We start from the raw sequence: 72,089 nt of genomic DNA, 5'->3' as shown, positions 1-72,089 counted from the left end.
TAGGGTATATAAGGTTTTCACAAAAACTGGTTGCGGTCCTTGGCTAAGAGGAGACTCTGCCTTGGGCCCGCCGGTGTAATGAACTGCACTTCACTATCTGCATTGTCCTTCTGAGTGAGTTTGTTTCCCAGAATGCATGGCTACAACACTGGTAAAGATAAGCCACATTGATCGTAACTCTTGCTGATTAAGAAAACTATTTAAATTTAAGGCAGTTAATGATAACTTTATCTTTCAGTCTTTTCTTTATCCCCAAGCCATTATATGCAGGGACAACACAACCTTTCAGCTGTACGTTGAATGCTCTGTACTCTTGTACACCTCAGTATCTGTACTTGGGCTACTGCAGGAGAGCAGCATGGATGCTGGGATCACGGTGACAGCCTGGATGCTGGCATCAGGACACCCACATTCGACTCGGTGTGAAACAGGACTATTAACAGTAGCTGCATCACTGGTTTGTTGAGTGGGTGAAATGAGTTACTGCATGTAAAATGCTTGGAAGCATGCCTGGCATTGCTGAATGCTGAGACACTTTAGCTCTCACTAGGTTCTCTGCTTGAACAGTCCTTTCTCCTCATCTGTGAAACTCTTTTGCACTTTTAAGTCGAAGATTGTTAGCCCACCTCCCCAGCTTGTTCCTTTTTTTCCCTTGACACCTTGCACATATTTTTTTATTGTGTGGCATTTGTCAAGGTGTATTCTATTTAGTCTCCAAATCTTTCTCCTGTTCCCAAGCTATAAATTCCTTGAGGGTTGGACAGTATTTTACTCATCTTTTTATGTTCCCTTAGCACCTAGAACAAGTTCTAGATATAACCAGTACCTGGTGTTTATTTGTTGGATTGAACATAAGCAAATGTGTAAGCATTCGTTGTTGTTGGAATAAGTCTGGCTAAGGACTTACTGCATTCCACTATTGCTCTGGATGTGTGTGGCTAGAGAGAATGTTTATTTCTCTCTGTTCACTGCAGAAATGTGTCATTTGTGAGTGTAATGTGCTGCAGTAAAATGGGCAAGACCAGGGGGATGGAGCCAGAGGGGCCTGGAATTCTGCTTTTCATTCAGCAACTGAAGTCTCCATTTGTGAGATCTTCGGCTGCTCATTTACCTTTGAATAGCCTTTGCATATTTGGGGAAATTCCAAACGTGATGAGTCTCAGTGTTCTTTGCGTTTAGAGTTAAGTGTGGGATGCTGGGCTTCCAGTGAGAATGTCTGTGTGAGGCTTTCATTTGCTAGACAGGAGGAAACAGAACAGTGCTGACTTTCATTCTCTGGTTTGCCAGGCTGTGGGGGCAGCTGACTTTCAGGTGTGGCATAGGTGGCAAGAAATAGCATTTGTACTGGAAGTGGTGGCAGGGACAGTAAAGTCAAGTCCTCCTTAGGCTAGATCTGTGGCATTGTTTGGGGCATTTTCCTGGAACCTGAACCTTTAGTCTCTCTATGATTTTGTAAGTTACCTAATATCCTTTATTTTTTTTTTTTTTTTTTTGTGTGACTAGCTTTATATTAGAACCTAATGTACTGCTTATCCTAAATTGTTGACATTATGAAGCTAAGAAAAGCAGACTATTTTAGGATTGACTATGGATGGTATCTACATATTTTAGGCACAAATATTATAAATCATATATCTAATAAGGGATTTTTTTTTTTAGATGAGCTCACACTTTATTGGTTGCATCAACAATAAATCCAATAGTATGTCTAGAAGTGGAAAACCATGCTTATTTCCATTCTCAGAAAATGCACAACATGTCTAAGGATTTAAGGGTTCTTTGCAACAATTCCATGCCCTATTCCTCCCACACTGGGTCCTCAAGCTGAAAGTACAAGTTCGGGAAATGGTACCCATAGAGTTTCTCCTCTCTTATTTTCATTTTTTTTTTTTTTTATGTCTATCACAGGGCTACCATTAGGATTAAATAAGACAAAGTATGTGAAATTGCCCTGCATATCACCTGCTCAATATGGGATTTCAGTGGTGATTTTTTTTTTTTTTTATTGCCGTACCTCATTTTACTGTGCTTTGCTTTAGTGAGCTTTATAGATACATGTTGTTTTTTTTTTTTCCTTGTTAATTTTCTGTTTAGTTGATCTATCCATAAGTGTGAGTGGGGTATTAAAGTCTCCCACTATTATTGTGTTATTGTTAATTTCTCCTTTCATACTTGTTAGGATTTGTCTTACATACTACGGTGCTCCCATGTTGGGTGGATATATATTTATAATTGTTATATCTTCTACTTGGATTGATCCTTTGATCATTATGTAGTGACCTTCTTTGTCTCTTTTCATAGCCTTTGTTTTAAAGTCTAATTTATCTGATACGAGTATTGTGACTCCTGCTTTCTTTTGGTCCCAATTTGCATGGAAAATCTTTTTCCAGCCCTTCACTTTCAGTCTGTATGTGTCCCCTGTTTTGAGGTGGGTCTCTTGTAAGTTACCTAATATCCTTTAATAAAATCTCCTTTCTGCTTCAGTTAGCCAGAGGAGATTCTGTTGTTTGCACTAGACACCCTAACTAATAGAACTGCTATTGAACCAACTCCTTCTGTCCAGAATTTTCACAGCATAGTGATGGCATTAATAATAATCATGTGATTTGTCAGTGACTTAAAATCAGAGCAAGAAGTCAGTAGGTCCATGCAGATGTCGTGTGATAATGGTTAGTTATGGAAGGAATGTTAAAATCATACAGTACACTTATTTTCAGTGGAGTCTTTAAAAAAAAACAACAACTCAGTTTTCATTTTAATAAAAGGGTGGACCATATGGTCTGAAAAATGTCCCCATGTTTGACCAAGAAACCATATTCTTTTCTACCATCATTGGAGGTTACAGAGCAGGCGTGTGAGTTAGTGCTTTCCTTTGATGGCTGCCTGGACCTTTGAAAACAAATTGGTTGCAATCAGCAGAGGGAGCTAGAATGAGGAAACTAGAGGGCTGAAATGAAATGAAGCGAGTGTTTCCAGGGGGAAAATTACTCAACATAAAAGAAGGTCAGGAAGAGTTCACTGAGGATTTTCTGAAGGAGAAAAAGATTGAGAGAAAGCAAAGAGATCAGAAAATTGTTATAAGAGTAATAATAACAGATTAAAAAATAGAAAAGAATTAAAAGATATGATTAACAGCTGTCACTACTTCAATTGACAAAGCTGGTTAATTGCCCGTGTAATTCTAGTGTGTAATTTCCTACCTAGTATATTTCACTTCTGAGAATCAGAAATGAATTGCATGTTACTTTTGTTAGGAGGCTGAGGATGTGAATACAAGCAATGGTTTTGATTCAGAAGGAGAAATGATGGTAAAAACTAGACTTGAAAGGGTCTTACCTGTGTACAGGTTGAAGGCCTTTTAGAGCTGGGATTGAAGACAAAGGTGATCTCTTTCTTCATTATAGATGCAAAGCTAAGGCCCCAAGACCGGTCCTTGGATGGTGTGTATTTTGACATAAACATCAGGAAATTCAGTATTAGACCTCTTGCTTTTTAACAACAAAACAACCATCACACAGAGGTCCCCGAGTCTTTTAAAAAACGCTCCTCTTTAAGTGCATATTCAAAACCCCTTCTTCCCCTTTATTTACTCAATTCTTGACCACGTGGAAAAAGACAGGAATCTCTGTGCATATTCTGATCCATGAGAAACACAGGCAAAGCCTGAACAGATTGCTGGGTTGTGTTCTTTGTCTCTCTCTTTTGTGTTTGTCCTTCCTTCCTTGATACTTGACAGATGTCAAATGCAAAGAGTGGCAGGGTGAGTGCAAAAGGCTTTCTCACTCTTTTAAAGCTTGGGCACCCTTAGGTATTTCTTCAAAATATTCTAGTCCGCAAACATTGACAAAGAAGGCTTCTCTTCTCTTGGCATTTCAAGCGTAGAGATTTTTTTCAGTCTACACTGGAAGACTTTTTTTTCTCTGTGTCTTTGCATGTTTAAAGATTTATTGCATTCTAGGTTGAAAACAAGTTTGTCAGATTCAGGCATTTGGCTGACTCTCTGAGCCAGTGAAGAAAGCCTGTTTAATACTACACCTTAGCAGTTCCTATATTGTTGCTATCTATAGAACTAGAATTTCATTTAAGTTCTCAGTGCTAGTATTACTGTATTGTAATCCAATGACTGCCATTTGCCACCCATTTCCTTCTGCGGTTTACTTGGATCATGTTAGTGATCCTTTGGAAATCTTAAAAGAATGGGAAAAGGAGAAAAACATTTTTCTTTGTCATTGCTCAGGCTTTTTCTTGGCTTCAACTTTGATTTTGGCTGTGGAAACCAAAGCTTATTTATTGGTGTAATAAATGATAATTGCTGCACCTTTCTATGCTTTTCTATTCGGGTTTCTTTTATGACCTTAGAAAAAAATGGAATGTGTTTTCTTGGGTTTTGTAGTCATAAAATGACCTTAAAAGCACTTAAGATGTCATATTTAGAAAAATATTTACTTAAAGAAATAAGTCTACTATAGATATGGGTAGAATAAAAGGGACACTTGCTCTTATAAGTTTACTAATGTGCAGTAGACCACCTACCTCCAGCAGTCCCTTGAAGATATTAATACAACCAGCACAAGGAAGAATCTATTTGATTTAAACCCTCTAAGGCTTGTTTGGGATTCCCAGATGGCTCAGTGGTAAAGAATGCTGCCTGCCAATGCAGAGACCCAGGAGATATGGGTTCTATCCCTGGGTTGGGAAGATCCCTTGGAGAGGATCTTCTGGGCTGGAGTGGAGAAGCAACCCACTCCAGTATTCTTGCTTGGAGAATCTCATGGACAGAGGAGCCTGGTAGGCTATAGTTCATGGAGCTACAAAGAGTCAGATATGACTGAGCACACACACACACACACACACACACACACACACAGAGCTTGTTTAGTTGATCCTCTACACTTATACCAGCCATTTTCTAAAGTGAACTTTTTGTTAATTCCATGATGTTGTTTTCTGAATGTTAAATCTCTCCATTTTACGCTATCGGAGTCCTCTGGTGTCTTTTTAAACCTTCCCAAGAATATTTATATACGGCACTGTGAGCTTTGCATCAATATCGGCTAGCCAATACCACTTGATCTTTATCCTTCAAGGATTTGATATTTGCAGTTTTAAGTGGTTTCTCTTGGATTTCAAGGTCCATGATATGTACTTTATTGCAGTTTTGAAAAGGTTTGATTTGAGGGTGGGTCAGCCCTGGGTGTTCTTTGGAAGGAATGATGCTAAAGCTGAAACTCCAGTACTTTGGCCACCTCATGCGAAGAGCTGACTCATTGGAAAAGACTCTGATGCTGGGAGGGATTGGGGGCAAGAGGAGAAGGGGACGACAGAGGATGAGACGGCTGGATGGCATCACCGACTCGATGGAGGTGAGTCTGAGTGAACTCCGGGAGTTGGTGATGGACAGGGAGGCCTGGCATGCTGCGATTCATGGGGTTGCAAAGAGTTGGACACGACTGAGCGACTGAACTGAACTGAACTGAAAGGATAGTAGGTGACAGCTCAGTATTTGCTTTCTGGTGAGCCTAGAAGACTGCCTGGCTCCTATATTTTAATATAGTTTTAAAAGCATTGTTTTTCTCTGTTAATTTTCTTTTCTTTCTTTCTTTTTTTTTTTAAATCAAAGCAACAGTGTTTTATTAGAAAATACATTTAGTGAGTGGTCCAAATTAAGTGATCTGGGATATTCCATCATTTACAACTCAAGCAAAGAAACTTGGCCTTTTTCATAGGCAGTTCAATAATTTGAAAGGCAAAATTAATCCATAACAACATTCCTATCATTAGTTGAAAGTAAATAAGGTTTGTTCTGTCCAAAATTGTAATGTCAAAATGTGTTTTCAAATAGGTGTGTGTGTGAAAATGGTCATTGAGAGGGAAAGACTTGAGTGATGTGACGGTCTGCCTCAGAAATGTGTGACTCCTGATGAAACATGATTTGGAAGAGAACCAGTAGGTATCAAAAACGTTCTGATTTGAGAGTTTATAAATATCTGGGAACATGTAAGTGTCAAAAGGCTAATTTACATGTGCTTTAAAGAAATCTAGGAATTGTACCAAAAAAGAATAAAAGATGTTACTACCCTGCCAACATCTGACTTACCTGAAACACCCCCCTGCTTCATGTTAAATTACTTATTTGTCTTTATGGGCTTGTTCATTTGTTTATGTTGGGTAGAATGGATATTATAAAACTCAAAGTATTATTAATGGTATTTTCTTTGAAACATAAACTTCATATCACACCATGCTTTATTTATAAAGAAATTTTGGCTTGGGTATGCAAATTGAAGTAGCCAAGTCACTTTATTCAGAAGAAGAACGAATAACATTTTTTCATAATTTTACACTTTGCTTTTGAGAAATCCTTAGACTCATACATACAAGTCAGGTTTTAATACATATGATGTGTTTCACAGATTTGTTGGCTAAGCAATTTACCCTGAAGGGAGAAGCTCCTTTAAAGACAGCTGCCCGTCGGGTCTGGCTGCAAAAAAGTGAGAATTGTCATGAGCCCCTCCTGGCCCTCTCTGGTCTGAAGAATGACTTCTAAGGCATCATGCTGGCCTGCGTCGATTCCAGAATAAACATGAATCTAAAACCTTAGAGGGGAGAGGGATTGACACTACAAAGTGCTGACTCAGTTGGTCTGGCAAAAAAATCTATTACACCACAGATAATTTCTTCTACAACATAGATGTGGAAAATCCCTACTGTGAAATCCTATCCTTAGCACATTGGCTTCACAGGATAACAGCTCATCAGAAGCAGACATTGTGGTCTGCTTAGTACCTTGGTGGCTTGATCTTAAATTAACTAGATATATAGGTCAGCCAAAAGCTGGCTGGCTGGCCCACGAGCACGTGTAGCATATTTACTACTGGGAGGATATAATAACTGAAAGATGGAGGAAAGCAATTTTTATAGATGTTTCTTTAAAGAAAGGAAGCTTAAGCAAAATTCCTGAAATTGCCCTGTGATGTTCATTTTGTTCAGTTATTCAAGTTTTAGATTTAAAGCCCCCTTTGGCCATTTGTTTATGAAAAAAAAGAAAATAATTTTATTTTTTGTTTTGAAGTCAAGAAATTATAGGCTTCGTCATTGAGTTGAAAAATATTTAAGTGTTATGCATTTTTTTGGTCTCCTTGCTGCTGCTGCTACTGCTGCTGCTATGTCGTGTCAGTCGTGTCTGATTCTATGCGACCCCATAGATGGCAGTCCACCAGGCTCCTCCGTCCCTGGGATTCTCCAGGCAAGAACACTGGAGTGGGTTGCCATTTCCTTCTCCAATGCATGAAAGTGAAAGTGAAAGTGAAGTCGCTCAGTTGTGTCCGACTCTTACCGACCCCGGGGACTACAGACTATCAGGCTCCTCCGTCCATGGGATTCTCCAGGCAAAAGTACTGGAGTGGGTTGCCATTGGTCTCCTTAAGTAGATCATAAGTTCTTTGGTGCCACAGATTATATCTGACTATTTGAATCCTCATATCACTTACTAAAGAGTTCTAAAGGGATTTACACTTTAAAATTTTGTACGTTTTCCCTTAGAGTTCTTGCTAGGATATAAAATTGTATTCACACTATTCTAATAATGATATAAAAAAGCATAGGAGAAAATAAGAAAATACCAAAATACTAAGTTGAATATATTAAAATGTGATCCACTGGAGAAGGGAATGGCAAACCACTTCAGTGTCCTTGCCTTGAGAACCCCATGAACAGTATGAATATATTAAGATGATAACATTATGGGTGAGCCCTTTTGGTTTTGGTACCATTCAGTAGTAGAATACTTTATTGAAAATAAAACATGCTTCCACTTCTGGCTATAATGGAAAACTGATATCAGATCTGTTCTGTCATCAGTACTCAAGCACAGTTTATATTGAAGAAGATATTCCAAAACTATTCCACTCTCTCCTCCCACCTTCAAGTCCTTTCCTGTTCTGTGAGCTGAAACCTAGAAGGGGTATGTAAAGCAGATTCCATTTTATGGCTTACCAACTTGCTTCTTCATCCATGAGGAGTTGCTTTTCAACAGAACAGGTTCTGGACAGGTAGTTTTATTCCCAATTCTGTTTTAGCCTCTCTGAATGATCTGGGCCATCAAGTCATAGTTTCCAACTGAGCCCAGATGTAACTTTAGAACCTTCCCATCATCACATTCAAGACAGCTAATACCAAGTGATTGAGGTTGCTTTGAGACAGCTTATCTCTGGAAGCTCTTCTGGCACCAGAATGCCGAAGTTGTATCCAGCAGTTGGTTTACAGTTGCTGTTCAGTATATCTGTGTGTAAGGAGTGTGAGGGATGTTGAGTGGCAGGAAAGGGTGATCCAACTACAATCATCGATGCATTTGTTTAATCTGAAATTGGGTCCATAGTCTCATATTTTCCTGCCCTGAGTGGTACAGTCTATATGATAAACCTTGCTGATACAGTATGTAATCAGTTGCTGAGATAGTTGAAAGCTCTGATTTGGACTTTTTCTATCTGGTGCCTTTTATGGTATTGGACACAGCCAAACACAGCTTCCCTGTCTCTCAAAGTTGCACCTCATCAGGCTGTAGCCACCGTGATTTCTTCACTGCCATCTGCAGCCCTGCTCTGGTGCTTCCAGTTGATTTACACTGCAGCCTTGGAGCAATTAATCTGAAAGCTGTATCAGAGCATGGCTACCTGTACCTCTAGTGTCAGTAATGATTTCAAGACTCCAGAAAACAGGAGGAGAAAGTCTTTGTTTTACTAGACAAAAGCCTTTTTTTCCCTTGATTTAAAATATTGTGGTAAAACGCATGCAACATAAAATTGACCATCTCATCCATTTAAAGCATACTTTTCAGTAGTTAAGTGTATTATGTTGTTGTGCAACCAGTCTCCAGAACTCTTTTCATCTCTTAAAATTGAAACTCTACACCCACTAAACAACAACTGGCCTCTCTGCCAGCCTCTGGCAGTCATATTTTACTTTCTGTCTCTATAAATTTGACTACTCTATGTGACCCATATAAGTGGAATCATACATTATCATTATATTATTGTAACTGGCTTAGTTCACTTAATATTCAGTCCTCAAGATTCATTTGTATTGTAGCATGTGTCAGAATTTCCTTCCTTTTTAAGGTCAAATCATATTCCATTGCATGTATATGCTGCTGCTGCTGCTAAGTCGCTTCAGTCGTGTCCGACTCTGTGCAACCCCAGAGATGGCAGCCCACCAGTCTCCCCTATCCCTGGGATTCTCCAGGCAAGAACACTGGAGTGGGTTGCCATTTCCTTCTCCAATGCATGAAAGTGAAAAGTGAAAGGGAAGTCGCTCAGTCGTGTCCAACTCTTAGCGACCCCATGGAATGCAGCCTACCAGGCTCCTCCGTCCATGGGATTTTCCAGGCAAGAGTACTGGAGTGGGGTGCCATTGCCTTCTCCGATGTATATACTACATTTTGTATATCCATTCATCTGTTGATGATCACTTGGGTTGCTGCCACCTTTTGGCTATTGTGAATAATGCTGCTGTAAACGTGAGTGTATAGGTATCTCTTCAAGACTGTTTCATTTCTTTTTGGCATGTAATACTTGATCCAGTAATTGCATGGTAATTGGGTTCTTAACTTTTGGGAGAACTGCTGTACTGTTTTCCATAATGGCCACATCATTTTATACTCTTAACAGAGCAGAAGTATCTTAGCTTCTCCATATTGTCAGCAAATCTTGTTATTTTTTGTGTTTTGGATAGGAGTCATCCTAATGGGTGTTCGGTGGTGATAGAAGCTTTTTTATTGAAATAATGTCTTCTTGGCATTTTAAAATTATTTTCCTGCAACTATTTGTAACAAATATATAAGGTGGATAATAGACATAGTCGAACTCATTATTACTGTTGCTAGTCACCAATCTTTAAAACCTCTACTTTAAATAGTTTCTTTGGAAAATTTCCTATCAGGTACCTGCTAGGCAGTAACTGGCCAAGCAGTCAGGAGTTTAAATGAACCTAAGTATGGTATTCTGTTTTTCCTCAAGTTAGGGCTTCAGTGAATTGGTGAACTGTGGCGGGCAAATGGATTAGATAGAGGTCAGAGTGTCAGCGTAGAATCATGAAGCTCTAATATCTCTTCAAAATTCAGTTGGTCATATTTGGGGAGGTGAGAGCTGTAGTTATATTCTTCCAGGCTGTTTCAGAAGGTATAGGTCTTTCTCTGACAATGAGGTTAGAATGAACTTGCCCCAGCCCGTGAAAAATATTTCATATGCTGAAATAATTTAAAACATGCATCAGCAAGGTTGAATGATCACCATCCTGTAAGACAGACATCATTTCTTGTATAAAATTATGTGCCTTTTGAATTTTGAAGATTTTAGATATCTAAAAAGGGGTATAAAAACGCAGCACTGACTTTTCTTTGTTCCAGGACTGTTTTAGCATTCAAAAGTGTTTTTAATCTCCAGATCCAGCATTATTTGTAAAGGGTTTTAGCTATTCCTGGAGCTGTGGATTGGCTGTATTTTAGAGAGATGAGTCAGGAGGAAGGAGGACTGGCTTGCCACAGCTGGCTCTGTAATCAGGCCTATTGTCCCGTTCTAGGCTACAGGGGAGGTTGATGCAGGTGTGTACAATGAGCCTTTACCTGCTTTCACCCCTTCTAGGCGGGGCATCCCTTCACTGCCTCCAAAGGCCGTGATCCGCGTCCTCCTTTCCAGATACGGTATTCTACACAGTTTGGCTTCATGCCTGCATGGCTTCCTGACCTCGATCAAGATAGGAAAGCCTTTAAAGTTCACTTGGGGGAATTCTGTGACTTCTGGTAGCTGTGTTCCTGAGCAGAGATTCTGGGGAAAGCACAGAGTTTAAAAATGTGAATGTAGAGAAAGACATCAAAATATCAAATAACTCATAGGCTACCATGAAAACTGATAAGCTTCTTTTTCCTTATTTTTCCAAGCTTCAATACAGGTTTTTAAAAATTGTATTGTAGCTGATTTACAATGTTATATAAATTTCAGGTGTACATAGTGATTCACAGCTTTTAAAGGTTGTATTCCATATTTTATGCTTCCCTGGTGGCTCAGCTGGTAAAGAATCCACTTGTAGTCAGGGAGACCTGGGTTTGATCCCTGGGTTGGAAAGATCCCCCGGAGAAGGGAACGGCTACCCACTCCAGTATTCTGGCCTGGGGAGTTCCATGAACTGTATAGTCCATGGGGTCGCAAAGAGCTGGACACGACTGAGTGACTTTCACTTCCATATTTTAGAGTTATAAAATATTGGCTATTTTCCCTATTCTGTACAATATATCCTTGTAGCTTGTTTATTTTATATGCAGTAGTTTGTGCCCCTTAATCTTCAATATAGGTTTTTAGTTGCTGCTGCTAAGTTGCTTCAGTTGTGTCTGACTCTGTGCAACCCCATAGATGGCAGCCTACCAGGCTCCCGCATCCCTGGGATTCTCCAGGCAAGAACACTGGAGTGGGTTGCCATTGCCTTCTCCGATAGGTTTGTAGAAGATCTTTGAATATGGAACATTTCAAACCTATACAATATAAATGGTATAATGGACTTCCAAGTACCTACCATGCAGTTTCAACAAGTGTCATCATCTGCTACTCCTATTTCATTTATACTTCTTCCCCCTTTCTGCCTGCCACTCAGTAATTTTGACAAATGGATAAAGTGGACATCAATTAAAAAAAAACTTTCATCAGGGAATTTCCTGGCGGTCCAGTGGTTAGGACTTGACACTTTAATTGCTGTGACCCAGGTTCAATCCCTGGTTAGGGAACTAAGATTCCACAAAAACAAGAACAAGAACAAAACAACCTTTGATCAGTAAAACATTGACTACTACCATTACGGTTTGAGTGTTTTGATCTATATTTTATCTTGGCAGTGTTACCTAAAACCATTGTGAATGTAAACTGTTTCATATATTATCAGTTGATATTTAAAGTAAATCAATTAACCTCACAGTAACATCCAGTCCTCCATTCACTAAACATTTAGTGAGAGCCTACTATGTTCTGAGTACTTTTCTAGATTCTGGGAAGATAGTGGGGAAGCAAAACAACCAGAAACTCTTGCCTTAATGGGTCAATTCAATTCAGTCGCTCAGTCAGGTACAACTCATTGCGATCCCATGGATTGCAGCATGCCAGTCTTCTCTGTCTGTCACCAACTCCTGGAGCTTAAACTCATGTCCATCGAGTCAGTGATGCCATCTAACCATCTCATCCTCTGTCATCCCCTTCTCCTCCTGCCTTCAGTCTTTCCCAGCATTAGGGTCTTTTCCAGTGAGTCAGTTCTTCGCATCAGGTGGCCAAAGTATTCAGGAGTTTCAGCTTCAACATCAGTCCTTCCAATGAATATTCAAGACTGCTTTCTTTTCGGATGGACTGGTTGGATCTCCTTGCAGTCCAAGGGACTCTCAAGAGTCTTCTCCAACACCACAGTTCAAAAGCATCAATTCTTTACTGATCAGCTTTCTCTATAGTCCAACTCTCACATCCATACATGACTACTGGAAAAACCATAGCTTGGACCTTTGTTGGTAATGTCTCTGCTTTTTAACATGTTGTCTAGGTTGGTCATAGCTTTTCTTCCAAGAAGCAAGTGTCTTTTAATTTCATGGCAGCTGTCACCACCTGCAGTGATTTGGAGCCCAAGAAAATAAAGTCTTTCTCTGTTTCCATTGTTTCCCCATCTATTTGCGGTTAAGTGATGGGACTGGATGCCATGCCATGATCTTAGTTTTCTGAAAGTTGAACTTTAAGCCAACTTTTCACTCTCCTCTTTCACTTTCATCAAGAGGCTCTTTAGTTCTTCTTTGCTTTCTGCCATAAGGGTGGTGTCATCTGCATATATGAGGTTATTGATATTTCTCCCAATAATCTTGATTCCAGCTCCTGCTTCAGGATTTCACATGATGTACTCTGCATATAAATTAAATAAGCCAGGATTTCACATGATGTACTCTGCATATAAGTTAAATAAGCAGGGTGACAATATATAGCCTTGATGTAATCCTTTCCCTATTTGGAACCCATCTGTTGTTCCATGTTAATTTCTAACTGTTGCTTCTTGACCTGCATACAGATTTCTCAGGAGGCAGGTCAGATGGTCTGGTACTGCCATCTCTTGAAGAATTTTCCACAGTTTGTTGTGCTCCACATAGTCAAAGGCTTTGGCGTAGTCAATAAAGCAGAAGTAGATTTTTTTCTGCAACTCTCACACATTTTTGATGATCTAGCAGATGCTGGCAATTTGATCTCTGGTTCCTCTACCTTTTCTAAATCCAGCTTGAACATCTGGAAGTTCTCAGTTCACATACTGTTGAAGCCTGCCTTGAGAAAACTTTGAGCATTACTTTGTTAGTGTGTGAGATGAGTGCAACTGTGCAGTAGATTGAACATTCTTTGACATTACCTTTCTTTGGAATTGGAATGAAAACTGACTTTTTCCAGTCCTGTGGCCACTGCTGAGTTTTCCAAATTTGCTGGCATATTGAATGTAGCACTTTCACAGCATCATCTTTTAGGATTTGAAATAGCTCAGCTGAAATTCCATCACCTCCACTAGCTTTGTTCGTAGTGATGCTTCCTAAGGCCCACTTGACTTCACATTCCAGGATGTCTGGCTCTAGGTGAGTGACTAACCGTTGTAGTTATCTGGATCATGAAGATCTTTTTTGTATAGTTCTTCTGTGTATTCTTACCCCCTCTTCTTAATATCTCCTGGTTCTGTTAGGTCCATACCATTTCTGTCCTTTATTGTGCCCATCTTTGCATGAAATATTCCCCTGGTATCTCTAATTTTCTTGAAGAGATCTCTAGTCTTTCCCATTCTATTATTTTTCTCTAATTCTTTGCATTGATCACTGAGGAAGGCTTCCTTATCTCTCCTTGCTATTCTTTGGAACTCTGCATTCAAGTGGCTATATCTTTCCTTTTCTCCTTTGCCTTTTGCTTCTCTTCTTTTCTCAGCTATTTGTAAGGCCTCCTCTGGCAACCATTTTGCCTTTTTGAATTTCTTTTTCTTGGGGATGGTCTTGATCACTGCCTCTTGTACAATGTCAGGAACCTCTGTCCATAGTTCTTCAGGCACTGTATCAGATCTAATTCCTTGAATCTATTAGTCACTTCCACTGTATAATTGTAAGGGATTTGATTTAGGTCATACCTGAATGGTCTAGTAGTGTTCCCCACTTTCTTCAACTTCAGTCTAAATTTTGCAATAAGGAGTTCATGATCTTAGCCACAGTCAGCTCCCGGTCTTGTTTTTGCTGACTGTATAGAGCTTCTCCATCTTTGGCTGCAAATAATATAGTCAATCTGCAAAAAATATAATCAATCAGTTGATCAAAGAATGATCAATCATCACCTGGTGATGTCCATGTGTAGAGTCTTCTCTTGTGTTGTTGGAAGAGGATGTTTGCTATGACCAGTGCATTCTCTTGGCAAAACTCTGTTAGCCTTTGACATGCTTCATTTTGTACTCCAAGGTCAAATTTGCCTGTTACTCCAGGTATCTCTTGACTTCCTACTTTTGCATTCTAGTCCCCTGTAATGAAAAGGACATCTCTTTTGGGTGTTAGTTCTAGAATGTCTTGTAGGTCTTCATAGAACCATTCAACTTCAGCTTCTTCAGCATTATTGGTCCGGGCATAGACTTGGATTACTGTGATATTGAATGGTTTGCCTTGGAAACAAAGATCATTTTGTCATTCTTGAGACTGCATACAAGTACTGCATTTTGGACTCTTTCGTTGTCTATGAGGGCTACTCCATTTCTTCTAAGGGATTCTCGCCAACAGTAGTAGATATAATGATCATGTGAGTTAAAGTCACTCATTCCTGCCCTTTTTAGTTCACTGATTCCTAAAGTGTTGATGTTCACTCTTTCTATCTCCTGTTGATCACTTCCAGTTTGCCTTGATTCGTGGACCTATCATTCCAGGTTCCTATGCAATGTTGCTCTTTATAGCATTGGACTTTACTTCCATCACCCATCACATCCACAACTGCGTGTTGTTTTTGCTTTGGCTCTGTCTCTTCATTCTTTCTGGAGTTATTTCTCCACTCTTCTCTAGTAGCATATTGGGCACCTACTGACTTGGGGAGTTCATCTTTCAGTGTCCTATCTTCTTGCCTTTTCATTACTGTTCATGGGGTTCTCAAGGCAGGAATACTGAAGTGGTTTGCCATTCCTTTCTCCAGTGGACCGCGTTTTGTCAGAACTCTCCACCATGACCCATCCATCTTGGATGGCCCTACATGGCATGCCTCATAGTTTCATTGAGTTAGAAAAGGTTGTGGTCCATGTGATCAGTTTGGTTAGTTTTCCATGAATGTGATTTTCATTCTGTCTACCCTCTGATTGATAAGGATAAGAGATTGTTCTGATGGGCAGGGCCATGTTCAGTAAATCTTTAATACAATTTTGTTGATGGGTGGGGCTGTGTTCCCTCCCTGTTGTTTGAACTGAGGCCAAACTATGTTGGAGTTAATGAAGATAATGGTGAAAGTGAGGTTAGTTACTCAACCTATCAGACTCTTTGTGACCCCATGGACTGTAGCCTGCCTGGCCTCCTTCAGGAGGCCCCATGCACACACTGCTGCACTCAGTGCCCCCAACCCTGCAGCAAGCTGCCCTTGACCCACACCTCCACCAGAAACTCCTGGACACTCATGGGCAAGTCTGGGTTAGTCTCTTGTGGGGTCACTGCTCCTTTCTCCTGGGTCCTGGTGTGCACAAGGTTCTGTTTGTGCCCTTAAAGCATATGTTTCCCAAGTCCAAGTAAGTTCTGCCAGCTCTGTGGTGGGGCTAATGGCAACCTCCTCCAAGAGGGCTTATGCCATACCCAGGTCTGTTGCACACAGAGCCCCTCCCCTGCAGCAGGCCACTACCGACCTGTACCTTCGCAGGAGACACTCAAACACAGTTTTGGCTCAGTCTCTGTGGGGTCTCTGGGTCCTGGTGCATACAAGGTTTGTTTCAGCCCTCTAAGTGTCTCTGGTGGGTAAGGGGTTTGATTCTAAACATGATTTTGCCCCTTCTACCATCTTGCTGGGGCCTCTCCTTTGCCCTTGGATGTGGGGTTATCTTTTTTTGGTGGGACCCAACATTCTCCAGTCAGTGGTTGTTCAGCAGCAGGTTGTAATTCTGGAGTTCTCACAGGAGAAGATGAGTTCACATCCTTCTACTCTGCCATCTTATTTGGTTCTATTTAAACCCCTTAATGGAGGATCATATTCAAATGAGTGTGTGTGTGTTTGAAGCTGTGGTATTAAATAGTGGTATTAGGCTGGGTCTGCAGGGAGAAAGCTCTCTGAATGTGGGGTGAGGAGCAAGTCATGTGAAAAGAGAAGGCTGTTACTGTTCTCGGAGGAAACAGCAAGCATGGGGGCCTAGAGGGTAGGCAGGGGCCTGGTTTGTTCTGAGAACATCAAGAAGGCCAGGAAGGCAGAGGAGTGGTTAATGTGAGGGTGAATGAGGGAGAAGCAACTGGGAGATGAGGTCTGAGAGAGGTAAGAGGAGGGCTGGCAAATGATTTAGGGATATGGAGAGGACTTATGCCTTCCTGGGGAAGCTAAGCCTAAGAAAGGGGTATGGTTGGCCAGTGGAATTAAGATTGGGGCACAAAGCACTGATCTGACCAGAACAAATGGGACCAAAGATAGTTTATAGCTTTCACATAAACTGATTTTCCTGGAGTAATTTGGACAGTACCAAGATTTTGTTCCCCAAATCTAAAAGGAATGCTGATATCCTGGGCACCTTTATTTTTCCACCAGATTGTTTATTTCAAGTCCTCCTGTCCAACTGGATTGCTTTATAGACCTTCCCTTGTTTGAAAGCTCTACCTAATGGAATTTGCAAAGAACCGTTTCCTTAGAAAATATAATTTCCAGTCTTGTTTCTTAGTTCAGTTCAGTTCAGTTGCTCATTTATGTCCAACTCTTTGCGACCCCATGAACTGCAGCACACCCGGCCTCTCTGTCCATCACCAACTCCCGGAATTTACTCAAACTCATGTCCATTGAGTTGGTGATGCCATCCAACCATCTCATCCTCTGTCATCCCCTTCTTCTCCTGCCTTCAATCTTTCCCAGCATCAGGGTCTTTTCCAGTGAGTCAGTTCTTCGCATCAGGTGGTGAAACTATTGAAGTTTCAGCTTCAACATCAGTCCTTCCAATGAACACCCAGGCCTGATCTCCTCTAGGATGGACTGGTTGGATCTCCTTGCAGTCCAAGGGACTCTCAAGAGTCTTCTCCAACACCACAGTTCAAAAGCATCAATTCTTCGGTGCTCAGCTTTCTTTATAGTCCAACTCTCACATCCATACATGACCATTGGAAAAACCATAGCCTTGACGAGATGGACCTTTGTTGACAAAGTAATGTTTCTGCTTTTTAACATGCTGTCTAGGTTGGTCATAACTTTTCTTCCAAAGAGCAAGCGTCTTTTTATTTCATGCTGCAGTCACCATCTGCAGTGATTTTGGAGCCCCCAAAAATAAAGTCAGCCACTGTTTCCCCTGTTTTCCATCTATTTGCCATGAAGTGATGGGACCGGATGCCATGATCTTCGTTTTCTGAATGTTGAGTCTTAAGCCAACTTTTTCACTCTCCTCTTTCACTTTAATCAAGCGGCTGTTTAGTTCTTCACTTTCTGCCATAAGGGTGGTGTCATCTGCATATCTGAGGTTATTGATATTTCTCCCGGCAATCTTGATTCCAGCTTGTGCTTCTTCCAGCCTAGCATTTCTCATGATGTACTCTGCATATAAGTTAAATAAGCAGGGTGACAGTATACAGCCTTGATGTACTCCTGTTCCTATTTCGAACCAGTCTGTTGTTCCATGTCCAGTTCTAACTGTTGCTTCCTGTATATAGGTTTCTCAAGAGGCAGGTCATGTGGTCTGGTATGCCCATCTCTTTCAGAATTTTCCACAGTTTGTTGTGATCCACACAGTTAAAGGCTTTGGCATAGTCAATAAAGCAGAAATAGATGTTTTTCTGGAACTCTCTTGCTTTTTCCATGATCCAGCGGATGTTGGCAATTTGACCTTTGGTTCCTTTGCCTTTTCTAAAACCAGCTTGAACATCAGTAAGTTCACAGTTCATGTATTGTTGAAGCCTGGCTTGGAGAATTTTGAGCATTGCTTTGCTAGAGTGTGAGATGAGTGCAATTTTGCAGTAGTTTGAGCATTCTTTGGCATTGTCTTTCTTAAGGATTGGAATGAAAACTGACCTTTTCCAGTCCTGTGTCCACTGCTGAGTTTTCCAAATGTGCTGGCATATTAAGTGCAGCACTTTCACAGCATCAACTTTTAGGATTTGAAATAGCTCAACTGGAATTCCATCACCTCCACTAACTTTGTTCACAGTGATGCTTCCTAAGGCCCACTTGACTTTACATTCCAGGGTGTCTGGCTCTAGGTGACTGATCACATCATCATGATTATCTGGGTCGTGAAGATCTTTTTTGTACAGATCTTCTGTGTATTCTTGCCACCTCTTCTTAATATCTTCTGCTTCTGTTAGGTCCATACCATTTCTGTCCTTTATTGAGCCTATCTTTGCATGAAATGTTCCCTTCGTAGCTCTGATTTTCTTGAAGAGATCTCTAGTCTTTCACACTCTATTGTTTTCCTCTATTTCTTTGCATTGATCACTGAGGAAGGCTTTCTTAAGTCTCCTTGCTATTCTTTGGAACTAATCTAATCATGTGGATCACAGCCCTGTCTAACTCAATGAAACTATGAGCCATGCCCTGTAGGGCCACCCAAGATGGATGGGTCATGGTGGAGAGTTCTGACAACATGTGGTCCCCTGGAGAAGGGAATGGCAAACCACTTCAGTATTCCTGCCTTGAGAACCCCATGAACAGTATGAAAAGGCAAGAAAATAGGACACTTAAAGAAGAACTCTCCAGGTCGATAGTTGCCCAGTATGCTACTGGAGATCAGTGGAGAAATAACTCCAGAAAGAATGAAGAGATGGAGCCAAAGCAAAAACAACACCCAGTTGTGGATTTGACTGGTGATGGAAGCAAGGTCCTATGCTGTAAAGAGCAGTATTGCATACGAAGCTGGAATGTTAGGTCCATGAATCAAGGCAAATTGGAAGTGATCAAACAGGAGATGGGAAGAGTGAACGTTGATATTTTAGAAATCAATAAACTAAAATGGACTGGAATAGGGGAATTTAACTCAGATGATCATTATATCTACTACTGTTGGCAAGAATCCCTTAGAAGAAATGGAGTAGCCATAATAGTCAACAAAAGAATCTGAAATGCAGTACTTGAATGCAGTCTCAAAAATGACACAATGATCTTCATTCGTTTCCAAGGCAAACCATTCAGTATCACGGTAATCCAAGTCTATGCCCCAACCAGTAATGCTGAAGAAGCTGAAGTTGAATGGTTCTAGAAGACTTACAAGACATTCTAGAATTAACACCCAAAAAAGATGTCCTTTTCATTATAGGGGACCAGAATGCAAAAGTAGGAAATCAAGAGATACCTGGAGTAACAGGCAAATTTGACCTTGGAGTACGGAATGAAGCAGGGCAAAGGCTAATAGAGTTATGCCTAGAGAAATGCACTGGTCATAGCAAATACCCTCTTCCAACAACACAAGAGAAGACTCTACACATGGACATCACCAGATGGTCAACACCAAAGTCAGATTGATTATATTCTTTGCAGCCAAAGATGGAGAAGCTCTATATAGTCAGCAAAAACAAGACTGGGAGCTGACTGTTGCTCAGATCCTGAACTCCTTATTGCCAAATTCAGACTGAAATTGAAGAATGTATGGAAAACCACTAGACCATTCAGGTATGACCTAAATCAAATAAATCCCTTACAATTATACAGTGGAAGTGAGAAATAGATTTAAGGGTCTAGATCTGATAGAGTGCCTCATGAACTATGGATGGAGGTTCATGACATTTCACTGGAGCCAGAGAGCAAGATCATCCCCAAGAAAAAGAAATGCAAAAAAGCAAAATGGCTGTCTGAGGAGGCCTTACAAATAGCTGTGAAAAGAATAGAAGCCAAAAGCAAAGGAGAAAAGTAAAGATATACCCATTTGAATGCCTTGTTTCTTATTAATGTGTACTATTGCCCAGGGTCTTCAGTACAGCCTCAATGACTGAGCTTGTCAGTTTTCTCACAGAGCCCTGAGAAATTATCTGCTGCTCTGAATGGCTCTGTAAGTTACTCGAATTCATTATGCTATACTATAGTAATATGGAGCCGTTATGTATGGCATCACTACTCTCTTACAGGAGAAATTTCTTTGGGAGGTTTCAGACATACTTTAAATGGCTGAATAATCTACTTTGTTTTACCACTGTGTTTTCCAAAAAAATCAGATTTTGCAAAGCAGTTGCCTTGCTTGTAGTGAAATACCAGTGTAAAGTGATTATTGATTTTTTTTCAGCTGTGTCCATGGTGTTCGATATTATCTGGAGGCTAATGCAGTTCCTTTCGGGGGTAGTAAGGTGCGTTTATTATACTAAGTGAGGCTGCACAAAGAGAGGTGCAGGAGGGGCTTATTACGAGTCATAATTTTCAGTCATTCACATCCGTGTTCAAATTCAGTTCAAGCTGGTGTTTAAGTGGGGAGTCATGGTATATGATTAAATTTTAAAAGTGGGAGAATGATTGGATATCCATCTGTGAAAAACAATTGGACATTGGAAGAATGTGGAGGTGGAAGACAGATTAATTCTTAGGTACCCTGCGTAAAACTTGCTTAGCAGGTTTTATATGTTTGCTCATAATATCAATTTAGGGGGGGGAGTTATTTACCTAAGATTTTGATTGACTACCTATTATGGACCCATGACTGTAATGTGTGCTGGAAGAGATAAAAGATTTCTAAGTCGTGGTTCTTGCCTATGAAATTATTTTAGAACAATAGATGATAGCTTTCATAGACTCACCAAATATTTTTTGAGCACTCATGTTGTCGGGCACTGTATGAATAGGTAACGAAACATTCCTTGATATGGTGTATCTATTACTTCTTCCTTTGTATCGCTTGTCTCCACATTCAGAGAGGTCCTAACCAAATGACAAACACTGAATTACAGAATAATGCTTTTTAATAACACAGATAAAGGATTTCTGGGTCAAAAGCATAAAGCAAGCAAAGAGTCAACCAGATATCTATACCCTGGTTTTACAATTAGCATTTCTGAGCAGATGCAGTGACGCCAAACCAAAGGAAACTAATTATAGTCTGATATGGTCTGAGAGGCTATATTTTGACAGTATAACTTGGCCTCTCAGGGTTTTTTAGAAAGTAGGAGGAAAGGAGGATGAGTAGAATAAATAAAGAGGGTTATTACTTCCATTTGCCACAGTTAAGCTTCTCTGTTTAAAAAAAAAAAAAAAATTAACCAAAGGAATCTCCTGCCACTTAGTATTTTCAAGCTTTAAAAATAGTCACTGACTTTGATGTTCAGATTGTGGCTAAGCTGTTCATCTTTCACTAGATAGAAGATAAACTGAGTTTTTCTTTCATCTATTCATCCACACACCCTTTCTTAATCATTATTCAAAGAAACTGCGCACGTCACTCGTGGCTCTGGGCTGACCCTGCAGCCTTGCTGGTGCGAGTGGAGCACCGCGCAGCTGTGTACCCCGCCCACTGCCGGTGGAGGCTAATAAGGGTGGCCTCTTAGCCCGCAGCACAGAGTAATGGAGACTCGCACAGCTGAAGTTTTAGTATTCATGAGTGGAGGAGAAAAGAAAATGCGTGTCACTGTGGATTTGCTGATAAACTGAGGAACACGCACAGCCTCCTTGTTTAATCCACTCTGCCAACCGAGCTTCGATGCTCGTCTGCCCTGAATGATAGACGAGCCATATGCAGAGAGCTGTGGCAGGCCCCTCATTAGAAGGAGGAAAACCCCATGGCTGGATCAACACTGCAGTACTATATTTAGCTAGTGGGAGAGAGAAAATAATCACTTTCTTTCTTTACTGCCTTCTTTGGACTTATCCTCATTTAACTTTTTGTGGAGTATATTCTGGTTTATGTAAATATAAAGTTTACAGGTTTTTTTTTTTTTTGTAAAAAGTAACATATCTTCTTCATAGATAATTGAATACAGAAAATAGAAGGTGTTGTCTCACCTCTGAAAGAAAAACCAGGGGGTACACACATTGCTTTTCATCTCAGCAGAGTTTTTAGCCTATTTGACATAGTTTGATTGTACTGCATTTTCACTCAGCATTAACATTTTTTCCATTTTTTTTTTTGCAAGAGTATTTCACTTTAAGTGATATTCCTTTGAGAAGGGTAATTTATTTAATGGTTCTACGAATAGTGTGTTATCCTTTCATTTGTTTATTGTAAACAGTCAGTCCCCAAATGACATCTTTGTGCATATTGTTGTTTCCCTTATTTAGAAGCATTTCCTTAAGATAGATTTTTTTGAGTTGATCTAGTAGAAATCCAAATTTTGTTTGAAACAGTTTTAAGGTTCTTGATGACTTAAAATTTTCTAAAAATATTGTGCCTATTTGCACTCCCACTAGCAATGTGAGAGCATCCATTGGAAGTTTGATAGAGAGGTAGGCTTCAATCTGCCTGTAATTTTGGACAAAAAGTCCTCAGAGCAGAGAGAAGAATGGCCCTATATCTGCTTGCTGTATTTTGAATTTTGCTTTCCTGACTCCCACCTCTATCTTTATTTGTTTCGTATTTTATACTTAGTGGCTTTGGACTTGTTTCTCCACAGCGGACCTGTTCTTTGGTTCTGCTGCATCACTTAGACTTTTTTTTCTTCAAACTTAAAAGGTTGTTTATTTATAGACTTTTGGCAAGGGACCCATTTGCGATTTAACTTAGTGTCAGCAGAGGTTTAAAGGTGTTAGCAAAGGGAGTAAGCTTTTCTTTTCTTTTTTTATTGAGTTATAATTGACATACAGCACTGTGTAAGTTTATGGTATATGGTATAATGATTTGACTTACATCATGAAATGATTACCACAATAAGTTTAGCGAACATCCATCATCTTATAGAGATACAAAATTCAAAGCAAAACTTTTTCTTTGTGATGAGAACTCTTAGGATTCTCTTAACTTTCGTATTTAACATACAGCAGTGTTAATTCTATTTATCATTATATACATTGCACCTACTATTTATCTTACAACTAAAAGTTTGTACATTTTGACTTCCTTCATTCAGTTCCCCCTCCCACCACCCTCTGTCACTTTTGGTAACCAATTTTGGTAACCAAAATTCTGATCTCTTTTTTCTATGAGTTTGTTTGCTTGTTTGCCTTTGAAGACTCTCTGACCTATGTTAGTTCCTGCTGTACAACATGATTTGATATTTCTAAATTTTTCAAAATGATCATGATAATAAGTCAAGATACATCGGTCAATTTACAAAGATATTACATAACCATTGACTATATCCCCCACCCTGTATATTGCATGCCTGTGACTCATTTATTTTGTAACTGGAAGTTTGTACCTCTATTTCCCTCACCTAATTCTTTCTTCCCCCAACCTCCTCACCTCTGACAACTACCTGTTTGTTCTCTGTATTTATGACTCTGTTTCTGTTTTGTTATGTTTGTTCGTTTGTTTTTCAGATTCCACATATAGGTGAAGTCTTGCAGTATTCATCTTTCTCTGACTTATTTCACGTAACAGAATACCCTTGAAGTCCATCCATGTTGTAGCTAATGGCACAATTTCATTCTTTTTATGGTGAGTAATGTTCCATTGTGTGTGTGTGTATATATATACACCACATCTTCTTTATCCATTCATCTGTTGATGGGCACTTAGGTTGCTTACATATACTGGCTGTTGTAAATAATGCTGCAGTGAACATAGGGGTACATTTACCCTTCTATTCCATTCCCCCCACTGTAGAACTTGGCATTAGGTAATTTGTGTTGTAACCTTTGTCAACTGCGGGCCATTTCCAGTAATTTCTTCTGGTTTTAAAAATTGTTGTAGATACTAAGTTCGTATTCAGATAAAATACATATGATCTCTGCTGTCTGGTATATCCGTTGAAGCCCTATCGTTGAACATGTATGGCTTTAAAGTGGAAAATTGAGGAAATTTCCTAATTTCTATCAGCTGTGAGTCACTGAAGCATCTCAGGGTCAGACAATTGCAGGCTTACTTATTATAGGTAGAAACTCTGTAATTAAGGCAACTCTGCTCAATATTTTGTAACAACCTAATTGGTCAAAGAATTTGAAGAAGAATAGATACATGTATATGTATAACTGAATCACTTTGTTGTACACCTGAAACTAACACATTGTTAATCAACTCTACTCCAACATAAAATAAAGTTAAAAAAAGAAGCATGTGATGTATACTGTATTTGGGATATTACACAGAATTACATTTGCTCATTCAGATGAAAGTTGGAACACTACAAATTCAGCTGATGAGTGTATTGAAGACAAAAGCTAGGGACCACAGCAAAACATTCTACTAGATAGACCTAGATTGTTTCTCCAAATGTTCTAATATTTATGTTGTGTTGCTAAATGAATATACATTGGAGTAATAGGTTGTTTGCAAAGCATGTTAACCCAAATTTAAATAAGATAATTGAGATGGTTAAATGAGTATGATATAAAATGTATATTTGAAATGTAAGCATATTATAATCCTCCTAAATCTAAAGGCATGCTTCATTTAGGATACATTGCACTTAATTTTCTACATAGATGGAGAGGAATAATATCATAAATAGTTTTTAAATGCCCATAATCTAAAAACACTTTTACTTGACTTTAGAAAGTATTATGAGATTCAATTTTGGTTTCAGATATATCCTCATAATTATATTCTTTTAAAGTCAATATTAAATTTAGATTTGATTCAGAGAACATTCACCAATTCATGGGAGAAGGTTTTGGTGTTTCCCTGAAATGAATTTCATTCCAGCAGATCACCTTTTCAAAAACCATAGGCATATTTTTTCCAGAGTGCCTATGTTTGTTTTTACCGACGTGAAGTGAAAAGCTTCTATAGCAGACAAACCTGGGTTCATCAGTTACTAGCTGTGTAACTCTGAGCAAATTTTGAAACACTTAAAACAAAATAGCAGATCCTTTATCTAAAAATAGCAACAGTAACGTTGGCATTTCTGAGTTGTTGTAAGAAATGAATAAAATAAAGTCCTTGCAAAAGTCCTAGCAGAGAGAGAAAGTGCTCAGAAATTGCAGGTGATTGTTAGGAGATGCTTGACAGGTGTCAGTTTCCTTTCCTTCCCCTCTTTTCTCTTTAACCCTCCTTATCTGAACTCTCTGGATTCTTTAAGACTCACTTTAATCCAACCTCTTTTAAGGATGCTTTCTTCGTCAAGTTTTAAAATCTTTTTAAAATTTAAGTATTTAAAAATCACATTGAATGCAGTAACAAACTGTGTGTGTGCTCACTCAGTTGTGTCTGATTCTTTGCAACCCCATGGACTGCAGCCTGCCAGGCTCCTCTGTCCATGGAATTTTCCAGGCAAGAATACTGGAGTGGGTTGCCATTTCCTAGCAGCCATGCAATTAAAAGACGCTTACTCCTTGGAACAAAAGTTATGACCAACCTAGACAGCATATTAAAAAGCAGAGACATTACTTTGTCAACAAAGGTCTGCCTTGTCAAGGCTATGGTTTTTCCAGTAGTCATGTATGGATGTGAGAATTGGACTATAAAGAAAGCTGAGCGCTGAAGAATTGATGCTTTTGAACTGTGGTGTTGGAAAAGACTCTTGAGAGTCCCTTGGACTGCAAGGAGATCCAACCAGTCCATCCTAAAGGAGATCAGTCCTGGGTGTTCATTGGAAGGACTGATGCTGAAGCTGAAACTCCAATACTTTGGCCACCTGATGTGAAGAGCTGACTCATTTGAAAAGACCCTGATGCTGGGAAAGATTGAGGGCAGGAGGAGAAGGGCACGACAGAGGATGAGATGGTTGGATGGCATCACCAACTCAATGGACATGAGTTTGGGTGGACTCTGGGAGTTGGTGATGGACAGGGAGGCCTGGCGTGCTGCAGTTCATGGGGTCACAAAGAGTCAGACACAATTAAGCAACTGAACTAAACTCCAGATCAAACAGTACAGAGGATTTATAATGTAAGCACAAGAGTCTTCTGCCTCCATAGGCTTCTTCCAGCTCTCAGCCTCACCATTCTGAGTGACAGCTAGTGCTCAAAATCCAAGTAACAATGTTGCTGAATGGCAGCAGGACAGAGGATGGGGTAGAAAACAGGGCAAAGGACACAGTTTCCTTGTCTTAAAGGAGCAGCCTGGAAATGCTGCCTTTGACCTTTGTCTACAGGCCTTTGGTCAGAATTTAGTCACATGGCCATACCAGCTGCAAGGAGGCTGGGAATTATTTTCATTATGGAAGATCATATGCCTAGCTAAATATTCAGTTATGTGGAAAGAAGGAAGCATGTATATTACAGCCAGAATTGGCCATCTGAAAGAGTTCGGCATCTTGGAATCCTTTCTTCCCAGATATCTATCTCTTTTCCCTCTCCAATGTCTTTTGATACATTTTTAAGTATCTTGCTGTCTTCCAGGACTCAGTTTAAAAAGATTTCCAAATCCTTCTATATGGTTCATTTCCGTAGGTCCTTTAGGGTCATAGAATGAACCCCCTAAAAGATATGAAAACTTAATTTTGCTTAAGTAAGCTACCTTTCATAGAAAGCTTTGGTGCATTATTGTAATTTTTTTTAAACTGGTATCTGCTTTCCTCTCCCCTAGGGAAGAAACACAGTGTGGTATCCTAAATGGGAGGGAAATCTGAAAAGAAGGGAAATATGTATATGTATGGCTGATTCATTTTGCTGTGCAGTCAAAGCTAACACAGGACTCCCAGGTGGCTCAGTGGTAAAGAATCCGTCTGCCGATGCAGGAGTTGCAGAAGATGTGGGTTCAGTCCCTGGGTTGGGTAGGTCTTCTGGAGGAGGAAGTGGCAATCCACTCCAGTATTCTTGCTGGGAAAATTCTACGGACAGAGAAGCCTGGCGGGCTAGTCTGTGGGATCGTAAAGAGTTGGACGTGACTGAGCAACCTAGTGCACTTACACAGAGAAGCTAATACCACATTGTAAAGCAACTGTATGCTAATAAAAGTTGATTTAAAAAAATACACTCTACTGTAAAAAAGAACAGAACTCTATTGCCCTGCCCCCACTGATTGGCCATGTGACTTGCTTCATCCAACACAGTTTGAAATTAAGGTATTTCACTTTAGCAGAACCTTTATCAAAAACTTCACTTTACTCAACCACTCTCTTTTTTTCTCTGCAAATAGCTGCAGAAGGCACTGCTTTTTCAGCCTGTGTGCCAGAAGATGACACAGAGCAGAGCTTCCTCCAGTTGCCCCTGGACACATAGCATGAGCAGAGAATAAACCTTCATCGTTCTGAGATGCTCAGATCTTGGGTGCATTTATTGCCACAGCAGGTGGCACTGGTGGTAAAGAATCCGCCTGCCAATGCAGAAGAAGAGACCTGAGTTCAAGTCCTGAGTTGGGAAGATCCCCTGGAGTAGTAAATGACACCCCACTTCAGTAGTCTTGCCTGGAAAATTTGACAGGCACAGGAATCTGGCAGGCTACTGTCCATGGGGCTGCAAAGAGTTGGACACAACTAAGCACACACACACACGCTCTTATTTATCCCAATGGGTATAATTATTATGCTAAAGTTTTTTATCCAGTTTCCTTTTTGTGTCAGTCATCTCCACTCCCACCTAGGAAAGAGTAAGGAGGTAAGGCAAGAAGGGAATGATAGGAAAAGCAAAGCCTGTTCTGCCACATTAAGACTGTAATGTCACCAGCTGCCTATTTTACATCTAATTTCCAAAATATACTTGACATTTTATTTTAGCATTTCCCGTCATACAGAAGCAAAATGTTAAGTAAGGTGATTATGGTGGCCTGAAATGTCCCCTAAATGAATCTATTTATATCTAATTTATTATTGAGAGTACCTGTCTAGGATCAATGACAAAATAATGTCTTTAATTAAAAAAAATTAGCACATTTCTTAATTGTGCTTTTATTTATGTATTTAGCACTTCAGTTAATGATATATTTGATTGAGAGACTTTGTCTTTAATATAGCCATTAAAATATAAGGTAATGGGGTTATTAGTAAGTAAAAGTTGTATTTCACAAATGAATGAGAACTTTCCAAGTTGTACAATTTCATTCCGGGGAGTTTAGTTTACCAGAACTTGTGTATCCAGCTTCAGGGTTCAGGCAGTTTGGAGCTTGGCCATCTCTGCCATTACTCTGTCGCTTCCTCAAGGTTTGTTAGCCTTAGGCAGTGAACTCTGGGCATGGAATTATGGTGGGGCTTCAAAACATCTGTCTACAATGCAGGAGACCCGGGTTAGATCCTTGAGTCGGGAAGATCCCTGGAGAAGGAAATGTACTATTCCAGTACTATTGCCTGGAAAATCCCATGGATGGAGTAGCCTGGTAGGTTCCAGTCCATGGGGTCGCAAAGAGTCGGACATGACTGAGTGACTCCAATTTCCACTTTCACATTCTGTAGCCCTCTTCAAAACTCACTGCACAAATATTTCTCAAACATCCATAAATTGTCAGTCTCTTTCCCCAGCCCTCATCTCTGTCTACAGTAAATTACAAAATTTAGGTGAGGCACAGAATCCCTTCTCACCAAAGAAGATTTAAATGTCAATAGGAAAAGAAGAGAAGTGAAAAGCAAAGGAGAAAAGGAAAGATATACCCATTTGAATGCAGAGTTCCAAAGAATAGCAAGGAGAGAGAACAAAGCCTTCCTCAGTGATCAGTGCAAAGAAATAGAGGAAAACAATAGAATGGGGAAGACTAGAGATCTCTTCAAGAAAATTATAGATACCAAGGGAACATTTCATGCAAAGGTGGACTCAGTAAAACAGAAATGGTATGGACTTAACAGAAGCAGAAGATATTAAGAAGAGATGGCAAGAATACACAGAAGAACTGTACAAAAAAGATCTTCACGACCCAGATAATCATGATGGTGTGATCAGTCACCTAGAGCAAGACATCCTGGAATGTGAAGTCAAGTGGGCCTTAGAAAGCATCACTACAAACAAAGCTAGTGGAGGTGATGGAATTCCAGTTGAGCTATTTCAAATCCTCAAAGATGATGCTGTGAAAGTGCTGCACTCAATATGCCAGCAAATTTGGAAAACAGCAGTGGCCACGGGACTGGAAAGGTCAGTTTTCATTCCAATCCCAAAGAAAGGCAATGCCAAAGAATGCTCAAACTACCACATAATTGCACTCATCTCACACTCTAGCAAGGTAATGCTCAAAATTCTCCAAGCCAGGCTTCGACAATACATGAACCGTGAACTTCCTTCCAGCTGTTTGAGCTGGTTTTAGAAAAAGCAGAGGAACCAGAGATCAAATTGCCAACATCTGCTGGATCAGTGAAAAAGCAAGAGAGTTCCAGAAAAACATCTATTTCTGCTTTATTAACTATGCCACAAAGACTTTGTGTGGATCACAATAAACTGTGGGAAATTCTGAAAGAGATGGGAATACCAGACCACCTGACCTGCCTCTTGAGAAACCTGTATGCAGGTCAGGAAGTAACAGTTAGAACTGGACATGGAACAACAGACTGGTTCCAAATAGGGAAAGGAGTACGTCAGGGCTGTATATTGTCACCCTGCTTATTTAACTTATACACAGAGTACATCATGATAAACGCTGGGCTAAAAGAAGCACAAGCTGGAATCAAGATTGCTGGGAGAAATATCAATAACCTCAGATATGCAGATGACGCCACCCTTATGGCAGAAAGTGAAGAGGAACTAAAAAGCCTCTTGATGAAAGTGAAAGTGGAGAGTGAAAAAGTTGGCTTAAAGCTCAACATTCAGAAAACGAAGATCATGGCATCTGGTCCCATCACTTCATGGAAAGTAGATGGGGAAACAGTGGAAACAGTGTCAGACTTTATTTTTTTGGGCTCCAAAATCACTGCAGTTGGTGACTGCAGCCATGACATTAAAAGACGCTTACTCCTAGAAAGAAAGTTATGACCAACCTAGATAGCATATTCAAAAGCAGAGACATTTCTCTGCCAACAAAGGTCCATCTAGTCAAGGCTATGTTTTTTTCCAGTGGTCATGTATGGATGTGAGAGTTGGACTGTGAAGAAGGCTGAGCGCCGAAGAATTGATGCTTTTGAACTGTGGTGTTGGAGAAGACTCTTGAGAGTCCCTTGGACTGCAGGGAGATCCAACCAGTCCATCCTAAAGGAGATCAGTCCTGAGTGTTCACTGGAAGGACTGATGTTGAAGCTGAAACTCCAGTACTTTGGCCACCTGATGTGATGAGCTGACTCACTGGAAAAGACCCTGATGCTGGGAAAGATTGAAGGCAGGAGGAGAAGGAGATGACAGAGGAGATGACTGGATCTCATCCATCCTTCGATGGCATCACCGACTCAATGGACATGAGTTTGGGTAAACTCTGGGAGTTGGTGATGGACAGGGAAGCCTGGCGTGCTGTGATCCGTGGGGTCACAAAGAGTCGGACATGACTGAGTGACTGAACTGAACTGAACTGAACTGAGGAGCCTTGTGTAAAGAAGCTAAGAATTGGTTTTGGGAGTAGATGTGCTGACATTTTGCTATAGAACTAGCAGAGTAATGCATGCATGCATACTAAGTTGCTTCAGTCATGCCCAGCTCTTTGCTACCCTATGGACTGTGGAAAATTCTGAAAGAGATGGGAATACCAGACCACCTGATCTGCCTCTTGAGAAATTTGTATGCAGGTCAGGAAGCAACAGTTAGAACTGGACATGGAACAACAGACTGGTTCCAAATAGGAAAAGGAGTTCATCAAGGCTGTATATTGTCACCCTGCTTATTTAACTTATACACAGAGTACATCATGAGAAACGCTGGACTGGAAGAAGCACAAGCTGGAATCAAGATTGCTGGGAGAAATATCAATAACCTCAGATATGCAGATGACACCACCCTTATGGCAGAAAGTGACGAGGAACTCAAAAGCCTCTTGATGAAAGTGAAAGTGGAGAGTGAAAAAGTTGGCTTAAAGCTCAACATTCAGAAAACGAAGATCATGGCATTCGGTCCCATCAATTCATGGGAAATAGATGTGGAAACAGTGGAAACAGCGTCAGACTTTATTTTTCTGGGCTCCAAAATCACTGCAGATGGTGATTGCAGCCATGAAATTAAAAGACGCTTACTCCTTGGAAGGAAAGTTATGACCAACCTAGATAGCATATTCAAAAGCAAAGACATTACTTTGCCAACAAAGGTCCGTCTAGTCAAGGCTGTGGTTTTTCCAGTGGTCATGTATGGATGTGAGAGTTGGACTGTGAAGAAGGCTGAGCGCCGAAGAATTGATGCTTTTGAACTGTGGTGTTGGAGAAGACTCTTGAGAGTCCTTGGACTGCAGGGAGATCCAACCAGTCCATTCTAAAGGAGATCAGCCCTGGATTTTCTTTGGAAGGAATGATGCTAAAGCTGAAACTCCAGTACTTTGGCCACCTCATGTGAAGAGTTGACTCATTGGAAAAGACTCTGATGCTGGGAGGGATTGGGGGCAAGAGGAGAAGAGGTCGACAGAGGATGAGATGTCTGGATGGCATCACTGACTCAATGGACATGAGTCTCAGTGAACTCTGGGAGTTGGTGATGGACAGGGAGGCCTGGCGTGCTGCGATTCATGGGGTCACAAAGAATCGGACACGACTGAGCCACTAATCTGATCTGATGGACTGTAGCCCGCCAGGCTCCTCTGTCCATGGGATTCTCTAGGCAAGAATACTGGATTGGGTTGCCATGCCCTCCACCAGGGTATCTTCCTGCCCCAGGCAGCAAACCTGCATCTCCTGCATTGCAGGTGGATTCTTAACTGTTGAGCCACCGGGAAAGCCCAGCAGTGTAACAGTTTGATGGAATATAACTTGTACTTTTATTAATACCACTTCATCTCTAACATCCAGAATAGTACTTGGCACATAGAAGCTACTCACTGAGTCTTTGCTGAGGGAAAGCATGATCACTCTTTTCGAGCTCAGAACCAAGACTTCCAGGCAATGCTTGGCCTTCTGATTCTCTCCTCAGTAAAGAGGTGGGCTTTCCAGGTGGCACTAGTGGTAAAGAACCCGCCTGCCAGTGCAGGAGATGTAAGAGATGTGGGTTTGATCCCTGGGTCTGGAAGATCCCTTGGAGGAGGAAATGGCAACCCACCCTAGTATTCTTGCCTGGGAAATCCCATGGACAGAGGGGCCTGGCGGGCTACAGTCCATAGGGTCGCAAAGAGCTGGACATGATTGAAGTGACTTAGCACACCAGAAAGATGTATTTTTTGTATTTCTGTCAATATAAACTCTTAACATTACAAGGTGTCTCTGGGAAATAATTAAGTGTGCTTTGAAAACAATGACATCAGTACATCCAGAAGAGGTTTGATCTTCAGTTTCCTCACCCTGAAAAGTTCAATGACATTGCCATTGCTCAAAGCACTTAATGAATCCCCCTTTTCCCCCAGCAGGTAATCCCTCTGCAGGGCTGGTGTGTTTATATTACAAGTTTTACCAGGTACTGGCTGCTGTGCCTGGATAACATGAAGTCTGGAGCCTGCAGTGCCCCTTCTGTTCATCTGCCTCCTACCCTAAGGCAGTGATGGTTGGTAGACACAATCATTGTTGATGGGTCTAATTTCTCTCAGTGTCTAGTTGATTGTCTAGTGGTAACATATGCAAACAAATGTACTGAGTTTCTCACGTTCCATAGTATCAACTCTCTAAGAACTGACTTGTTTTTCTTGTTAGGGTGTACTGGGTACTAAGGAAGCCACTTGAGTACTAGGGGGAAATTGATTCATTTTTAACTGAAACTTTTGTAGTTTTTTTTATAAATAAGATTAAAACTTTGCGCTGGCTTTCAGTGACTACATGAGCTAGAAAATCATGGTGTAGGGGTAAAAAGCATGGGCCCTGGGGTCAGACTGCCTGGATTCAAATCCCAATTTGCTGGTCATGTGGCCTTGAGCAAGTAACATTTTCTCTGTATCTCAGTTTCATTATCTGGAAATGGGAAGGGTGATAGTGTCTACCTTATAGGGTTTTTAAAAATTTGAAAAGACACTCAACATCACTCATTATTAGAGAAATGCAAATCAGAACCACAATGAGGTACCATTTCATGCCAGTCAGAATGGCTGCTATCCAAAAGTCTACAAGCAATAAATGCTGGAGAGGGTGTGGAGAAAAGGGAACCCTCTTACAGTGCTGGTGGGAATGCAAACTAGTACAGCCACTATGGAGAACACTGTGGAGATTCCTTAAAAAATTGGAAATAGAACTGCCATATGACCCAGCAATCCCACTGCTGGGCATACACACTGAGGAAACCAGAATTGAGAGACACGTGTACCCCAATGTTCATCACAGCACTGTTTACAATAGCCAGGACATGGAAGCAACCTAGATGTCCATCAGCAGATGAATGGATAAGAAAGCTGTGGTACATATACACAATGGAGTATTACTCAGCCATTAAAAAGAATACATTTGAGTCAGTTCTAATGAGGTGGATGAAACTGGAGCCTATTATATAGAGTGAAGTAAGCCAGAAAGAACAACACCAATAGAGTATACTAACACATAATGGAGAAGGCAGTGGCACCCCACTCCAGTACTTTTGCCTGGAAAATCCCATGGATGGAGGAGCCTGGTAGGCTGCAGTCCATGGGGTTGCTAAGAGTCGGACACGACTGAGCGACTTTGCTTTCACTTTTCACTTTCATGCATTGGAGAAGGAAATGGCAACCCACTCCAGTGTTCTTGCCTGGAGAATCCCAGGGACGGGGGAGCCTGGTGGCTGCCATCTATGGGGTCACACAGAGTTGGACACGACTGAAGTGACTTAGCATAGCATAGCATAACGCATATATATATGGAATTTAGAATGATGGTAACAATAACCCTGTATGCGAGACAGCAAAAGAGACACAGATGTATAGAACAGTCTCTTGGACTCTGTGGGAGAGGGCGAGGGCGGGATGATTTTGGAGAATGGCATTGAAATATGTGTATTATCACATGTGAAATGGATTTCCAGTCCAGGTTTGATGCATAATACAGGGTGCTTGGGCTTGGTGCACTGGGATGACCCAGAGGGGTGGTATGGGGAGGGAGGTGGGAGGGAGGTTCAGGATGGGGAACACGTGTACACCTGTGGCGGATTCATGTCAATGTATGGCAAAACCAATACAATATTGTAAAGTAATTAACCTCCAAAAAAAAAAAAAAAATAGTAGACATGATGACAGTATACATGAGAGAGACTTTTGGGCTCTGAACGTTTTCTCTTTCTTATTCTATGTCTATGAATTAAACAGATATGTTTGACTTATGAAAGTTCATCAAAATATATATGCCATGTACTTTTCTTGCTATATATATTTCAACAAAAATGGGAAAAAAATCTTAACCTTAGTGCCAGGAAATTTCTTCCCTAAGATCTTTCTCTTTGTCTCAGTAGAGTTTCTTGCTCTTTGGCAGGTAAATAAATGGAAAACATCAAGTTATTTTATTTGGTAAATTGGTCATGTATGGATGTGAGAGTTGGACTGTGAAGAAGGCTGAGCGCCGAAGAATTGATGCTTTTGAACTGTGGTATTGGAGAAGACTCTTGAGAGTCCCTTGGACTGCCAGAAGATCCAACCAGTTCATTTTGAAGGAGATCAGCCCTGGGATTTCTCTGGAAGGAATGATGCTAAAACTGAAACTCCAGTACTTTGGCCACCTCATGCAAAGAGTTGACTCATTGGAAAAGACTCTGGTGCTGGGAGGGATTGGGGGCAGGAGGAGAAGGGGACGACAGAGAATGAGATGGCTGGATGGCATCACTGACTCAATGGACATGAGTTTGAGTGAACTCTGGGAGTTGGTGATGGACAGGGAGGCCTGGCATGCTGCGGTTCACGGGGTCGCAAAGAGTCGGACATGAATGAACGACTGAACTGAACTGATTTACATAAAATGTATTTACATTTTAAGATATATTTTAGGCTTGTTGTCCCAAAAGGATTGACTGCTCTTTGAACCAATCAAAACTTCTTTGGTTCAGTCTTTGGTTCTGCAAAGTTATTTGTATAGGTGTGTTCTAAGCTTGAATGTAAACATTAGGCTTGACTGCAGCTATGCCTGTTGTGAATGACTATTAAAGATCTTGAGGTACTTTGTGAAAAGATATTTTGCTTCAATGATTTGGACCAAAATTTTAACTGTTGGGCAGTGGGGAAATTGATTCTTTCCTGGGGAGATGGTATTTGTATGATTACATTGGGGCCAGACAGAGACTAGGTTAAGGCCTCTGGGCCTCTTTGCTCCCCTTGAAGTATCTTTTGAACCTGATTTAAGGTGGATTGGACCTATGAAAAGGTAGTCAAAAGTTATGTGTTGGGGAAAAATTTGAGGCAGGATGAATAGGACAGAGAGAATCTTCTAGGACTGAAAATATTTAAGATACTTTTTACATGGAGTTGGTCAAGTTTGCTAATTTTAGGAAATGAAACTGAGATGGATTTCAGAGCATCTGTAGCTTTAGAGCATTTTATTTCTTAGGATAAGTATCTACTAAATAAAATTCATACCACTAGCCCATTCAGACAAAAAGAAATCAATGTAGTGAGAACAAAAATCAGTCTGTAGACAAAACAACAAGCTGATCAATTAACTCTTCTCTCAGCTTTTGGTTCTATTACAATGATTAAGCCTTAAAATCACATTGCTTAATACGTGCTCTTCAAAATGATCTTAATTAAACACAGACGCACATTTTGCAGTTTAGGTTATGTGTCTCCCTTCAACTCCACTGATTATGCCAAAGAAAACAAACCATCTCTAAAAATCCAAACCTTGTACTAAATAGTTTATGTTCTTTAAATGTCTCCTATTCCATGATCTTGCAAGTTAATTATGGAAGAACAATGTATTTGGAGAAGGTCTCTTATGCTCAGTAGTATTATAATTACTTAGAATTACTAATTATTAATGACCTGTATTATAAAGTACTTTTCACAATGCTGTCTACCTTTTTAACCCTTTGCTTTACAGTTCTGCAAAATTATGGCTCTCCTGGGAGGTGGGGTAGGTCTGGGATATGTGATGGATTAGAACCTCATGGACTAATACCCTTCTGACTGACTGGCACAAATTCACCCAGGAATATAGTGGTAATATCTCTGGGTTTCAGTAAAAGGGGGTAGTTGTACCAATCTACTTTATGAAGAGAAAAATTGTTAAAATAAAGCATAATGACAACAATATGTATGAATCAATCCCCTGAGGCACTGGATTTTAAATGTATCTACAAATCAGGTACATAACTGGTTATCCAGCAGTGTAACCAAAGAAAGCAAATGTCTACTTGAATTAAAGATAATGAGAATAACATATACAATAGACAAACATACCAATCAGGTAGGTAGGATTGCTTTCCTGTATTTGGACAGGTTAGCAGGAAATGTTAAGTATGTAATTGAATGTATTATGGCAGGACTGAGGTATATAATGCTATTATAATTGATTACAAAATATCCATAGGTAGAAATATGTAAAGTCATTCACATGTGGCTTTTCAATCTGTCTCAGAAAGCTTTATGATAATTTATTAAGAGAAAAACCTCTGGTCATTACTTGTTAATAATGCATTTGAAATGTTTTCCTTAAGTATTTTCCCACTTTATGTCTGTTAAAGTGAATGCAGCTGATGAAAATACATCTGAGAAAAATGTGCATGAGGTCTTGAGGGAGCAATTAACAGTGACTCCAGGCTTATACGCCAAAGATTTGGAACTGTGGCCCAGTTATGAGAAAAGCCCAAAATTATGTAAATATTTTCTTCCCAATAGATCTTTTAAATAAACAAAAGAGAATTTGGAAAGAGCTGCGTAGTTCAAATATTCCTTCCTTAACCCCACGTTTGCAAAATGAATACAGTATTCCTGTCCTTGTCTTAGGACAAGAATAATGTCCCAATCTACTTCGGAGAAGGCAATGGCACCCCACTAGTGGCTGGCAAATAATTTTTCTATAGAAATAAGAAATCTGTTAAATCCAGAGATGAGCCTCCCTCAAAAATTGAGGATATGCTGCTACTGACTCTGATGGCCAGCAGTATTATTTCTTAGTGCTAAGTGAAACCATTTACAGAGCAGGTTAGTTCAGTCCATCATAGAGGGTGCTGTCCGGTCATGTTCGAATGGTCTTGCGGAGACCTCATGACAACCTTTCCTGTTTTCCATGTGACTGTTGATACTGCAGAGTCACAAAAAGTCGGACAGGACTTAGCACTGAACAGCAACAACAAATAGATGCTATAAGCAAGACGTGTGGGCAAGAAATTGTGCATGAATGAGTAAAATCTAGCAAAAACAGAGAACAATATTGTTTTGTAGGTTTTAGTGTATTGATCTTACACTAAATCTTACACTTCAAAATTATCCTTAAATATTTTCTATTTTTGTGCCATTGTAAATGATATTTTAAAAGTTTTAACTTCTTATTGTTCCAATAGTATTCAGAAATGCAAATCATTTTTATACTCTGATCTTGTATCTTTCAATCTTGCTATATTCACTTATAGTTCAAGTAGCTTTTTGGTAAATTTTGTAGAGATTTCTCAGTAGATAGTTACCTTATTATTTGGTAAACAAATACTACTTCCTTTCCAATCTGGATGCCATTTATTTATGTATGCCGTTTGTTTTATGTGTATATGTGTGTGTGTGTATGTGTGTATATATATTTGCCTAACAGTGCTCTCTGGAACCTTCACTACTACGCTGAATGGAAATGGATAATCCTAATCTTTACTAGGATTTTAGCTGTAGATTTTTTAATAGATACCCTTTAGTTGTTGTTGTTGCTTAGTCGCTAAGTCATATCTGACTCTTTGTGACCCCATGGACTGCAGCACACTAGGCTTCCCTGTCCTTCACCAATTCCCTGAGTTTACTCAAATTCATGTCCATTGAGTTGGTGATGCCATCCCACCATCTCATCTTCTGTTGTCCCCTTCTCCTCCTGCCTTCAGTCTTCCCCAGCATCAGGATCTTTACCAATGAGTTGGCTCTTGGCATCAGGTGGCCAAAGTATTGGAGCTTTAGCATCAGTCCTTCCAATGACTATCAAGGGTTGACTTCCTTTAGGATTGACTGGTTGATCTCCTTGAAGTCTAAGGAACTCTCAAGAGTCTTCTCCAGCACCACGATTTGAAAGCATCAATTCTTCAGTGTTCAGCCTTCTTTATGGTCCAGGTCTCACATCTGTACATGACTACTGGAAAAACCATAGCTTTGACTATATGGATTTTTATTGGCAAAGTGATGTCATTGCTTTTTAATATTCTGTCTAGGTTTGTCATAGCTTTTCTTCCAAGGAGCAGGCATCTTTTAATTTCATGGCTGCAGTCACCGTCCATATTGATTTTGGAACCCAAGAAAATAAAATCTGTCACTGTTTTCATTTTTTCCCCATCTATTTTCCATGAAATGATGGAACCAAATGCCATGGTCTTGGATTTCTGAATGTTGAGTTTTAAGCCAGCTTTTTCACTTTACTCTTCCACCATCATCAAGAGGCTCTTTAATTCCTCTTTGCTTTCTGCCATTAGGGTATATCATCTGCATATTAGGTTGAGGAATTTCCCTTCTATTTCCAGTTTGCTGAGAGTTTTTTAATCAGGAATGGATGTTGGATTTTGTCATTGCTTTTTATGCATCTATTGAGATGATCATAAACGGATTTTCTTTTTTAGTTGGTCAATATGGTTAATCTTTTCTGTCCTTTATCGAGCCCATCGTTGCATGAAATGTTCCTTTGGTATCTCTGATTTTCTTGAAGAGATCCCTAGTCTTTCCCATTCTGTTGTTTTCCTCTATTTTTTTGCATTGATCACTGAAGAAGGCTTTCTTATCTCTTCTTGCTATTCTTTGGAACTCTTCTTTCAGATGTTTATATCTTTCCTTTTCTCCTTTGCTTTTCCCTTCTCTTCTTTTCACAGCTATTTGTAAGGCCTCCCCAGACAGCCATTTTGCTTTTTTGCATCTCTTTTCCATGGGGATGGTCTTGATCCCTGTCTCCTGTACAATGTCACGAACCTCAGTCCATAGTTCATCAGGCACTCTATCTATCAGATCTAGGCCCTTAAATCTATTTCTCACTTCCACTGTATAATCATAAGGGATTTGATTTAGGTCATACCTGAATGGTCTAGTGGTTTTCCCTACTTTACTCAATTTAAGTCTGAATTTGGCAATAAGGAGTTCATGATCTGAGCCACAGTCAGCTCCTGGTCTTGTTTTTGCTGACTATATAGAGCTTCTCTATCTTTGGCTGCAAAGAATATAATCAATCTGATTTCAGTGTTGACCATCTGGTGATGTCCATGTGTAGAGTCTTCTCTTGTGTTGTTGGAAGAGGGTGTTTGTTATGACCAGTGCATTTTCTTGGCAAAACTCTATTAGTCTTTGCCCTGCTTCATTCCGTATTCCAAGGCCAAATCTGCCTGGAAGCAACAGTTAGAACTGGACATGGAACAATAGACTGGTTCCAAATAGGAAAAGGAGTTCATCAAGGCTATATATTGTCACCCTGTTTATTTAACTTATATGCAGAGTACATCATTAGAAACGCTGGGCTGGAAGAAACACAAGCTGGAATCAAGATTGCCGGGAGAAATATCAATAACCTCAGATATGCAGATGACACCACCCTTATGGCAGAAAGTGAAGAGGAACTAAAAAGCCTCTTGATGAAAGTGAAAGTGGAGAGTGAAAAAGTTGGCTTAAAGCTCAACATTCAGAAAATGAAGATCATGGCATCTGGTCCCATCACTTCATGGGAAATAGATGGGGAAACAGTGGAAACAGTGTCAGACTTTATTTTTCTGGGCTCCAAAATCACTACAGATGGTGACTGCAGCCATTAAATTAAAAGACGCTTACTCCTTGGAAGGAAAGTTATGACCAACCTTGATAGCATATTCAAAAGCAGAGATATTACTTTGCCAACAAAGGTTCGTCTAGTCAAGGCTATGGTTTTTCCTGTGGTCATGTATGGATGTGAGAGTTGGACTGTGAAGAAGGCTGAGCACTGAAGAATTGATGCTTTTGAACTGTGGTGTTGGAGAAGACTCTTGAGAGTCCCTTGGACTGCAAGGAGATCCAACCAGTCCATTCTGAAGGAGATCAGCCCTGGGATTTCTTTGGAAGGAATGATGCTAAAACTGAAACTCCAGTACTTTGGCCACCTCATGTGAAGAGTTGACTCACTGGAAAAGACTCTGATGCTGGGAGGGATTGGGGGCAAGAGGAGAAGGGGACGACAGGATGAGATGGCTGGATGGCATCACTGACTCGATGGACGTGAGTCTCAGTGAACTCTGGGAGTTGGTGATGGACAGGGAGGCCTGGTGTGCTGTGATTCATGGGGTCACAAAGAGTCGGACACGACTGAGTGACTGATCTGATCTGATCTCATGGTTAATCATATTAATTAATTTTTGAATGTTAAACCAACTTTGCATCCTTGGGATAAGTCTCACTTGGTAATGATATATTATCCTTTTACTATATTTCCTAGGAATTTATACATCCATGTTTATGAGGAATATTGGACTATAGTTTTCTTTTATTGTAGAGTCTTTTTCTGGTTTTGATATCAGGGTAAAATTAGCCTCAGAATTAACCAGGAAGTATTCCCTATTTAATTTTTTAGAAAAGTTTGTGTAGAATTAGTATTGTTTCTTCCTTAAATGTTTGGTAGTAGCATTCTTCATTGAAGCTGTGTGGGCCAGGAGTGGCTTTTTTTTAATGAAAAAAATTTTTTTTTGCTGAATTTTTTTGCTAAATTCATTTTTGATGAATTTAGTTTCTTCAATTGATTAAGGGCGGCTTAAGATACCTTCTTCTACTGGAGTTAGCTCTTAAAGTTTAAAACTTTCAAGCAACTTGCCCATTTAATCTAAGTTTGTCAGAGTTACTGACCTACAGTTACTCATGTTACTCCTTTATTTTCCTTTTAATATATGCAGAATTTATAATAATATCCTCTCTCTCACTCTTGATATCAGTAATTTTTTTTTCCTGATCAGTTTGGCTAGAGGTTTACAATTTTATTGATATTCTCAAATAATAAAGTTTTTGGCTTCATAGATTTTCTCTTTGTTTTTCTGTTTTGATTTTATTGATTCTGTCTTTACCTTTGCTGTTTCTTTTTTTTTTCTGGTCAATTTGTGTTTAATTTTTTCCCAGTTTCTAAAGTAGAAGTTGGGGTCATTGATTTGAAAATATTTTTTCCTAACATAGGCATTTTGAATCCTCAAAATTTTGCTTTAGCCATAACCCATGAATGTTAATATATTGTATTTTCATTGTCACTTAACTTTAAATTACATCTTGATTTTTTTTGAGCTATGGTTTATGTAGAAGTTTGTCATTAACTTTCCAAATATGTGGAGGTTTTTCATACATATTCTCTTATTTATTTTTAATTGATTTCTACTATGGTCAGAGAAAATCCTTTGTAAGATTTAAAACCTTTTAAATGTATTGAGACTTGCTTTATGGCCTAGAAAGTAGTCTATCTTGGTACATGCTGTGTGTGTCCTAGAAAAGTATGTAAGGGGAGAGTAAAATCTCTAACCAAAATTGTAGGTTTACCTATTTCTTCTTGAAGTTTTATCAGTTTTTCCTTCATGTATTTTGAAGATTCATTATTTGGTGCTTAAACCTTTGGTGTTTTCCATAATGAATTGACCTTTTTATTATTATGAAATGTCCCTCTTATTTTTGGTAACAGTATTTGCTTTGAAATTTACTTTAGTAATAATATTACAGCAACTTCAGCTTTCTTTTGATTAGTATTAGTGAAGTCTGTTTTTATTCATCATTTTATTCCTAACCAATTGGTGTCTATATTTAAAGTACATTTCTTGTAGGCAGCATACAGTTGGGTCTTGTTTATTTTTTAATGCAATCTGACAATCTCTGCCTTTTAATTGCAGTGTTTAAACTGCTTACATATAATATGATTGTTGAATTGGTTGGTTTTTATTTTATTTTCCTTTTTAATTTTTTTAATTTTAATTGGAGCTAATTAGGAGAAGGCAATGGCAACCCACTCCAGTACTCTTGCCTGGAAAATCCCATGGATGGAGGAGCCTGGTAGGCTGCAGTCCATGGGGTCCCTACTAGTTGGGGTCGCTACCACTGAGTGACTTCACTTTCACTTTTCACTTTCATGAATTGGAGAAGGAAATGGCAACCCACTCCAGTGTTCTTGCCTGGAGAATCCCAGGGACGGGGTCTCACAGAGTTGGACACGACTAAAGCAACTTAGCAGCAGCAGCAGCAGGAGGCTAATTACTTTACAATATTGTGGTGGTTTTTGCATACATTCACATGAATCAGCCATGGGTGTACGTGTGTTCCCCATCCTCACCCTCCCTCCCACCTCCTTCTCCATCCCCTCCCTCAGGGTCATCCCAGTGCACCAGCACTGAGCACCCTTCCTCATGCATCGAACCTGGACTGGCAATCTATTTCACATGTTAATGTACATGTTTCAATGCTATTCTCTCAAATCATCTCAGCCTCGCCTTCTCCCACAGAGTCCAACAATCTGTTCTTTACATCTGTGTCTCTTTTGCTGTCTTGCATATAAGGTCATCATTACCATCTTTCTAAATTCTATATATATGCGTTAATATACTGTATTAGTGTTTTTCTTTCTGGTTTACTTGCCTATGATAATAGGCTCCAATTTCATCTGCCGCATTAGAACTGATTAAAATGCATTCTTTTTAATAGCTGAGTAATATTTCATTGTGTATATGTACCACAGCTTTCTTATCCATTCATCTGCCGATGGACATCTAGGTTGCTTCCATGTCCTGGCTATTGTAAACAGTGCCACAATGAACATTGGGGTACACGTGTCTCTTTCAATTCTGGTTTCCTCGGTGTGTATGCCCAGCAGTGGGATTGCTGGGTTGTATGGCAGTTCTATTTCCAGTTTTTTAAGGAATCTCCACAGTGTTCTCCATAGTGGCTGTACTAGTTTGCATTCCCTTAGTTGGTTTTTAAATCCATTATCTTGTTATTTGTTTTGTGTTCATCCCTCTATTTTTTTCTGCCCCCCCCTTTTTTTATGATTCCATTAAAAAAAAGTCTCATATCTGCTTATTATGCATTGTGTGTGTGTGTGTGTGTGTGTGTGGTTGCAGTGAGGTTAAGAGTTTAATATGTCAAAGGCTAATTTCAAGTAATATCATAGCACTTCATGTATAGTAAAAGATCCTTTAAAAGTATGCTTCGATTGTCTTCCTTCCAGGCTTTGTGCTGTTTGTTACTTTAAATCTTCACCTGGTGGCTCAGTGGTAAAGAATCTGCCTGCCAATGAAGGAGATGAGAATTTGATCTCTGGGTCAGGAAGATCCCCTGGAGAAGGAAATGACAACCCACTCCAGTATTCTTGCCTAGAAAGTTCCTTGGACAGAGGAGCCTGGCGGGCTACAGTCCATGGGGTTGCAAAGAGTTGGATATGACTGAGCAGCAGCAGTAATCTCTATATATAAACCCCACAGTACATGGTTATTGCATTTTTCCTAAACTGTCAACTGTCTTTTAAAGAAATAAAAAACAGTGTCTTATATTTACCAATATAATTGTCATTTCTGTTGTTCTTCATTTCTTTGTTTAGCTCAAGATTTCTATATGGTGTCTTTCTTGTGTAGGTCTCCTGAAAATGAAGTTTTTCATGTTTTTATTTTTGAAAAGAATTATTTTGGCATTACTTTTAAAATATATTTTCACTGGGTATAGAATTCTAGGTTGACAGTTAATTTCCTTCATTACTTTGAAGATGTACCTTCACTGTTTGGTTTTGCACTGTTTTCAATGAGAAATCTGATGTCATTCTTATATTTATTCCTCTATTCAATATGTCTTTTTTCTCTGGATGATTTTAAGATTTTGTCTTCATCATCAGTTTTAAGCAATTTAATTTTTAATGTGCCATGTAAAACTTTTCATTTTTTAAAAAAATGCTTGGTATTCATCGATATGACTGCGACTGTGGGCTTCCAGTTTTGTCAAACTAAAAAAAAAAAAAGGAAGGTGAAAGCCTTCTCACTAAAATGCAGAACAAGACTAGGATGCCCAGTCTCACCACTTCTATTCAGCATAGTATTGGAAGTCCTAGTTATGGCAGTCAGACAAGGGAAAAAAAAGCTATCCAAATTGGGATGGAGAAAGTGAGATTGTCATTATAAACAGATAATATGATACTATATATGGAAAATCCTAAAGACTCCACACAAAAAACTACTAGAACTGATAAATTCAGCAAGGTGTGAAGGTTACAAGATTAACACACAAATCTGTTGCATTTATTTACAATAGCCATGAAATATCAGAAAGGGCAAGTTTAAAAAATTCCCTTTAAAATCACATCCAAAAAAATACCTAGGAATAAACCTGACCATGGAAGTGAACAACATATGTTCTATGAACTATAAAATATTGATAAAGGAAATTGAAGATGATTCAAATAAGTGGAAAGATATACTATGCTCTTTGACTGGAATAATTAATATTTTTAAATGGCTGTACTACTAAAAGCAATCTACAGATTTAATGGAATCCCAGTCAAATTACCCATGACATTTTTCATGGAACTATAACAAATGATCTTAACATTTATGTAGAACCATCAAAGGATCAGAATTACCAAAGCAATCCTGAGGAAAAAGAACAAACTAGGAAACGTAACACGCCCAGACTTCAGACTATACTACAAAGTTCCAGTTGTCAAAACAGTATAGTAATGGCACAAATAGACATATAGGTCATGGAGAGATGTAGAGATGTGTAGAATAGAGAACCCAGAAATAAACCCACACATCTACAGTCAGTTAATCTTCACTGAAGGAGGTTAGAGTATACAATGGAGAAAAACAGTCTTTTCAGCAGGTGGTGTTGGGAAAGCTGGACAGCCACATGTAAATCAATGAAGTGAGAACACTCCCTCACATCCTACACAAAATAAACTCAAAATGACTTAAAGACTTAAATATAAAGAAGAAGATCAATATAGGGAGAAGGGAGAAGCCCTTCTTTAAGAGAAGCCTGTGAGCTGATCCTGGGGAGAAAGGAGAAAACCCTGGAAGTGCTGTGTCAGTGAACCCGGAAGACCAGGTATTCATGAATGCTGTGTCCTCACTGTCTTTCACTCAGGTTTCACTGAGGTGGAATTTTCTTATTGACGCTTGAGCTTCTGCTAGTTGGTTCTACCATCCAGATTGGAGAGTGTTTTGTTTGATTTCTCCCAGGTATTCGCTTGATAGGAATGACAACTATCCATACTACAAAACTTTGGGCAAGCTTTTCACTTCCATTTAATTATCCTCTGTGTCTACATCTCATAGGGCTCCAGGATGTGCATAAGACAAAATCTAGGGAAAGGGAGCGGGCCTGGATACTTGGCAGGGTAGTGATGGGGATGTTGTATGTATTGAGAGTGTGAAAAGGCAAAACTGAACAACTATAAGATGCTTCAGCTGAGATGTTGGTTAAGATACCTTATCATATATTATTATATGCATCTTCTTTTGTTGAAATAAAATTTAGTGATAATTCTTCTAATTTACTTCCAGAGTGGTATTCCCTTAACTTTTTTGTTCAAACATGTCAATAAAAATTGAACAGATGTTCTCAGTATACATATTTATTACCTTACATGTTATTTTGAGGAACTAATTATAAAAATAATATGTGAATTATTAAACACAAAATAAATTTTATAAGAACAAGGTATAAATAATTGGAAGTAGAAATCCTAATATTTGTGTCACGAAGAGTCTGACACGACTGAGCAACTGAACTGAACTGAGGTGGGCACAGCCTGTTTTGGAGACAACAGCCCTGGAGTAAGGGCTCAAGAGAGGCAAGCCATCCATCTCACCAATCATTCAAGAAGGAACCTATCAAGCCCTCTAACAGGCCTTACAGGTGAAGTCTTCACTTACCATGCACGATAAAGATTACAGTGCCATCTAAATGCAAGCAGACAATCAGAGAGCATTTCTAGGATGCTCTCAGTTATAAAGCAAAGCATATTCAAGGTTACCTACTATGTGCCCAGCATTGCACATTATGCAGTGGTGTTAAAAAAGACAATATTTGTTCAATCCAAACCCAACCCTATGAAGTATGTATAATTATTCTCATTTTATAAATAAAACAAGTAGCTTCCCAGAGATTCTAATTCTGATGTATCTTCTTCTGAAGCCTGCCTTTCTCTTCTCCATGGCTGCTTAAAGACTCTGGCATGTCCATCTCTTCATGGACCAGACTTTTTAGTTATCTTTCAAAGAAAGACCCTGTTCATTGAAACTTAACCAAAATTTTACATGATTTGTAGAATTATTTTGGAGGAAGAACTTGTTGGGTTACAGTAAATGATTATGATTTTTATTTATCGTATAAAAGGCATTGCAGCAAGGGAAATAACAAAACATAAATTGAAAATACCAAAAACACTGATATAATATATTCTATTGAATTTTTACTCTGTTCATGTTTTCTTTACATTTTTAACTGTGTATGTATTTGCTGCATACTTTTAATCATAGTTTAAATGTAACATTGTTTTCTGGTAATTTTTTTCACAAAAAAATTTCTTGTGGTGATATATGGTCCAGTAGCAACATGGAAATGTTTAACAGCTGTGTTATATCCTATGAAATGTTAGTGTTTTATTTAACATTTCACCAATTTTCAGGCACATTATTTCCAAATTGTTTTATGGTAAATGATACTGTAAAAAACACTTTGTGCATTCAATAAACATAAACTTAATATCCTTAGAGTAATAACTAACAATAAAAGCTATCATGTATTGAGTATTTACTATGAAATGGGCACAGTTCTAGGGAGTGGAATTTCAGGGCAAAAGGTGTAAACATTATTATTGTTCCTAACATGTGTTACTAAATTTTTGGAGGCAGTGTAAACTGATACTAAAACTTGGAAAAATGCAGGAGTTTACCACTTTCTCTGCTACTCTGCAAGCTTTAAAAATTATTATTGTATTGAAGTAAAGCATTTTGTAACTTTAATGGTTGATATTAGAATTTCTCATAAGGAATAGACTTTGCTTAGGAAAATACCTTGATAAGCCACTTTGGGGTATAGAAAGAAATTCTAAATTCATAGATTGGCAGAAGCCAAGATGACAAACTACCCTTAATTTGGAATAAATGGGAAATGGAGGTGAGGAACAGAGGAAAGAGAAGTGAGAGTGAGAGTAAAATTGAATATGACCTAGCAGGAGATTGAAATTCTAGTTGGGCAAATGACTGAGTGATTTTTGCAGCTAGAATATCTAAACTTGCATTTTGGTCTGTCTTGTGGCCATACAAATTGCCCCACATCCAAAGCTTTCAGTCAAGTCTTTTCCATATATAGATACCCATGGGAATGATTGGTTTGTGGGAAGTTAAGGAAAGGAATTCCACATTTAGATCAACATAGCATGAAATTGAATGTGGTGAGGTATTCTCTAATAGAACTAATTCAAAAATTTTAGGATCTTTAGAGGTGACCATCAAGAGAATATAAAATTCCTAATAAATTCTCTGAAGATTTTGAGAGGTTTGTATCTCCACAGAGCATAAAATAAAGGTTTGAATGTTCATATTTGGATCTCAAAAGGTATCGACTTCAGTAGACATCTGGTTTGTGTTTATTATTTCCTTACAATGGCTTCAAGTGGCCCTCTTCCATCTCGAACTTCTGCCGCAGTAATACACCTTTATATTAGTTATTGATCAGTGGATTGTCAGGTCCAATGTCTAAAAAAGGCTTTTGTTCACTTTTGTCATATCAAAGGAATCTTTACCATAATTTCTGAGCTATCATCACTACATTTAATCATCATTAAATGAACAGTCAGGCTAGCACAATGTAGAGAATATTAGGGGGCTTGGTCAAATGTTGGAAGAGATGGTCAGCAAGAATAGTAGAATTTTTTTTTCTTTTACTGGAAATAACATATCCCATTTAACAAAAGGAACCAGTCTTGCTATTATAAGATTTTAAAAATGACAATTGACATTAAGTAGGCAATTTTTAACAGCTGTTTTATTACAGATGTTTGTGATTGAATCTTTTCTAAGTTATAATTAACATACAATATTATGTTAGTTTTAGGTGTACAACATAGTGATTCAGTATTTTTATACATTATGAAGTGAATACCTCAATAAGACCAGTTACCTTCCATGGTCATATAGAATTGTTATGATATTGTCGACTATATTCTTGAAAGTTAGATCACCAAGACTTATTTTGTAGGTGGAAGTTGGTATCTTTTAATTTCCTTCACCTATTTCTTCTGTCTCCCACCTCCCTCTCTTCTGGCAACTACAATTTGTTCTGTGTATCTATGAGTCTATTTCTATTTTGTTTGTTTTAGAGTCTAAATATAAGTGGGATCATATGGTATTTGATTTCTCTGTCTGACTTATTTCACTTAGCATGATACCCTCTAGGTCCATCCATGTTGTACAAAAGGCAAGATTTTATTATTTTTTATGGCTAAGTAATATTTCATTGGTGTGTAATTATGTATATATATATTTATATATATGTATCTCACATCTTCTTTATCCATTTTCCACTGACGGACACTTAAGTTGTGTCCATATCTTGGCTGTTGTTAATAATGCTGGAATGAACATTGTGTGTGCTTAATCACTCAGTCATGTCCAACTCTTTGTGGCCCCGTGGACTGTAGCCCACCAGGCTCCTCTATCCATGAGGATTCTCCAGGCAAGAATTCTAGAGTGGGTTGCCACGCCCTCCTCCAGGGTATCTTCCCAACTCAAGGACTGAACCCGAGTCTCCCACATGGCAGGCAGATTCTTTACCATCTGAGCCACCAGGGAAGCAATGAACATAGAGGTATGCATATCTTTTTGAATTAATGTTTTTGTTATCTTCAGATAAATACCCAGAAGTGGAATTGCTTGGTTATATGGTAGATTTATTTTTAGTTTTTTGAGGAAACTCCATATTGTTTTCCTTAGTGGCTGTACCAATTTACATTACCACCAACAGTATACCCAAGTTACCTTTTCTCTACATCCTTGCCAATATTTGTTATTGTAGACTTTTGGGCAATAGCCATTCTGGCAGTTGTGTGGTAGAATCTCATTGTGATTTTGATTTGCATTTCTCCCGTGATTAGTGATGTGAATATCTTTTCATGTGCCTGTTGGCCACCTGTATGTCTTTTTTGGCAAAGTGTCTATTCACATCTTCTGCCCATTTTTAAATCATATTTAAAAAAATATTGGATTGTATGAGTTCTTTATATATTTTGGATATCAATCCCTTATCAGAGATGTCATTTACAAATATTTTCTCCTATTTGGTGGGTTGCCTTTTTGTTTAGTTTGGTTTCCTTTGCTTGCTAGTTTGATGTAGCTCCACTTGTTTACTTTTGTTTTTGTTTACCTTGCCTGAGGAGGCTTCCCAGCACACACACTCATTTGCTTAGTCTTTGAGATCCATGGACTGTAGCTTGCCAGACTTCTCTGTCCATGGAGTTTTCCAGGGATGATTACTGGAGTGGTTGCCATTTCCTCCTTCCGGGGGTCTTCCTGATCCAGGGATCAAACCCATGTCTCTTGTGCCTCCTGCACTGCAGGCAGATTCTTTACCTCTGTGCCACCTGGAAAGCCCTGTCTGAGGAGACATATCCCCCAAAATATTGCCAAGATTCGAAGAGCATATGCCTATGTTTTCTTCTAGACGTTTTATGACTTTAGGTCTTACATTTAAATCTTTAATCCATTTTGAGTTTAGCTTCTGTGTATGCTGTAAGAAAGTAGTCCAGTTTTATTTATTATTTTTGCATATAGCTGTCCAGTTTTTTCAGCACAACTTATCGAAGAGATTGAAACCCATGTATATATTCTTGCCTCCTTTGTTATAAATAATTGACCACATGAACATCAATTTATTTTTGGACTTTCTTTTTGTTCCATTTATCTGTATGTTTATTTTTGTGCCAATATCATATTATTTTGATTACAACTTTGTAATATCGTTTGAAATCAAGGATACCTTCAGCTTTGTTTTTCTTTTTCAAGATTGCTTTGGCTATTTAGAATTTTTAATTTTTTATAATAATTTTAGAATTATTTGTTCTAGTTCTATGAAAAATGCCACTGGTATTTTGATAGGGATTGCACTGAATTTGTAGATTGCTTTGGGTAGTGTGGACATTATAAGAGTACTGAGTCTTCCAGTCCATGAGCACAATATTTATTTCCATTTATTTGTGTCTTTTCAATTTGTTTCTTCAGCGTCATATAGTTTTCAGAGTACAGGTCTTTCATCTCCTTGGTTAGATTTATTCCTGGGTATTTTATTCTTTTTGATGCAGTTGTAAATGGGACTATTCACTTCATTTCTCTTTCTGATAATTCCTTATTAATCTGTAGAATGCAACATATTTCTGTATATTAATTTTGTATCTTGAAACTTTATTTAGTTCATTTATCAGTTTTAATTGTTTTTTGGGTAGACTAAACAAGTTTTTTCTACATATAAAATATCTACAAATAGTGACAGTTTTACTTCTTTCTTTTCAATTTACATGCCTTTTATTTCTTTTTCTTGTATATTTGCTGTCGCTAGAGATTTCAAAGCGATGTTGAATAAAAGTGGCAGGCATTTTTGTCTTGATCAGCTTCTTATCACTGAGTATGATGGTAGCTGTAGGTCTGTCAAATACGGTCTTTAATGTATTGAGGTATGTTTCCTCTGTACCTACTTTGGTTGAGAGGAAAGAGGTTTTTCTTTGTTGAGAGTTTTTAATTATAAATGAATGTTGAATTTTGTCAAATACTTTTCTGCATTCATTGAGATGACCGTAAGATTTTATCTTTTGTTTTGTTAATGTGTCTCACATTGATTACTTTAGGAATTTTAAACCATCTTTGCATCCCTGGAATGAAGCCCACTTGATCATGTTGTATTTTCCTTTCAATCATTGTTGAATTTGGTTTGCTAAGTTTTTTGTATATCTACATTGATCAGGGATATTGGCCTATAATTTTGTTTTTTTGTGACATCTTTGTCTGGTTTTGGTATCTGGTTTTGTTGTTCTGATTGCATGATTTACACTAATCTATTATCCATTCTTCCGTATCATGTAATCTGCTATTGATTTCCTTTAGTGAATTTTTAACTTGTTTTATCTTTCAGTTCTGACAGTTCTTTTATTTTCTAAATCTTTGTGCAAGTTCTCACTGAATTCCTTCTTCTTTTTTTTTTTTTTTGGCTTAAAACAACAGAAATTTATTCTCTCACAGTTCTGGAAGACAGATTTTGAAATCAAAGTACTGGCAGGGTTGATTTCTTTGGGAGGCTCTCTGAGGAAAAAGGTGTTCCCTGTCTTTCTCCTGGTTTCTGGTGGCTGTCTACCTGGTAATCCTTGGCATTCCTTGGTTTATGGCATATCACTCCAATCTCTGCTTCCATCTTCATATAATCTTCTTGGCTGTGTATGTATTCCCCTCTTCTTTCTCTTGTGAGAGAAATTGGATTTAGAGCCCACTCTAAATACTGGATAATCTCATCTCTAGATCTTTAATTTAAATACATTTCCAAAGCAACCCACTCCAGTACTGTTGCCTGGAAAATCTCATGGATAGAGGAACCTGGTAGGCTACAGTCCATGGGGTCACAAAGAGTTGGACACGACTGAGTGACTTCACTCACTCTCACTCCAAAGATGCTATGTCTAAATAAGGTCATTTCCCAGGTACTAGGGATTAGGACTTAAACATATCTTTTTGAGGTCACGATACCTGTGTTCTTCCGCTCTTGAGTTTGGTGAACATCCTTATGATTGCTTTTTTGAACTCTTTCCCATGTAAATTACTTATTTCTGTTTCATTAGGTTTTTGGAATGTATTCCTCTGTCTCCTAATTTTGTTTGGCTTTTGGTTTTGGTTTCTAGGAGAATTAGGTGAAACAGCTATCTCTCCTAGTTTTGATGGAGTGGTCTTGTGTGGGAGCATCCCCTGTGTAGGCTGCTTGTGCCTGGAGGCTTTGGCAGGCTGGCTGGAGAGATTCAGTGGGCTGGGTGCAATTCCTGGTCCACTGTCCTGGGGCTGTGTTGGTGGGGAAGCTGGTGCTTGAGTGGGTGTGGGCTGGGGGCTGTCCCTTGGGAGCACTGTGCTGAAGGCTGTATTGGCGGTATGGCTAGAAGTGGAATGGGTGCAGGCTGGAGGCAAGTCCTGGGAGAACTCAAACATTGATGTTGACCAGTGCCTTTGACCTTGGAGAAGGCTCCAGCAGTTCCCTCCCTGTTTGGCAGAAACATCAGTGTTGGTAAATGGATTTCCCATCTAGGTTCTGTTTACTGCTGCCTTTTTTTTTTTTTTTTTTTTAGCTGTTTCCTAGGGCAGGAGGGCCTGTACTAGGGTCTCTCAGCACCATCCTTCTCTACTGCAGATCACTGTGTAGGGGATGGGGTTCCCATGGATACCATGTCTGTCCTTTCTATCTGTTTCTATGTGGTCTTTCTATGTGCAGTAACTGCTCAGTCAGGCTTCAGGTCTTCTTTGGGAGGAATTGCTCTAAATGTAGGTATAGATTTGGTGGGAGGCGATGTGCTCAGGGTCTTCCTTTACCATCTTGTGATTGTGTCTTGTTTTGTCTACTAGCATGACGACTCTTGGAAGGAAGGTTCTGTGTTCTTCTTTTCTCCACTGTTGTCTTTAGCATAGCTTGAAGCTTGTAGTCCATGTTAAGTATTTGTTGATTAAAGAAATGTGGATTCTCCCACCTTCACTCCTAAACACACATTATGTTCACCTCTCATTCTGATCTTTTTGTTTTCCTATTTTTAAAATTTTATTTCCTTTGTTTTGAATTTGAAGAGAAATTTTATTTCTCTTCTTTAATTGTCAGTATCATCTAATTTGCATTATTACATTACCCATGATGTATAATGCTGCTTGAACCATGAATTATTTTCCGGGTATGTTCTCCTCCTTAATATTATAGTTATTTTCTTCAATATCTTAAAGTAACTAGTATAATGAAAATAGGTAGTGGGCATTTAATAAGTACTTCTTGGCTGACACACTCATTATTGACAGAAATTTGTTAGCACAAATTATGAATCAGTCAAGGCACATAATTGACAAAGTGTTCTTTTATTATTTATTAACAAACAAAAACATGAACATTTTGGGGGCAGTCTCCAGGCAATTTGAAAGAGCAGATGGAGTAATTTAACTCCTTTAGTTTGCTGGATTGCTGACAGGTACCACGTAGAGTCAGAGCAGTCACCTCCATCTGGCACACAGACGGGTGGTTACTGAGATGTTTAGCACAGCAAGATCATGTTAGAACAGATGCTACTGTGAAGATACAGGATTACAGTGGCAAAAATAGACTTTTCCCACTCATGGACCTTACTTAAAGGGCAAATTTTGAGCTGCAATTAATAAAAATAATGAGACTATTTTTAGGTAATGACTAGTTTTAAAATGTTCAGAGATATAAAATCCTGTATTTAGTAGCAGCAAAATGAATATGCTTTTCCCTATTCATTTGGTACCCTGAGTGCTCGGCAGCATTTCGTGAAACAATCAGAGGGCACTTCGAAGTCAGCTACACAGAAAATACTCTCACATGTTCTGAATTAAATCCTTAGGCTTTATAGTCTCTGATTCTTCCCTGTAAACCTGACAGAAAACTCCTGCAGTAGATGCTATCCCTTTTCCATTTCTAAACGTGAGCAGCTTCCATTTTATTTGCTAGAGGCTCTATAACTATATCAATTATGGAAAAAAGGGGAAATAGTGTTTTACAAAAATGAGAAGTATTACCAATCTCTGTCATCATGCAGAGCAATTTGTATCCCTGAAAGTATTCAGGGAAAGTCATTTAAGGAGACCCCCCATTGTCCTGAATTGCACAAATGTTCGTGTTGAAAGGCCACATTTTCTGATGTGGCATTAAGGAGAATGACATTTTTAAATATCTACTGCTGGAGCTGTGGAATAGATGACTTAGGGAAGTGGAGGTTCCTGTGCACCAAAAGATCTTTGTTGTCTATGCAAAACTTTTCCTTAATAAAATGGGTCTGTCGAGGCTGTCTGAACATGCAGGTGTGTCCTGTTTGAGATCCTGGAATGAAAGATATTCAGGAGAATAAAGAGTCACACACAGAATAATGATACTTCCCTCCCCCAGTTTCCAGATGAGTTGGGAATGTAGCAATTAAATAAATCAATAAAGCTTGTACATTAGGCTATTTTTTAATGGGCATTTTCCTAGCAACAAATTTATTCAGAGTGAGAATGGAATCTATGTGTTTTCAGTTGAATGTATATGCTAGGTTGTCATTTAGCAGTGGGGTTGTGTAAAGGGATTTTCTTCAGTGGGATGCCCAAATCCATATTTGTAAAGGAATATGTATGGAAAGCAGTAGTTTCTTTGTTGGAGTAGAATGTTTTCTATTTTCTTTTGGTGACTGTATGACTGAGGGCACAGTGGGGAAGAATGCAAGTAAACTAGGAGAGTGGTGGGCAACTCAAAGTTCTGGTCTGGCTGTGCCTGGGCTAGATAATTAGCCCCTCTGGATATTGTCTCATTGGGTATGCGGGAGGCAGAGTAGGACTAATCAAGTAGTAGGGTTATCTCTACACACTGAAAATGTCACCCCAACTTTTTGGATTTCATTGTTTCTTTTATGGCATCATCTGTCAGCTTATTTGTGTCTTTAAATGAAGCATCATCTTTTTTCTCTGGCTGCTAGTAATTTTTTTGACTTTGGTTTTCAGCAGTTGTACAGTGATATACCTGGATGTTCTTTTATCTGTGTATATCCTGCAGGGGCTTGTGGAATATCTCAAATCTGTGGCTTGGTTTCTTTCATCAGTTTTGGAAAATCACTTTGTTAAATATTGCTTCTCTATTTTTTTCTTTCCTTTTCCTTCCTAGGCTCCCATTACATACGTGTGTGTACTATATGTCTTTTATGCTAATGTCTGCATTTTCTATTAATATTTGTTTCTCCATGTATCAGTTTGTATATTTTTTCTGACCTAAGGTTTCATGAATCTTCTCATCAGCTTTATTTAATCTGTGGTTAGACTCACCAACTGTGCTCTTAATTTTACTTACTGTATTTCCAGTTCTAAATTTTTCATTTGATTCCTTTTTTAAAAATAATTTTCATTTCTCTGCTGAAATTCTCCAAGTTGCCATCTAATATCTTGAAGGTATTACTCATAGTTTTAAAAAGTCATGTCTAATAATGCCAATAAACTTTCTGTGGACTTGTTTATACTGTTTATTATTCTTTTGATTTTGATCAAATGCTTTTGTTTCCTGATAATATAGGATTCAGTGCCAGATATCATGTATGCAAAATTTGGTTCTGAAATTTTTTTTTTCCCAGAGAGGAGTTACTTGTGTTTTAAACAGGCAGTTAAGGTAAGGGGTGCCAGCTAAAAACAATCAGAAATTGAGCTGATTTAGAGGTGGGTTTCACTACTTGTGGGTCTCATTCATTGCTGTCTGTCTGACTCACCCCTCTTTGCAGGGGTTCACAACAGTCTTTGTGGGGTCCTGACTGAAAGCCTTGGTGATTTATCAAGATTCCTTTTCTTTAGTGTGCTGTGGACTCCAGTTTGTATCTTCCTTGGCCTCTTAGAATGTTTGGAAGTTCTAGTTAGCTTCTCGTCATCTCAGACACAGGCTTCTGCTTGACTTCTCAGCCTTTAAGCCACCACTGGTGAATTGGCAAATGCCTTTAGGGTAAAAGCAATACACTGACTCTTGAGTTCATTTTCTTTGTGTTCCTTTCCTTTACTGGAGTCCACTTTCTCAGAGGCTCACTATTTTTTTTTAAATTTTTATTTTATTTTATTATTATTTTTTTACTTTACAATATTGTATTGGTTTTGCCATACATCGACTTGAATCCACCATGAGTGTACATATGTTCCGCATCCTGAACCCCCCTCCCACCTCCCTCCCCATCCCATCCCTCTGGGTCATCCCAGTGCACCAGCCCCAAGCACCCTGTATCGTGGATCAAACCTGGACTATTTTTGAAACTCTCTGATTCTTCAAACATTTATATTTTTAAAAATATCTTTTTAGCTTTCCATTTATTCTCCCAAGGAAGATTTATCTGGCAAAGAACAAACAAAGAAAAACAAAAACAAAGCTCTAATCTGCCTTTAAAAAAAGCAGAAAATTTCTCTGAAGTGTTAAACTCTAACATTCTGTATTTTTATGATTTTATTTTAAAAGGGTGAGTTATCCTTTCTTAGTAGTCAAGTCTGTAGAGGGTATAAGACAGTGAATAGTTGGATGTTTAGATGCCCCATCTATTGTTAAATATGTTTCTTTCATTGGTTCTAATTCATGGAATTGAAAGGCCAAGGATATAGAGTGACTGACAATTCCTTTTCCTACAGCACTACATAGGCATGTTCTCTCATGACTCTGCATAAACCAGTATGACATTTCTGTGTTTCTTTAATGAAAACAGGATTTTTCCATTTTTCATTCTATGAGAAAAATCTTGAACCGGAATAATGATTTATAAGCTATTGATCTGAGATCATGATGAAACTCTGCTTTTTCAAAGTCTTCTGGGATATACCAAGACCAAATTATAGGTACCTCCATAAATAATTAGATACACAATATTTCCACAGCTGTGCAATACCAGATGGTTTTGCTTTCTTAGGCTTAAAGGAACTTCCTTCCTTAGCAGTTAAAAAGTCAACTGTGTCAGCTTCTATACACTCATCCTTCTTAAATGGGGCAGGGGAGGCCTGAGAGGCTCAGGTTTGAACTCCATTATATTCTGACTTTTAGTGGAAGAGGATTCAATTAAGTATGTCACATATTGCAGTCTAGAGGTTCTTCAGCCAGTGCAGCAAATGTTTTAGCTTTCAACTGAATTATTTAATTTGCAGTAATGACACACTGAAAGACAAGTGGAAGAAGTGAAGCTGCATGCCCCACTGACCACAGGTTTTCTTTCTCAGCCAAGGATGTCCCTGCATATTAGCTGAAGAGTGCATATTTGGGTCTCTAATCAACCCTCAGGCTCATGTTTGGCTTGGCTCCTTTCTTTGCTTTTTTGATTTCACTATTGTAGGTTCATTTAGGCCTGAATACCTGATGTCATCTTTGTTTTTACTACAACCTAGTTAGTGTAAACATAATAGGTACTGCTGCTGCTGCTGTGTCGCTTCAGTCGTGTCCGACTCTGTGCGACCCCATAGACGGCAGCCCACCAGGCTCCCCCGTCCCTGGGATTCTCCAGGCAAGAACACTGGAGTGGGTTGCCATTTCCTTCTCCAATGCATGAAAGTGAAAAGTGAAAGTGAAGTCGCTTAGTCGTATCCGACTCTTAGCGACCCCATGGACTGCAGCCTACCAGACTCCTCTGTCCATAGGATTCCCCAGGCAAGAGTACTGGAGTGGGATGCCATTGCCCTCTCCGATAATAGGTACAGTCTTACATAATATTAAGAGACAAAAAGTGACCTAGTAAAGCGTCTGTCTACAATGCGGGAGACCCGGGTTTGAACCCTGGGTTGGGAAGATCCCCTGGAGAAGGAAATGTCAATCCACTCCAGTACTATTGCCTGGAAAATCCCATGGACAGAGGAGCCTGGTAGGCTACAGTCGAAGGGGTCACAAAGAGTCGGACACGACTGAGTGACTTCACTTCACTTCACTTTGGATTTCTCTGTAGGAATTTTTTCCTTTATGAGGAAGAAGGCAAAACTCTTCATTTTTGATTAAGAATTAACCAATAACTTTTGAAGGATAAGGACTAAACACAGAAACAAAACCATCTTTATTTGTTATAAAGATCCTCCCTCCAGGGGATTTTCCCCACCTAGGGATCTTACTCTCCTGCATTGGCTGGCAGGTTCTTTACCACTAATGCCACCTGGGAAGCCCACTTTTGCTGTTATTATTTTTGAAAAGTATAAAGCATTGTTATGTTTTTATGGTCAGCCTATGAATTTAAGGCTTTATTTTCCTTATAAAAGTGATATTTGAATGGAGCTGGAGGAATCAAGCTTCCTGACTTAAGATCATATTACAAAGCTACAGTCATCAAGACAGTATGGTACTGGCACAAAAACAGAAATATAGACCAATGGAACAAGATAGAAAGCCCAGAAATAAACCCATGCCCCTATGGGTACCTTATTTTTGACAAAGGAGGCAAGAATATACAGTGAGGCAAAGATAGCCTCTTCAATAAATGGTGCTGGGAAAACTGGACAGCTATGTGTAAAAGAATGAAATAAGAACACTTCCTAACACCATACACAAAGATAAACTCAAAATGGATTAAAGACCTAAATATATGACCAGAAACTATAATTATAAACTCTTAGAGGAAAACATAGGCAGGACGATGACATAAATCAAAGCAAGATCCTCTATGACCCACCTCTTAGAGTAAGGGAAATAAAAGTAAGCAAGTGGGACCTGATTAAACTTAAAAGCTTTTGCACAGCAATGGAAACTATAAGCAAGGTGAAAGACAACCCTCAAAATGGAAGAAAACAGCAAATGAAACAACTGACAAAGGATTAATTTCCAAAATATATAGGCAGCTTATACAAGTCAATACCAGAAAAACAACCCAATCAAAAAGTGGAAAAAAGACCCAAACAGATATTTCTCCAAAGAAGACATACAGATGGCTAATAAACACATGAAAAGATGCTCAACATTGCTCATTATTAGAGAAATGTAAATAAAAACTACAATGATATATCACCTCACACTGGTCATAATGGCCATCATCAAAAAGTCTACAAACAATAAGTTCTGGAGAGGTTGTGGAGAGAAGGGAACACTCTTGCATTGTTGGTAGGAATGTAAATTGATACAGCCACTATGGAAGACAGTATGGAGATTCCTTAAAAAACTAGGAATAAAACCACTGTATGATCCAGCAATCCCAATCCTAAGCATATGCCCTGAGGAAACCAAAATTGAAAGAGGCACATGTATCCCATTGTTCATTGCAGCACTATTTACAATAGCTAGAACATGGAAGCAACCTAGATGCCCATTGACAGATGAATGGATAAAGAAGTTGTGGTATATATACACAATGGAATATTCAGATCAGATCAGATCAATCGCTCAGTTGTGTCCGACTTTTTGTGACCCCGTGAATCGCAGCACGCCAGGCCTCCCTGTCCATCACCAACTCCCGGAGTTCACTCAGACTCACGTCCATCAAGTCAGTGATGCCATCCAGCCATCTCATCCTCTGTCGTCCCCTTCTCCTCCTGCCCCCAATCCCTCCCAGCATCAGAGTCCTTTCCAATGAGTCAACTCTTCGCATGAGGTGGCCAAAGTACTGGAGTTTCAGCTTTAGCATCATTCCTTCCAAAGAAATCCCAGGGCTGATCTCCTTCAGAATGGACTGGTTGGATCTCCTTGCAGTCCAAGGGACTCTCAAGAGTCTTCTCCAACACCACAGTTCAAAAGCATCAATTCTTCGGCACTCAGCCTTCTTCATAGTCCAACTGTCACATCCATACATGACCACAGGAAAAACCATAGCCTTGACTAGACGAAACTTTGTTGGCAAAATAACGTCTCTGCTTTTGAATATGCTATCTAGGTTGGTCATAACTTTCCTTCCAAGGAGTAAGCGTCTTTTAATTTCATGGCTGCAGTCACTCTCTTTAGTGATTTTGGAGCCCAGAAAAATAAAGTCTGACACTGTTTCCACTGTTTCCCCATCTATTTGCCATGAAGTGGTGGGACCAGATGCCATGATCTTCGTTTTCTGAATGTTGAGCTTTAAGCCAACTTTTTCACTCTCCACTTTCACTTTCATCAAGAGGCTTTTTAGTTCCTCTTCACTTTCTGCCATAAGGGTAGTGTCATCTGCATATCTGAGGTTATTGATATTTCTCCCGGCAATCTTGATTCCAGCTTGTGTTTCTTCCAGTCCAGTGTTTCTCATGATGTACTCTGCATAGAAGTTAAATAAGCAGGGTGACAATATACAGGCTTGACATACTCCTTTTCCTATTTGGAACCAGTCTGTTGTTCCATGTCCAGTTCTAACTGTTGCTTCCTGACCTGCATACAGGTTTTTCAAGAGGCAGATCAGGTGGTCTGGTATTCCCATCTCTTGAAGAATTTTCCACAGTTTATTGTGATGCACACAGTCAAAGGCTTTGGCATAGTCAATAAAGCAGAAATAGATGTTTTTCTGGAACTCTCTTGCTTTTTTTATGGTTCAGCGGATGTTGGCAATTTGATCTCTGGTTCCTCTGCCTTTTCTAAAACCAGCTTGAACATCAGGAATTTCACGGTTCACATATTGCTGAAGCCTGGCTTGGAGAATTTTGAGCATTACTTTACTAGCGTGTGAGATGAGTGCAACTGTGTGGTAGTTTGAGCATTCTTTGGCATTGCCTTTCTTTGGGATTGGTTCTAATGAGGTGGATGAACCTAGAACCTATTATACAGAGTGAAGTGAGTCAGAAAGAGAAAGATAAATACCGTATTCTAACACATATATATGGAATCTAGAAAAATGGTACTGAAGAATTTATTTACAGGGCAACAGTACAGAATCAGACATAGAGAATAGATTTATGGACATGGGGAGAGGGGAGGAGAGGGTGAGATGTATGGAAAGAGTAACATGGAAACTTACATTACCATATGTAAAATAGATAGCCAACAGGAATTTGCTGTATGGCTCAGGAAACTCAAACAGGGGCTCTGTATCAACTTAGAGGGGTAGGATGGGGAGGGAGATGGGAGGGAGTTCCAAAAGGGAGGGGATATATGTATACCTATGGCTGATTCATGTTGATGTTTGACAGAAAACAGCAAAATTCTGTAAAGCAATTATCTTTCAATTAAAAAAAAATTAAAAAAAGATATTTGCATTTTCCAAATGTCTTTTCGTCCATGTATATACATATAGAAGTTTTCTGTAACATCCTATAAATAAGATCCTACCATAGAATAGTCTGGTATTTTTATTCAGCATTAAATTATGGATACTACTCCAGGTAACTAATTATAGATATTTAGTATCAAGATATGCAAAGTAGAAGATGAATGTTTACCTCCATTTAATAATCTTATTGCTTTGGCAAATGTAGAAGTTGCTATAAGTTGTAAGTTGAATTGTGCCCTTCTGAAAGTTATGTTGAAGTCCTGACCTCTGGAACATGTGAATGTGAAATTTGCAAATACGATCTTTGAAGAAGGACTCAGTTTAAGATGAAGTCATACTGGGTGGGTGGGCCCTAAATCCAGTGATGGGGTTGTTTTCTTTTTCTTTTTTTTAAAGGAGAGCGATTTAGAGACACAGCTACAGAGGGAAGGAGGCAGTATGACTATGGAGGCCGAGACTGGAGTGATGCATCTACAAGCCAATGAAGCAAGGAAGAGGCAAGGAAGGATTCTTCCCAGAGCCCTTAGAAAGAACATGCCCCCACCAAAGCCGCCTTGATTCCACACTTCTAGCCTCCAGGACTCTAGGAGAGTAAATTTCTGCTGGTTTAACCAGTTTGTGGTAATTTGTTATAGGAGCCCTAGAAAAGTAATGCAATATGCTATGCTGAGTTACTTTATTTTGTGTATTTCCCTATACATGGAAATTAGTTATTATTCGTGTCATCTGTTCCATGTTTCTGTGGTTGGCACTTCAACTTTGTAATTAAAGAAGGAAAATGCTGTGGTGTGTGAGAAGGAATATATGGGTTTCCCTGGTGGCTCAGTGGTAAAGAATCCATCTGCCAGTGCAGGGGCCGCAGGTTCAGTCCCCTGGTCGGCAAGATCCCCTAGAGAAGGAAATGGCAACCCAACCCAGTGTTCTTGTCTGGAAAATTCCGTGGACAGAGGATATAGGCGAACTACAGTCCATGGGGTCACAAAAGAAGTCAGACTTGACTTAATGACTAAACAACAACAACAAGAAGGAATATAGAATTTAGGAATTATTACATATTAGATATGATAAGTTTTGAAAGAGATCTTTATCCAGTTTTAGTCTCTTCCATTCAGAGGGACATAGAAAACTCAGAGACACTTTAGGGAAAGAAAAAAGGCAAATGGCCTGAAAAATAATGTAAGTTAGTCACAGTATCTGATAGCCAAAAGGGACTGTAGATATTATCCATCTGAGGGCTGACATCCTAATAGCAAAGTGCTCCCCCTTCCAGAGCAGACATTGCTCTTCAAACAGGATGCTGTTCAGCCCTAAGCCCAGACCTGGATGCATAATCCTCCTATACAGTGCACCACAGTTCAGTTCAGTTCAGTCGCTCAGTTGTGTCCGACTCATTGTGACCCCATGGACTGTAGCAACCCAGGCCTCCCTGTCCATCACCAACTCCCGGAGCTTGCTCAGACTCATGTCCATTGAGTTGGTGATGCCATCCAGCCATCTCATCCTCTGTCGTCCTCTTCTCCTCTCACCTTCAATCTTTCCCAGCATCAGGGTCTTTTCAAATGAGTCAGTTCTTCACATCAGGTGGCCAAAGGGTTGGAGTTTCAGCTTCAGCATCACTCCTTCCAATGAATAATATTCAGGACTGATTTCTTTTTCGATGGACTGGTTTGATCACCTTGCAGTCCAAGGGACTCTTCAAGAATATTCTCCAACACCACAGTTCAAAAGCATCAGTTCTTTGGTGCTCAGCTTTCTTTTTAGTCCAACTCTCACATCCATACATGACTACTTGAAAAACCATAGCTTTGACTAGATGGACATTTGTTGGCAAGGTAATGTCTCTGCTTTTTATTATGCTATCTAGGTTGGTCATAGCTTTTCTTCCAAGGAGCAAGCGTCTTTTAATTTAATGGCTGCAGTCACCATCTGCAGTGATTTTGGAGCTCCCCAAAATAAAGTCTGTCACTGTTTCCACTATTTCCCCATCTATTTGCCATGCAGTGATGGGACTGGATGCCATGATCTTAGTTTTCTGAATGTTGAGTTTTAAGCCAACTTTTTCACTCTCCTCTTTCACTTTCATCAAGAAGTCCTTTAGTTCTTTTTCACTTTCTTCTTCTTCACCATAAGGGTGGTATCATCTGCGTATCTGAGGTTATTGATATTTCTCCCGACAATCTTGATTCCAGCTTGTGCTTCATCCAGTCCAGCGTTTCTCATGATGTACTCTGCGTATAAGTTAAATAATCAGGGTGACAATGTACAACCTTGACATACTCCTTTCCCAATTTGGAACCAGTCTGTTGTTCCATATCTAGTTCTAACTATTGCTTCTTGACCTGCATACAGATTTCTCAAGAGGCAGGTCAGGTGGTCTAGTATTCCCATCTCTTTAAGAATTTTCCAGAGTTTATTGTGATCTACACAGTCAAAGGCTTTGGCATAGTCAATAAAGTGGAAGTAGATATTTTTCTGAAACTCTCTTGCTTTTTTGATGATCCAATGGATTTTGGCAATCTCTGGTTCTTCTGCCTTTTCTAAATCTAGCTTGAACATCTGGAAGTTTTTGGTTCATGAGAACCCCATTAACAGTTTGAAAAGGCACCACAGTTACAGCCAACCAATCAGAACTGGTCCCAAATAAAGCTTGTACACTCCTGGGGTTCAAGCCAATCTTTTTACAGATGGAGACATGGAAGCCAGGGCAGAGAAAGGGAGTTGGATTCAGAGTAAATTAAGGGCTATTATTAATATCCAATCCCCAGTCTAATGTCTTTCTGTTTCACCACAGTGTCTCCTCCTCAGCAGCAAGCAAAAGATTAAAGTCTTAAAAAAAAATTTTTTTTTTTTGTGGTGAAAATATTGGGGGCATTAAAAGTTCTTTCAAAATCTAAAGCAGATTCCATATGACTCCTTAATAGTATGTGCAGGGGTTCCACAGGCATGTTAAATTCTTTAGGACAAGAATTCAATGTAAGAGACTGGGTATAAATTTAGTGGGTAATGATTGTGGTGGCAGTCAGTGAAGGAAAGAAAAAGGGTAAACTTTATTACTAGAGGAGTACAGGTCATACTAGTAGATTGGCCAAAAAGTTCTCTGTGGTTTTTCTGTAAGATGGTATGGAAAAACCCGAATGAAATTTTTGGCCAATGTGATACTTTGGTTTTCCTATGCCACTAATCCACAGTATTTATTAAGTAAACCTTGTGCTTCGTGACAGGGGTATCAAGATGAGTAAAAGGATGACCTTAACCTCAAGGAGGCCAAGATGTAAATAATTAGTGGCACTATGATGAGATGAGTTTGGCAATGTATTTTTGGTGCTGAAACACTGCTAATAGACAGCACTTTATTATTTATAGAATTAGAATAAAGTCAGGGAAGTTGGAAGCTAATTAGAGGTCCTTGATCTTACCTCATAGTCAATGCAAAAATCCTCTTTACACTTTATCTTACAACAGATCAATTAGTCCATTTTCTTTTGACCTGATTGACTTAAAGTTCAAAATATATGTACCTCTTAGTTTCATCCTTTGCATGGCAGTTAATGGGATCTATTTCTACAAGATATGACCCTGAAATTTTCCATCTGAAATCATTTAGTGATGTCCTGTTTACTAAAATGAGACTTTGTAACAGCTTCCTTGGAGGCTGGAAGACAGTGGAGCTAAGCTTTCAAAATTCTGAGGTAATCTGTTTCAAACCTAGAATTCTGTACTTAGTCCTATTAAAACTAAAGTGTGAAGACAAAATAAATATTTTCAGGAAGCTACTGAATGATATGCTTCACCAATACAGGCAAGTAAACGGAAGAGAAATATATGGAATCCTAGGTCCTGGGGGACCTACCACAAGAAGCAGTGCTGTGGTTTTCCAGGATGATAGTGAAGGGAAACTGCCAGATAGGAGAAGTGGCACAGAGGGTTCTAAGAGCAATGTCTCCCGAGGAACAATTAAGAAAATGTATCCAACTGAAATATTACCAGGTTTTGAAAACTATAATATAGAGGGAAATTGTATATATCTTGAGGATGGATGGGTGTGAATTAATGAGTACATATATAGTGAAGCAAATGAAAGAATGAGGCCATTATTAACTCAAAGGAAACCAAAATATTCTACAAAAAATTACATAACACATACCAAGAAATAAATCTCACATATATGGTCACATTATTTGTGGTGAGAATGTCAAGACCATTCAATGGGGAGAGGATAATTGGTGTTGGGAAAACTGGATATCCAAAAGCAGAAAAATGAAAGTGGATCCTTATCTTAATGCACATAAAAATATTAATGCAGAATGGATCAGTGGCCTCCATGAAGACATAAAACTATGAAACTCTTTGATGGAAACATATGGGAAAATCTCTATGATTTGGATTTGGCAATAATTTCTTGAATGTAGCACCAAAAGCACAGGCAAAAACAGATAAACAGGACTATGCCAAAATGAAAAACTTTGTGCGTTAGGAGATACTACTAATAGAATGAAAAAACAGCCTAAGGAATGGAAAGAAATATTTGAAAACCATTGATCTTACAAGGGATTAATGTTCAGAGTATATAAAGGACTCCTACAACTCAACATGAAAAAAAAAAAACAAAAAAAACCTGGTTGAAAATTAGGCAAAGACTTGAATAGACATTTTTCCAAAAGAAGATATGTGAATGGCCAATAAGCACATGAAAATATGCTCAGCATCACAAATCATTAGGGAAATGCAAATCAAAACCATAATGAGATATCACTTCATACATTTTGAAAAAGGAAAAAAAAATAATAAGTGTTGGTGCCAGTTTGAAAAAGTGAAACTGTTGTGTTTTGTTGGTGGGAATGTGAAATGGTGCAGCCACTGACACTAAATATTGAATTACCATGTGATCCATCTATTCCACTTCAGCATAAATACCCCAAAGGGTTGAAATTAGAAACTCAGAGAAATATTTGTACACATTTTGTTTGTCCACTCATCTGTGATAGACCTTGGTTGCTTCTACCTTTTGGCTATTGTGAATAATGCTACTATGAAACAGTGAGAGAATTAATTCTTAGGTAGGTTGATAAGGAATCTAGGGCCTTCAAGGAGGAAGGAGCCCAGGGCCCTTGAGAAGGAGAAAGGGGTCCAGTGCTCTCAAGGAGAAGAAAAGGACAAACTTTTTTCTACATTGCTTTGTCTTCAGTTCAGTTGCTCAGTTGTGTCAGACTCTTTGCGACCCTGCGGACTGCAGCTCACCAGGCCTCCCTGTCCATCACCAATTCCCAGAGTTTACCCAAACTCATGTCCATTGAGTCAATGATGCCATCCAACTATCTCATCCTCTGTCGTCCCCTTCTCCTCCTGCCTTCAGTCTTTCCCAGCATCAGCGTCTTTTCAGATGAGTCACTTCTTCACATCAGGTGGCCAAAGTATTGGAGTTTCAGCTTCAGCATCAGTCCTTCCAATGAATATTCAGGGCTGATTTCCTTTAGGATAGACTGGTTGGATCTCCTTGCATTCCAAGGGGCTCTCAAGAGTCTTCTCCAACACCATAGTTCAAAAGCATCAATTCTTCCCAGCTGTGCTTTGTCTTGGTATAACAATGTACCTTGCTCACTGAAGTGTTTCTCCTTAACAAGAACCTTCTGACTAATCTTATTATCTTAAAACATTTGTTGTGGGAGGGGGTCTGGTCAGATCAGATCAGATCAGTCGCTCAGTTGTGTCCGACTCTTTGCGACCCCATGAATCGCAGCACGCCAGGCCTCCCTGTCCATCACCAACTCCCACACCCAAGGGCGTCTGGTAAGACCTTGCTATTGTTAGTTCTAATCTAATTAATTTAAGATATACATTGTGGGAGTGGGTCTGGTAAAAGTATATAAGGCCTTGATAAGACTATTGAGGGGGGCACTCTGTCCCCCGTCTGATGTCTATGTCAGAAGCTTTCTCTATCCCTTTTTATAGCTTAATAAAGTTCTGCTGCACAAAAGCTCTTGAGTGATCAAGCCTGGTCCCTGGTCCTGAAGCTAAATCTTCTTTGGATATCATGAATTTGACACTGTTCACCATAAGCTATCAACAGGACTGTACAAGTATATGAAAACATTTACAATACCAAAGTGGCCTCTTAGCCAAAAGAACAGTGTGATGATTTCTTAGTGTTTTCATTTCAGTGGCTCAGTTTGGATATAGGAAAGTTCATTCTGGTAGGTTTTAAGTTCAAACCTGTTGACGTTTTCTTTAGGAATTGTGACTTTCGAATCAAATTTCCTTTGTAAAACTATGTGTAGCATTTACAGCCCTCCCTTCATTTATGGACTGGTATCTAAGACTGCTAACCCCTAAGTAAGACATCATTGCAATAGTCAGATCTGGAAAAATTTAAGTATCTTACATATGTACCAAGTTCTCACCTGGCCCACACACTGAGTCATTTCTTTTCTATATATTACCTTTCTTATTTATCTCTTGGATTCTGCCTTTGAATGAAAAATAACCTTAAAAATAGCATTCACATTGTAATATTATAAAGAACTTGTAACAACTCATTTTTTCCATCAGTGCACTAAATATAGAAATGATTATTAACTTCTTGCTGCCTTCATACCACATTTGAATAAGTATTTCAATTTGCCTTTCTGTTCATCTCACAGATTTTTAATTTTCTGTTTCATTTAAGGTCATTAAAGAATATTATTCAAAATGGGCAAAAAAGGCTAGTGTTTAGTCATTTTTAATTTACTGTGACATACACTTTTGCTGATTTACTGAATGAACTAAGGTTATCATAATGCGTGGTCTGTGTTCCTCGATGCTTCGGATTGCATTTCCATATGGATGCATTTTCCATTAGGAGTCCTCTTGGGCACATAGTGCCCCTATTAACTGAGTCGTAGATTGTATAACCCTCAGGAGAACTTAGTAACCTGATTTGGAAGTGCAGTGAGAGTTAGGATGAAAGACCAAGCCATAGCCAAATCATTTAGGACTTCCCTGGGCAAAGATCACTAGCCCAGAGTGTGTTTGGGCTTAGGCATGAGCTTGAGACAGGAGGGTGAACCACTGGAATGCCTGGAAGTGACATTGAAAGAAGAGGGAGAGGAGGTTTGTTTCATCTTACTTCACAAAGCTGCTTATGGAGCCTGGGCCATGGGTCTCCAAAGCATCTTGTCTGTCATCTTCCCCTTCGCTTGCTCATGGGCAAGTTAGTGATAACTGATTTATAGCTCAGACCCAGGGAAAGGCAGATAACACAGAACTGCTCTCTGCATACCAATTACCAACCCTTTTCGTCTTATTGTTTCTACCATGGAAACTGGGAAAGCTAAATATGCTTTAGCTAAATTAGCTAAAACGCTGCTTTCTTTGACTGTCAGGATACTAAGTGGAGAAGTTTTGGCCGATGAGACCTTAAAGGGAACATCTCCTGAGGGGTGTTTGAAAAGCTGTGCTTTCCAGATAAAATGGATTAGAGGTGTTTGATTCAGGCCTTTCTATTCTGCTTTGCTTGCTTGTGTGTGTGGTTGTGTGTGTGTGTATGACTTTGTGTGTATGGCTGTGTGTATATGACTGTGTAGATGTGGCTGGAGGAGCATCAGTTTTCTGTGATCATAAATTTTTGAGTTAACATACTAAGAATGGCAGCACAGGTAGGAGGAAGAGTCTGAGTCCTAATTATACCTTCAGGGTCCTGCACTGTTACTGGACTTCCTACTGTTGTGCTTTTGTTACATGAGGAAAAAACCAAAATAAAACAAGATGAACGTATGTTTAAGGTATTGTTGCTTGGCCATTCTGCTCCTTGAAAAATAAATCCCTCCTAATTGGCACACCAATAAATTGAATCCTTTTGGTGGTTTGTATAAAACAGGGTTTTTGCTTTGGCCCTGTTGACAGTTTAGGCTGGATAATTCTTTGTTGTGAAGGACTTTGGTCCACTGTAGGATGTTTAGTAGCATCCCTGGCTTCTACCCACCAGGTGTCTATAGGACGCCCTCGATGTGACAACCAAAAATGTCTGTAGACATTGACAGATGTTCACTGGGGGCACAGATCAATCTCTGCTGTAGAATCAGAAGCACAGTGAGATGGGACTTACACAGATGCAAGGGGCAGTCTTTGAAATGCAGATTATCCACTTGGATCAGCCAGAATGAGTTAGTTCATGCTGCAGTAACAAAAGACTCGAATGTTTCAGTGATCTACAGCTACAAGGTTTCTTGCTTATCAGGTTCTATATCCTTAGTGGTTTGGCTGAGGTTCTGTTCTGGACATTTTCAGTTTAGGACCTAGGACAACAGAGTAGCTTCTTTCCGAATGCTTGCAGTTTCTCAGATAAAGGAAAAAGAGTTCATGGCAAAGCAAGGGCTGTCTCATAAGACTTCTACTTGGAAGACCTGCATGCTGCTTCTACTCACGTTTCATTGACCAAATAAATCCCAGGGCCCTGTCTGAGGCAGTACAGTAGAGAAATGCCATCTCTTCACAGTGAAAACTCTTCTTCATACAGGTTTTGAAAAAATAATACTATAAAATCACCTAAGAAAAATAGACACTGGAAAGAGTGGTACTAATTAATGATAATTACTGTGCCCAGATAAGCTCTTAGATCTATTTTCTGGCATGATAGGCCTTCACAGAGCGAGGGGCCAGCACATGTCCTGAGCAGAAAAGGACAGAGTCAGAGCAAAGGGTGGAGTTTTGGAAAGCCCTAATAACCTCTGGGGAAAAAATGTAGAGAATAAAAGTCCAAAAGAACATAGAAAGAGCCTGGACTAGTATGGTGGCCAAATGCACAGACTTTGGAGTCAAACCTGTTTTCAAATCTAGAATTTACTGCTTTCCATCTCTCTGATCACAGGCAAGTGAATTAACCAAGTCTCCCTACATTTGTCTATAAAATGAGATGTGTTTGTGTGTATGTGTGTGTACAGAGTAGGGGTGGGGGAAGGAGGGAGAGAAGGGGTTTTCCTCTTCTTATAAAGTGCTAATCCCGTTGTTAAGGCCTCATTCTCATGACCTAATCTGACCCATAGTCACCTCCTAAAGACCCTCCTCCTATCCATCACATTGGAGGTCAGGGCTTCAGTGTATAAATTTGGGGGCTGTGGGGGCAGGGGACACAAACATCACTTTGCTTCAGGTTTGGGCCTGGAACTCAGGAGAGCAGAACTCTTTGAGGAGGCAAGGGTTTGGGTAGGAGGGAGGGAGGAAAAAGGGAGGATTAAATATTCAATAAATGTGAGCCTCTTCTCCCCTCCTGCCGTTATTTTTCACTACACCACAGGAAGACCCAGTTGATGGGTGAGCTAGATGTCACTGAAGGATTGGAGCCCTGTGAAAGGGAATTTACTTAGAAAGACATTAATACTGTCCAAGGCAAACATTCAAAGGGAAAGCTTCCAAAAAGTTAAAGACTTCATGGGTAGTCCTCTCAAAGGCACACTTGACCTCAGACATACCTCTCTCTCTTTCTCTGAGAACCTCTCTTTAAACCTCCAAGGGCAAATCTCCCCTAAGCCTGCAGGAAATCTCCCTGACCACAGGGGCTGTACATGCTAGACCTGTTTCTCTTCCCAGCAAAGCCTTTCCCTGTATCTGGGCATTTGGGATGGAATTAGGCTCTACTGCCACAGCAGAAGAGTTTCTAACAAACTTTGATTTCCCAAGTCTTGCAGAAATCTGCAAGTGAGGGATGCTGGGGAATTCTTTTATTCCAGGTCTGTCCTTTTAAAAGTCTACTCCAAGTGTAAGTCACAGAGATGAATTTTTGTTTCTGATTTTCCAGCAAGTAACTTTATTTATATGTGCACATGGACACATACTGGTGCACATGAATATAACTTAAACACACACACACACACACACACACACACACCTGCCATGGACAAGTACTGATTCCCAGGGAAATGTCAGTCTGAAGTCATAGGAGAATGAGAAAGTTTAGTCCCCTTCAACCCCAAGTCGTTGTTAGCAGGATTCCTATCTTATACTGGACTTAGTATGTTAAGTTATTATGCAAAGTAGGGTTAATTCCTTTTATTTATCTCTCTGATTTCAGGTAGTGCCCTTTGAAATAAATGGTGGGAAGGAAAAAAAGCAGGTGCATTTTTAGCCCTCATCCATCTTAATGGCTGTTTTCTTAGCCAAGCAAAACTGAAGATTGGGTCCATAAATGTCTTAGACAAAGTTATTTTCCTTTCTAGTCTTTGGCCCAAATGGAGGGAAACTGTGGCTAGAGGTCTTTCTTCATGTAGCATTATAATCATTTGTGATTATTATTAATGTCATTATCAATTATCTGCTACACTGGTATTATTAGTTATCTGGCACTAACTTATTGTTTGTATGTTCTTTCCTTCTTAGCTTAAATTTTTAACATAACCATTTAATAAAGCTCTCAGAGATGGTGCAGATGTCAAACAATATTGTCTGACTTTGCATGACAATATCTCATTTTATTCTCTAATTTAGTTAATTCAAAACAGGACTAATGTCTGTGAAATAGCCAATACAGAGACCAGCTGGGAACCTAACTGGCGTTACTAGCTCCACTCAGATTAACATTTCAAAAATGACACCATATGGTGGAGAGCTTTGGATTTTATGACAAAGAAGCACAATGAATGCTGGACATGACAAACCAGTGCAGGCTACGTTGAGTTGCACACCCGAGTGAGAAGTGCATAGGGAGGATGATTTAACCATCACCTGCTTCCTTAGCAAGTTCCAGGCACAAACTGTTATTACACGGTTTTTAAGCAGACACCTTTGTCATTTTATGAGAGAACTAGATGGCCTCCGATTTCAATGTTATTTTCAAATTATGATGATTGTTGAAACCATCCTTCAGAAAGCTATAATTACATACCAGAGAAAGGTTTGGTTGAAAAGTCCAGACACATGTTGACATTCATACATATGCCAAACAATTGAGAAGGTGCTCTGAGTTTTGCCAAATTTCCTTTAATTTTTATAGTCACATGAACTTGAAAGGTAAGTG

The sequence above is a fragment of the Bos grunniens genome, chromosome 2 (genome assembly GCF_055505025.1).
Source record: "Bos grunniens cultivar Pamir isolate PY7600 chromosome 2, Bosgru_T2T1.0, whole genome shotgun sequence".
Lineage (NCBI taxonomy): Eukaryota > Metazoa > Chordata > Mammalia > Artiodactyla > Bovidae > Bos > Bos grunniens.
The sequence above is the reverse complement of the archived record's forward strand: the minus strand, read 5'-3'. Positions refer to the sequence as shown.